Here is a 71,592-nt window from a genome sequence, read left to right on the forward strand (position 1 = left end):
CTGGTTTCATTAGTTCATAAGTGATTGGAGATGAATTAGGCCATTCGGCCCATCAAGTCTACTTCGCCATTCAATCATGGCTGATCTATCTCTTTCTCTGAACCCCATTTCCTCCCCATAACTCCTTACACCCGTACCAATCAAGAATCTACCTATCTCTGCCCTAAAAATATCCATTGACGGCCTCCACAGCCTTCTGTGGCAATGAATTCCACAATTGAATTGAATCCTTTATTTGTCATTCAGACCTTTCGGTCTGAACGAAATGCTGTTGAACAAATTCATCCCCCTCTGACTGAAGAAATACCTCCTTATCTCCTTCCTAAAGGAACGTCTTTTAATTCCGAGGCTATGACCTCGGGTCCTAGACTCTCCCACTAGTGGAAACATCCTCTCCACATCACAGTTCATGATCGTTCTATCAATCAGACAATTGGCCTGCCACATGCTGTATCCAGAGACTTGCTGTGTGTGTGGTTACTCTCCCATCCCTACTGATGATGCCCATTTTTGATGATTGCCGCCCACAAAATGCTCTGCCCCGTCATCAGATGCCAGAAAGCCAGGGCAATGGTGAGCTGGAGGGAACAGTGCTCTGAAACGAAGCTCTGCCGTGTATATTTCTGTGAATGGTGGCACAGCGGTAGAGTTGCTGCCTTACAGTGCCGGAGACCCGGGTTCCATCCCGACTACAGGCGCTGTCTGTATGGAGTTTGTACGTTCGTGTGGGTTTTCTCCGAGATCTTTGGTTTCCTCCCCCACTCCAAAGACGTAGGGGTTTGTAGATTAATTGGCTTGGTATACATGTAAATTGACCCTAGCCTGTGTGGGGTAGTGTTAATGTGTGGGGATCGCTGGTCGGCATGGACTTGGTGAGTGGAAGGGCTTAGTTTCCGCACTGTATCTCTGAAATAAACTGAGCTAAACTGAGGTACAGTGTTGTGGGAAGCTTTGTCAGTTGTCACGTGGCTTGTGGCTTGTGTTGTCTGAGATGTTATCTGCTGTTTGGGTACAGGCCTCACATGTTGAATGGAAGCAGTGTTGGCCCTGCAGCTGGTGCTGGCTGGAGCTAGCCGGTTGAAAAACAAAAACGCGCAGATGCTGGAAGTCCGAAATGAAAACGGGAGACGCGTTGTCGGCTTTGCAGGTCTGACCCCATTAATGTGTCAGGTCACCGACCCTCCATTGAAAGAGACATAAAACAGAGAAACAGGCCCTTCAGCCCTACTCCTCGTCCATGTTGACAAAGGAGCCTTTCTGGGCTGCTCCCATTTGCCTGTGTTTGACCCATATCCTTCTAAACCTTTCCAATCCGTATCCCTCACCAAACATCGTTTAAACACTAAATCACCTCCTCTGGCAGTTCGTTCCATGTCCCCTCCACTCTCTGTTGGAAAAGTAGCCCCTCAGGTTGCCCTTAAAATCATTCTCCGGTCACCTATGCCTCTGTTCCCTAGTTGTAGATTCCCCGACAATAGGTGCAGGAGTAGGCCATTCGGCCCTTCAAGCCAGCATCACCATTCAATGTGATCATGGCTGATCTTCCACAATCAGTACCCAGTTCCAGCCTTCTCCCCATATTCCCATACTCCTCTATCTTCAAGAGCCCTATCTAGCTCTCTTGAAAGTATCTAGAGAACCGGCTCCACCGTCCTCTGAGGCAGAGAATTTCACAGACTCACAACTGTGTGAAAAAGTAGTTTCCTCATCTCCGTTCTAAATGGCTTACCCCTTATTTTTAAACTGTGGCCCCTGGTTCTGGACTCCACGAACATCGGGAACATGTTTCCTGCCTCTAGTGTATCCAAACCCTTAATAATCTTATATGTTTCAATAAGATCCCTTCTCATCCTTCCAAATTCCAGAGTATACAAGCCCAGCCGCTCCATTCTCTCAGCATATGACAGTCCCGTCATCCCGGGAATTAACCTTGTGAACCTACGTTGCACTCCCTCAATAGCAAGAATGTCCTTCCTCAAATTTAGAGATCAAAACTCCACACAATACTCCAGGTGTGGTCTCACTCGGGCCCTGTACAACTCCAGAAGGACCTCTTTGCTCCAATACTCAACTCCTCTTGTTATGAAGGCCAACATGCCATTTGCTTTCTTCACTGCCTGCTGTACCTGCATGGTTACTTTAATTGACTGATGAACAAGGACCCCCAGATCCCGTTGTACTTCCCCTTTTCCCAACTTGACACCATTAAGATAATAATCTGCCTTCCTGTTTTTGTGACCAAAGTGGATAACCTCACATTTATCCACATTAAACTGCATCTGCTATGCATCTGCCCACACACCCAACCTGTCCAAGTCACCCTGCATACTCATAGCATCCTCCTCACAGTTCACACTGCCACCCAGCTTTGTGTCATCTGCAAATTTGTTAATGTTACTTGTAATCCCTTCATCTAAATCATTGATGTATATTGTAAATATCTGCGGTCCCAGCACCGAGCCTTGCAGTACCCCACTAGTCACTGCCTGCCATTATGAAATGGACCCGTTAATCCCTATTCTTTGTTTCCTATCTGCCAACCAATTTTCTATCCATGTCAGCACTCTTCCTCCAATACCATGTGCCCTGCCATGTGCAGGGAGGGTGTGTAGGATGACAGCAATGTGTCCCCCTCCTTCTCTGGGCCAGCGGGCAGGGTGCCAAGTGCCCAGTGCAGGGTTGCCCCCACACTGTCTTTCTCTTTGCTCATAGTTAGTGCGGAAGACTCACAGTGCTGTGCTCGGGCTGAGGCTCGGGGTGGTGGTGCTACGGTGAGGATGTCCCACCGCAGTCCTCGTCTGGCCACCAACGGCTATTACCAGCATAACGACGACACCTCCAGCAGCAACAGTGGCTCCGCCAAATCCGGCGCTCCCTCTTACTTGGAGACTCCCGCCAGATACGTCTCTCTAACTCTCTCTTGTCTCCTTCCCCCACCCCCTCCCTCTCGTTCTTTCCTCTCTAAGCTATGCTCCTTTCTAACAGTAAAGATGCAGCCTCCACCCTCGTACCTCACTCAGGGAGCTTTGTATCACAACTCCAACTCTCCCCCTCCCTCCCTCCCTCCCTCCCTCCCATTCCCCCCTCCCTCCCCTCCCCTCCCTCCCTCCCTCCCTCCCATTCCCCCCTCCCTATCCCCCTCCCTCCCTCCCTCCTTCCCATTCCCCCCCTCCACCCAACCCCAACTGAACCTTTCCCTACAGGACAAAACCTCAAGGAAAGTTCCAACAGCCTCTTCTTTCCTGCTTGGAATCTCAGGTGGAGGATGATTGAATGCAGGGTATATCTTCCATAGGCCAAAGGCAGGGTTGCCGTGCCAATAAGTTGTTGATGAAGCCATTCAGTTGATGGGCTCATGAGGGATGTTGGAGAGAACGTGAACCCGCTGAGTCACTCCAGCACTTTGTGACTTTTTTTATAAACCAGCATCTGCATTTCCTTGAGGAGGGAGAGAGAGAGTCATGATATTCCTTCCCCGCGTGAAACAATCTTCTTCCCCCTCCCCCTTTCCCAGCTCTGACAAGCGACTCTCCATCCCTCCCCCACCCAGTCGCACCAGCTTCTCATTCTCACTTAGCAAATGGCTAACAATGGCTAGTTCCCTTTATCATCGTTACTTTTTTGCTTCTCTTTTGCAGTCCTGGTCTGCCTCCGTCCTAAATCATTGCCCTTTATCGTGCCAGGTTGCACAAGAAAAGGTCAAAAAGCACGAGGCCGGGACCTGTGCCTGGTGTCAAACGTTCACCGTCCAACAGTTCAGTCAACAGTCTGAGTAGCTACGTCAGCAACGTCTGCAACGTCAGCAACGCCTCCAAGTGCTCTCAGCACTCTCAGCGCTCTCTGCACCTCAGCAGCAGCAGCGGCTGGCAGGAGCCCATCGGTACGTGTCCGGGGAAGGCAGCGCGGGGGGTGGAAGCAGGGCACCGGCACATTTCTTTAGTCAGAGGCTGATGAATCAGTGGAATTCATTGTCACTGAAGGCTGTGGAGGCCAAGTCAGTGAATATATTTAAGGCAGAGATAGACAGATTCTTCATTAGTACAGGGATTACGGGGAGAACACAGGAGAATGGGGTCAGCAGGGAGAGATAGTTCTGTCATGATGGAATGTCCGAGTAGAGTTGATGGGCCAAATGGCCTAATTCTCCTCCTATCACATGACCTTTTGACGTCAGTGTTCTTAAAGCCTTAACCCTTCCCTCTAACAGACTGGTTAAGGGCTTCTCCTTGTTTTAAAGTACCGCGATCATTGGTGCATGTCGGAGACTCGTGCTGCAGTATCTCAGTTTGAGTTGGAAACTAGCCCTTTGGCCCAACGAGTCCGCGCTGACCAGCGATTATCGCACAGTTGCTGTGAGACTTTGCCTATCCCGCCGGGTGCTGGGAGGCGGGCGGGAGGACAGGAGAGGGGCGCACTGTCGCTCTGCTGTGGGGCCTGTGTGTGGTAACACACACGGTTCAGTTACTATAGGTATGTTACAAAACTTACCTTCAGCGGCGCTGCAGTTCTGCCACTGGCGGTGTGCGCGATTTTGGCACCTTTGAGGGGGGGGGGGGCGTGGTTAAAATGCGGTTTTCACCTACCTGTCCTGGATTATATTTTTTCGGAGTGCAAGCTTTTGCTGAAGAATTGTTCCGACGGACGTTCTGTGAATTTTTTTTTTTTAATCGCCCGACAAGTTCAGTGCTGGAGTAATTTGTAAATCAGTCTCTAAAGCCGTCAACGCCGACAACGGGGACGGATTTCACGTACGGGACAGGTAAAGAAAAGTCGTCTATTTTATGTATAAAAGTGCTCCTTAAGATGCATTTAATTCACATTTTTACGTTGCGAAAAATGGTGATTTTTTTCCCCATACGAACCGGCAGTATTTTTCCTGCCGATATGAGGTTTAAATTCATCGCAACCACAACGTTCCAAATGATCGCGTTCCAGAAAAGCCCACTCGCAAGATGATTTAAATGGCCATTAATTTGCAGGTATTAAATACTAAATTCCTTCCATTTGGCCTATAAATCCATGACAATGAGATTTAAAAATCATGTTATATTGTGAATTCTTGTGTGTATGTTATTTGGATACTTAGGCTATTTAAAAATGTTGATCTTTTCTTAAGAAATTGATGTTTAGATCTAGTAATTGAATTATGTAATTAGCTACAATTGGGTAACTAACTAATTATATGCTTAATTTCAGGTCATCCAAGTAAGATTGTTTCATATTTGTTTCAGAATGCTTCAATCTATAATAACTGAACATATCTTTCAGTTCTCTTAATTTTTAAGAATGTTATGGGCTTTTGACTGTCCTCGATCACAGCTTTTGTGTTGTCAATGGAAAAGCAATAGGGAACAAGATGTTAATTTCCGAGTATGAAAATGGAGATAACTTTTTTAATACTGAAGATATGAAAGTGAATTAAGTGTCAAATTAAACTTATTTTTATGCTTTATCTGATGGGATAAATTGCAGACTTGATTTTTTAAATCTCAATATTTTGTGACATTGCTAGTTACTGTGGGGAGTCTGATGTCCCCTGGTGGTGGGAGGTGACCGACACCGAGCTGCAATTACTGAGAGGCGAGAGATTATACCTTCCTTTATAGGAAGAACTGCAGATGCTGGTTTACACTAAAGATAGACACAAAATGCTGGAGTAACTCAGCGGGACAGGCAGCATGTCATAAGTGACAGGAGCAGAATTCGTCCATGCGTCCCATCAAGTCTACTCCGCCATTCAATCATGGCTGATCTATCTTTACCTCCTAACCCCATTCTCCTGCCTTCTCCCCATAACCCCTGACACCCGTACTAATCAAGAATCAATCTATCTCTGCATTAACAATATCCACTGACTAGGCCTCCACAGCCTTCTGTGGCAAAGAATGCCACAGATTCACCACCCTCTGACTAAAGACATTCCTCCTTATCTCCTTCCTAAAGGAGCATTGTTTAATTTTGAGGCTATGAACTCTAGTCCTTGATTTTCCCACAAGTGGAAACATCCTCTCCACATTCACTCTATCCAAACCTTTCACTTTTCGGTAAGTTTCAATGAGGTTCCCCTTCATTCTTCTAAACTCCAGCGAGTACAGGCCCAGTGCTGTCAAACGCCTTCCTGGAGAGAAAGAATGGGTGACGTTTCGATCGAGACCCTTCTTCAGACTTAATCAGGGGAGAGGGCGATCTAGACGGGTAAGGTGCGAAAACAAGAGATCAAAGGGGACGAAGATCTAAGAAAATGTAGAATAGATAATTGTTAGCTAGGGGAAGGTGACAACGAAGCATCCAAAGATCAAATGTAATCAGGAGGACAGTTAAACTGGCCGGAGAGCTAGGATGGTGGAGGGATTGAGAGAGAGAGGGAAAACAATGGTTACTTGAAGTTAGAGAGGTCAACATCATATTGTTGGGTTGTAAGGTGTCCAAGCGAAATATGAGGTGCTGTAATATTTTCCTGTGATGACTTGCCTCGGTAACCTGTATCTGGCATCCAGCAGTCGGAGGGCCGTCCAGATTTGAGGACAGCTACGAAGAGAAATTCAACAGAGCGTACGGCAGGATGGGGATACTGACAGCGCCTTCCACTTCTTCCAACATCTACTTGTCATCGACATCTGGCTACTTCTCCCAGGATGAGCTGCATGGTAAGTGGAACGTTCATCATCTCAACCCCCACGTCCCTCATCCTGAACAGCTAACGTGCGGCACGTTGCACTATCGGCAGAGAGGACACACTGGCTCGGGCTGGAACAGAGGCTTTAGGGATTTCATATTGAAGTTGGGCAGTGGGGCAGCTGCGGTGGGTGGATGAGTGGGTGGTAGGTGTTACTAGGGTGGGGACAGGGTGGGTGGGAGATGTTATTAGGTGGGTGAGTGGAGGATGTTGGGGGTGTGGGGGGTGGGGGTGAGTGGAGGATGTTGGGGGGTGTGTGGGGGGTGGGAGTGAGTGGAGGATGTGGGGGGGGTGGGGGGTGAGTGGAGGGTGTTGGGGGTGTGTGGGAGTGAGTGGAGGATGTTGGGGGGGTAAGTGGAGGATGTTGGGGGGGGGTGAGGAGGATGTTGGGGGGCGTGGGGTGGTGGCTGTGGGGGGGGGGGGGGCGTGGTGGTGGGGGGGTGGGGGTTTGGGGGGGTGGGGGGGGGGCGTGGGGACGGCTTTGTTGGGGGGTGGTGGGGGGTGGGGGTGCGTGCGGATGTTGGGGGGTGGTGGTGTGTGGTGCGTGGCGGATGTGGGGGGGTGGGGTGGAGGGTGGGGGTGCTGGCGGCTGTTGGGGGGTGTGGGGCTGGGGGTGCTTGCGGATGTTGGGGGGTGGGGGTGAGTGTAGGATGTGGGGGGTGGGTGGTGGGGGTGAGTGGTGGGGGTAGGGGGGGTGGGGGGATGTTGGGGGGTGGGGGTGAAACCCCCATTGCTGGGGCAGGGTGGGCTATTACAAGGCGCGGGTGTCGGGACATGGGGTGGGTGCATGTGCTGTGATTAGGAAGGGGGTGAGGGACATGTAAGCGGGCTGACCGTGGGGAGGGTAAATGGAGCGGGTGGGGTGTGAGGATCCGTTACTGGGGCAGGTGAGGGGCTGTTAGTGAGGTGGGCTGTGGGTGGGTGAGTGGGCCGTGGAGCTGGGCAGGAGCTGAACGTGTTGTACAGGATTGTAGATTTCCCAGATGCTGGGTTACATCAGGGGGACTGAGCTGTTATTTGGGGCAGCTAACACGCACGCACGCACACCCATTTGACGACACAAACTCCCCCTGCATAGCGCCTGTTCAGCAAGGTGTGGAAAGTGATGCAGCTTCTGCTAAAGAGCATCATTCCATTGCAATCTCCAGGTTGTATCAGCAGCAACACCCTGTGTATCCATCCACTTAAAATCATGAATGAATCCACTTCCTGCAGCGTTTTGGAGAGAATATTCTGGATCCTGTCAGTATTGATTCTGTGACCTCTGTGATAGGTCATCTCTTTTACCTTCTCTGTTCCGATAGGACTCCTAACGTTTCCAAATTACTCTTTACTGTAATTCTAGACACTGTCTAAATAATTTCTTAGGCTTGAAGTCTGAAGAAGGGTCCCGACCCGAAACGCCACCCATCCTTTTTCAGACAGAAATGCTGCCTGACCCGCTGAGTCACTCCAGAACTTTGTGTCTATCTTAGGCTTTTGACATCCTTCCTTTAGTTTAGTTTAGAGATACAGCGTGGAAACAGGCCCTTCGGCCCACTGAGTTGGCGATCCCCACACACTAACAGTTGAGCCGTGGGCCGATCAGTTGCATGGTGCTTTTGTGAACAGCAGCACAAACATTGGGCCACGTGACCCTTTGAACATTGTAAACCTTGAGAGAGAAATTTGCGTTGTTGACATCTTGCTCTTCTTTCCCACCCCCCAAGTTTGGCGTACACTGAATTGTTTTCTCCCATTGCCAAGCTGTGGGGCTGGATCTCGCTGCTGTCTCCAGGTACCTGCATTACTAATCTTCCCTCTTCTATGGTCCATGGCCCCAAAACTCTGCTCCAGTCAACCAGTGCCCTGCTGATACTGGACCCAGTGATGAGGTGGAGCCCGCTCCTCCCTCCTTAAAACTGCCAGGGTTTGCACAAGGCCTGGTCCCCAGTGCTCTGTTTCCTCCCACACTCCAAAGACGTACAGGTTTGTAGGTTGATTGGCTTAGTTTAATTGTAAATTGTCCCTGGGGGGGGATCTCGTACTGGACAGAGACACGTGAGAGGCTAGAGGTTGGAATGGAGGGTGGTGTGGGGAAGGTTATTGGACAGAATAGGCAGGTGAAAGGCAGAGAACGAGGAAGAAGGGTTGGTTTAAACTGCACGTAAAGAGGCCTGACGGGTAAGGCAGATGAGCTGAGGGCATGGATAGGTACAAGCGACTGGGACCTTGTAGCCATGACTGAGTATGCAGATGATACAATGGTGATTGGCCTCATCAGCAACAACGATGAGTCAGCCTATAGGGAGGAGGTCCAGCTCCTAGCAGCATGGTGCGCTGACAACAACCTGGCCCGTAACTCCAAGAAGACCAAGGAGCCTATTGTAGACTTCAGGAAGTCTAGGGGCGGCACGCACACCCCCATCCACATTAACGGGACGGAGGTGAAACGTGTTTCCAGCTTCAGGTTCCTGGGGGTCAACATCTCCGATGACCTCTCTTGGACCCACAATACCTCAACTCTGGTCAAGAAGGCTCACCAGCGTTTCTTCTTCCTGAGGAGACTGAAGAAGGTCCATCTGTCTCCTCAGATTCTGGTGAACTTCTACCGCTGCACCATCGAGAGCATCCTTACCAACTGTATCACAGTATGGTATGGCAACTGCTCTGTCTCCGACCGGAAAGCACTGCAGAGGGTGGTGAAAATTGCCCAACGCATCACCTCGCTCCCATCCATTGAGTCTGTCCAAAGCAAACGTTGTCTGCGAAGGGCGCTCAGCATCGCCAAGGACTGCTCCCACCCCAACCACAGACGGTTTACCCTCCAACCATCCGGGAGGCGCTACAGGTCTCTCCGTTGCAAGACCAGCAGGTCCAGGATCAGCTTCTTCCCTGCGGCTGTTACACTACTCAACACTGTACCTCGGTGACTGCCAATCACCCCCCCCCGGACACTCCTCCCACCAGGAAAAACATTAAATGACTGTTTGCATGTAAACAGATTTATTTATTGCTCATATTTATGTCGATCTTGTAGGGAGATGCTAACTGCATTTCGTTGTCTCTGTACTGTACACTGCACAATGACAATAAAGTTGAATCGGAATCGGAATCGGAAACCTGCTTAAGGGAGGGACAGCCCTGGCAGTTCAATGTTCCCGGGGTACAGGAGCTTCAGGGCAGAAAGGGGTGAGGGAAAAAGTGGAGGGGGGTTGCATTGTTGGGTAAGGAAGATGTCGCGGCAATGTTCAGAGGTGACATTACGGACGGTTCGTTTAGTGAGGCTATATGGGTGGAGCTGAGGATCGAGAAAGGGATGATCGCCTTGTTGGGGGGGGTAACTACAGACCCCCGAATAGTTAACGGGAATTAGAAGAACAAATGTGCCAGGAGATTGCAGACAGCTGCAGGTCAAATAAGGTTGTTGTAGTAGGGGATTTTAACTTTCCCAATATAGACTGGGGAAATCATAGTGTGAAGGGTTTAGATGGGGTGCAATTCCTCAAACGTGTTCAGGAGAGTTTTCTTAGACAGTATGTGGAGGCCCCCACACGTGAGAGGGCAACATTGGATCTAGTATTGGGAAATTGGGAAGGGCAAGGTAATGAAGTGTGTGTGGAGGAGCCTTTTGGGTCCAGTGACCACAGTTCGATTAGGTTTAAGATAGTTATGGATGGGGACGGAGAGGGTCCACGTGTTAAAATGCACAACTGGGGTAAGGCCAACGTTGAGGGTATGAGAGAAGGTCTCGCTCAAGTTGACTGGAGCAGAGTATTTGAGGGGAAAGGAACATGGGCCAAGTGGGATGTTTTTAAGTGTGCTGACGAAAGCTCAGGATATGTATGCCCCGTATAGAGTGAAGGCCAAACCAGGCAAACGTAAGGAAGCTTGGCTGACGAGGGAAATTGAGGCGTTGGTCAAAAACAAGAAGGATGCATGGGACAGGTATAGGCAGCTGGGATCAAGTGCATCCCTGGAGGAGTTTCGGTAACTAAGGAGTAAACTGAAAAAGGTGATCAGAAGGGCAAAAAGGGGCCAGGAGATAACTGTGGTGGGTTGCAACAATCCCAAAAGATATTACAAATACATAAGGGGGAAAAGGGTGACCAGATAGAGAGAGTGGGACCTCTCAGGAATCAAAGCAGTCACATCTGTGTGGAGCTACATGAAATGGGCAAGGTCCTCATTGAATATTTCTCCATTATTTACCAAGGAGAAAGGCAGTAGGACAGAAGGTAGACAAAAATGCTGGAGAAACTCAGCGGGTGAGGCAGCATTTATGAAGCGAAGGAATAGGTGACGTTTCTGGTCAAGACCCTTCTTCAAACTGATGTGGGTGTGGTGGGAAGAAGAAAGGAAAAGGTGGGGACAGTGGGCTGTGGGAGAGCTGGGAAGGGGAGGGGAAGGAACGAGAAAGCAAGGACTACCTGAAATTGGAGAAGTCAATGTTCATACTGCTGGGGTGTAAACTACCCAAGCAACAAATTAGGTGCTGTTCCTCCAATTTGCAGTGGGACTCACTCTGGCCATGGAGAAGGCCCAGGACAGAAAGGTCAGATTCGGAATGGGAGGGGGAGTTGAAGTGCTGAGCCTCCGGGAGATCAGGTTGGTTAATGCAAAGTGTGCGGAGGTGTTGGGCGAAGCGATCGCCAAGCCTGAGCTTGGTCTCACCGATGTAGAGCAGTTGACGCCGAGAGAGGCGGATGCAATAGTTCAGGTTGGAGGAGGTGCAGGTGAACCTCTGCCTCACCTGGAAAGACTGCTTAGGTCCTTGGATAGAGTCAAGGGGGGAGGTAAAGTCACAAGTGTAGCATTTTCTGCAGTTGCAAGGGAAAGTACCAGCGGAGGGGAGGTTTGGGTGGGAAGGGACGAATTAACCAGGGAGTTACGGAGGGAAAGGTCTCTGCGGAAAGCCGAATTGGGGAGGAGATGGGAAGATGTGGCCTGTGGTGGGATCCCATTGGAGGTGTAACAAATGTCGGAGGGTTATCTGTTGTATTTGACGGCTGGTAGGGGGGAAGGTCAAGGGGGACTCTGCCCTTGTTACGAGTGGGGGGGATGTGGACTGAGAGCGGAGCTACGGGATATAGAAGAGACCCTGGTGAGAGCCTCATCTGTAGTCAAAGAGGGGACCCCCTGTTCCATAAAGAATGAGGACTTCTCCGATGCCCTGGTTTGGATCACCTCATCCCGGGTGCAGATGCGGCGTAGACGGAGGAATTGGGAGTAGGCAATAGAGTCCTTACAGGAAGCAGGGTGGGAAGAAGTGTAGTCCAGATAGCCATGGGAGTCAGTGGGTTTGTAGTAGATGTCAGTCAGTAGTCTGTTACCTGCGATGGAGATAGTGAGGTCTAGAAACGGTAGGGAGATGTTGGAAATGATCCAGGTGAATTTGAGTGCCGGTGGGAAGTTAGTGGTGAAATGGATGATGTCAGTGAGTTCTGCATAGGTGCAGGAGGTAGCGTCAATGTAGCGGAAGTAGAGTTCGCTGATAGGGCCACGGTACGCCTCGAACAAGGATTGTTCGACACAGTCTACAATGAGGCATCCGATTGATTTTTTTGAAGATGTGACCAGAAAGGTCGATGAGGGCAGAGCTGTAGATGTTGTGTACATGGATTTCAGTACGGCATTCTACATGGTTCTGCATGTTAGGCTGCTCTGGAAGGTTAATCGCATGGGATCGAAGGAGAGATAGCTGAATTAATAGCAAATTGGTTCCATGGAAGGAAGCAGAGGGTGATGGTGGAAGTTTGCTTCTTGGACTGGAGGCCTGTGACTAGTGGTGTGAGTCGGAGTTAGGTTCTGGGCCCGTTACTGTATGTCATCTACATCAATAATTTGGATCAGAACATACAGGGCAAGATTAGCAAGTTTGCTGATCATACAAAAGTGAGTGGTTTGGCAGACAGTGAAGATGGTTGTGAAAGATTGCAGCAAGTTCTGGATCGATTGGCCAGGTAGGCTAAGGAATGGAATTTAATACAGAGATGTGTGAGATGTTGCATTTTGGGATATTGAACAAGGGCAGGACCTACACAGGAAATGGCAGGCCTCTGGGTATTGTGGGAGAGCAGAGGGATCTAGGAATACAGGTTCATGGTTCCTTGAGGATCAAGTCGCACGTAGATAATGTGGTCAAAAAGGATTTGGCACATTGGCCTTCATCAGTCAGAGCTTTGATTGTGGAAACTAGGAGGTCATGTTGCAGTTGTATAAGACGTTGGTGAGACTGCATTTAGAATATTGCGTTCAGTTTGGGAAGGAAGATTATATGTTATAAGGAAGATATTGTCAAGCTTGAAAGGGTTCAGAGAAGACTTACAAGAGTGTTGCCAGGACTAGATGGAGTGAGCTAGGGGGAGAGGTTGAGTAGGCTAGGTCTCTATTCCATGGAGTGCAGCAGGATGAGGGGAGATCTTATAAAGGTAAAAAAAATCATGAGAGGAATAGATTGGGTAGATGCACAGTTTCTTGCCTAGAGTAGGGGAATCGAGGACCAGAGGACATATGTTCAAGGTGAAGGGGAAAAGATTGAATAGGAATCCGAAGGGTAACGTTTTCACACATAAGGTGGTGGATGTATGGAACAAGCTGCCAGAGGAGGTTATTAAGACTATCCCATCATTTTAAAAACACAATCGAAGGGCCATATGGCCTCCTGCACCTATTTTCTATGTTTCTAATTAGATAGGTACATGGATAGGACAGGTTTGGAGGAATATGGACTAAGGGAAGGCAAGTGGGACTAGTGTAGCTGGGACATTGTTGGTCGGTGTAGGCAAGTTGGGCCAAAAGGCCTGTTTCCAAACTGTATTACTCTATGACTCTAGTCTGTGTAGGATAGTGTTAGTGGGTGGGAATCGTTGGTCAGTGCGGATTCGGTGGGCCGAAGCGCCTGTTTCTGTGCTGTGTCTTTAAACTAAACTTAAAAAATGATAACCCATTTATTGTACCCCAGGTAAACCCACCACAGGCCAACCCACGTGTTCTAGCCCAGATAAACCCACTAGAAACAGAAAAAAACATAGACAAATAGATGTAGGAGTAGGCCATTCGGCCCTTCGAGCCACAGACTACAAGAAAGCCTGCCCACACTCTACCCCAGGTACATCCACAGAACAGCCCTCTGATCCTGTACCCTAGGTTGACTAATCTTTGCACCAGTGTGGCTCTGAGCTTTGGGTGTGTGGGTGTGTGGAGTGAAGGTCAGTCAGCAGCGTGGGTCCATGGAGGCGTCTGTCCATCTCTTGACCATAATCATCGACCTGATTCTGTCCGTTTGATGGAAGCATTCGATTTGCTTGAAACGTGTGTGTGGGAAGGAACTGGAGATGGTGTTTTAAACCAAAGATAGACACAAAAAGCTAGAGTAACTCAGCGGGCCTGGAGAGAAGAAATGGGTGATATTTCAGGACAACGCCCTTCTTCAGACACCAGAGATGCTGCCCGACCCACTGACTTGCAGCTGCTTTTTGTACCCATCTCGCTTTTGACGCGTTTGGGTTCAATAGCCGGCAGCTTTAGCGTTTTGAAACAAGAGGTAGCTTTAGCGTTTTGAAACCTTAGACAACTTTAGTGTTTTCAAACCAAAGGCAATTTTCGCGTTTTCAAACCATAGGCAACTTTCGCGTTTTCAAAGCAAAGGTAGCTTGAGCGTTTTCAAACCTAGGCAATGCTGGCGTTTTGAAACCAAAGACAGCTTTAGCGTTTTGAAACCAAAGGCAGCTTTAGCGTTTTGAAACCAAAGGCAGCTTTAGCGTTTTGAAACCAAAGGCAGCTTTAGCGTTTTGAAACCAAAGGCAGCTTTAGCGTTTTGGAAACAAAGGCAGCTTTAGCGTTTTGAAACCAAAGGCAGCTTTAGCGTTTTTAAACCAAAGGCAGCTTTAGCGTTTTGAAACCAAAGGCAGCTTTAGCATTTTGAAACCAAAGGCAGCTTTAGCGTTTTGAAACCAAAGGCAGCTTTAGCGTTTTGAAACCAAAGGCAGCTTTAGCATTTTGAAACCAAAGGCAGCTTTAGCGTTTTGAAACCAAAGGCAGCTTTAGCGTTTTGAAACCAAAGGCAGCTTTAGCATTTTGAAACCAAAGGCGGCTTTAGCATTTTCAAACCAAAGGTGCGTTTAGCATTTTCAGACCAAAGGAGGCTTTAGTGTTTTCAAACCAAAGGCAGCTTTAGCGTTTTCAAACCTTAGGCAACCTTAGCATTTTCAAACCTTAGGCAGCTTTAGCGTTTTCAAACCGAAGGCGGTTTTAGCGTTTTCAAACCAAAGGCGGGTTTAGCTTTTTCAATCCAAAGGCAGCTTTAGCGTTTTTAAACCAAAGGCAGCTTTAGCGTTTACAAACCTTAGGAAAGTTTAGCGTTTTCAAACCTTAGGGAGCTTTACCATTTGGAAACGAAAGGCAACTTTAGCGTTTTGAAGCCAAAGGCAGCTTTAGCATTTTGAAACCAGAGGGATCTTTAGCGTTTTGAAACCTTAGGCAACTTTAGCGTTTTCAAACCAAAGGCAACTTTCGCATTTTCAAACCATAGGCAACTTTTGCGTTTTCAAAGCAAAGGCAGCTTGAGTGTTTTCAAACCTAGGCAACGTTAGCGTTTTGAAACCAAATGCAGCTTTATCTTTTTGAAACCAACGGCAGCTTTATCGTTTTGAAACCAAAGGCAGCTTTAGCGTTTTGAAACCAAAGGCAGCTTTAGCATTTTAAAACGAAAGGCGGCTTTAGCGTTTTGAAACCAAAGGTAGCTTTAGCATTTTGAAACAAGAGGTAGCTTTAGCGTTTTGAAGCCTTAGGCAACTTTAGCGTTTTCAAACCAAAGGCAACTTTCGCATTTTCAAACCATAGGCAACTTTCGCGTTTTCAAAGCAAAGCCAGCTTGAATGTTTTCAAACCTAGGCAACGTTAGCGTTTTGAAACCAAAGGCAACTTTAGCGATTTGAAACCAAAGATGGCTTTAGCGTTTTCAAACCAAATGCGTCTTTAGCGTTTCCAAACCTTAGGCAACCTTAGCATTTTCAATCCTTAGGCAGCTTTAGTGTTTTCAAACCAAAGGTAGCTTTAGCATTTTCAAACCAAAGGCGGTTTTAGCTATTTCAAACCAAAGGCGGGTTAACGTTTTCAAACCTTAGGCAGCTTTCGCGTATTGAAACCAAAGGCAGCTTTAACGTTTCAAACCAAAAGCGGCTTTAGCGTTTTCAAACCAAAGGCAGCTTTAGCGTTTTCAAACAAAGGCGGGTTTAGCGTTTTCAAACCTAAAGCGGGTTTAGCGTTTTCAAGCAAAAGGAGGCTTTAGCATTTTCAAACCTTATGCAACTTTAGCTTTTTCAAACCTTAGGAAAGTTTAGCGTTTTGAAACCTTAGGGATCTTTAGCGTTTTGAAACCTTAGGCAACTTTCGTGTTTTCAAACCATAGGCAACTTTCGCATTTTTAAACCAAAGGCAGCTTTGAAGTTTTCAAACCAAAGGCAGCTTTAGCATTAGCAAACCAAAGGCAACGTCAGCGTTTGAAACCAAAGGCAGCTTTAGCATTTTGAAACCACAGACAGTTTGGCGTTTTTAAACCAAAGGCAGCTTTAGCGTTTTCAAACCAAAGGCGCCTTTAGCGTATTCAAACCAAAGGCGCCTTTAGCGTTTTCAAACCAAAGGCGGCCTTAGCATTTTGAAACCAAAGGCAGCTTTAGCGTTTTGAAACCATAGGCAACTTGAGCGTTTTCAAACCAAAGGCGGCTTTAGCGTTTTCAAATCAAAGGCGGCTTTACCGTTTTCAAACCAAAGGCGGCTTTAGCGTTTTCAAACCAAAGGCGGCTTTAGCGTTTTCAAACCAAAGGCGGCTTTTGCGTTTTCAAACCATAGGCAACTTTAGCGTTTCAAACCTTAGGCAGCTTTAGAGTTTTCAAACCAAAGGCGGCTTTAGCATTTTCAAACCAAAGGCGGCTTTAGCGTTTTCAAACCAAAGGCGGCTTTAGCGTTTTGAAACCAAAGGCGGCTTTAGCGTTTTGAAACCAAAGACGGCTTTAGCGTTTTGAAACCAATGGCGGCTTTAGCGTTTTGTAACCAAAGGCAGCTTTAGAGTTTTCAAACCAAAGGTGGGTTTAGCGTTTTCAAATCAAAGGCGGGTTTAGCGTTTTCAAACGAAAGGAGGCTTTAGCGTTTTCAAAAGCTTAGGCAACTTTAGCATTTTCAACCCTTAGGCAACTTTAGTTTTTTCAAACCTTAGGGAGCTTTAGCGTTTTGAAGCCAAAGGCAGCATTAGCATTTTGAAACCAAAGGCAGCTTAGCGTTTTGAAACCAAAGGTGTCTTTAGCGTTTTGAAACCAAAGGCAGGATTATTTGAGAAGGGGAACGTTAAACGGAAGTGTCAGTGATGCAGTTGAACAAAGGGGACTATGAAGGCATGAGAGGGGAGCTGGCCAAGGTAGACTGGAAAGAGATCCTAGCAGGAATGACGGTAGTACAGCAATGGCAGGAATTTCTGGGCATAATCCGGAAGACGCAGGATCATTTCATTCCAAAAAGGAAGAAATATTCTAAGGTGAGTAGGAGGCAACCGTGGCTGACAAGAGAAGTTAGGGACAGAATAAAACTCAAAGAAAAGATGTATAACACAGCAAAGAGTAGCCGGAAGCCAGAGGATTGGGAAACTTTCATAGGACAACAGAAGGAAACAAAACAGGCAATACGGGCTGAAAAGATGAAGTACGAAGGGAAGCTGGCCAGGAATATAAAGAGAGCAGTAAAAGCTTCTTTAGATATGTTAATGGTAAAAGAGTAGCAAAGTCAAATGTGGGTCCCTTGAAGGCAGACATGGGTGAAGTTAATATGGGCAACAAGGAAATTGCAGAGTACTTTGAATTTGTCTTCACTTAGGAAGGCACAAACAATCTCCCAAATGAACTGGAGGACAGAGGATCTAAGGGGGTAGAGGAACTGAAAGACATTTTCATTAAGCGGGAAATAGCATTGGGTAGGCTAATGGGGCTGAACGATGATAAATCCCCTGGGCCCGATGGTCTGCATCCCAGGGTCTTCAGGGAGGTGGCTCCAGATATAGTGGACGCATTGGTGATCATTTTCCAATGTTCAATAGATTCAGGATTAGTTCCTGTGGATTGGAGGATAGCTAGTGTTATCCCACTTTTCAAGAAAGGAGCGAGAGAGAAAACGGGGAATTACAGACCAGTTAGCCTGACTTCGGTGGTGGAAAAGATGCTGGGGTCAATTATTAAAGAGGTAATAATGGGGCATTTGGATAGCAGTAAAAGGATTAGTCCAAGTCAACAAGGATTTATGAAAGGGAAATCATGCTTGACTAATCTTCTGGAATTTTTTGAGGATGTGACAAGTAAAATGGATGAAGGGGTGCCAGTGGATGTAGTGTATCTAGACTTTCAGACATACTTTGATCAGGTCCCGCCAGGGAGACTGGTGACTATAATTAGAGCACATGGTATTGGGGGTAGGGTGTTGACATGGGTAGAAAATTGGTTGGGGAGTGGAGTGCCGCAAGGCTCGGTGTTGGGGCCGCAACTGTTTTCCATATATATTAATGATTTGGAAGAGGGAATTGGGAGCAACACTAGCAAGTTTGCAGATGACACAAAGCTGGGTGGCAGTGTGAACTGTGAAGAGGATGTTAGGAGGTTGCAGGGTGACCTGGACAGGTTGAGTGAGTGGGCAGATGCGTGGCAGATGCAGTTTAATATAGATGAATGTGAGCTTATCCACTTTGGCGGCAAAAACAAGGGGGCTGATTATTTTCTCAATGGGGTTAGGTTATGGAAGGGGGAGGTGCAGCGAGACCTGGGCGTCCTTGTACACCGGTCTCTGAAAGTTGGCTACAGGTGCAGCAGGCAGTGAAGAAAGCTAATGGAATGTTGGCCTTCATAACAAGTGAATTTCAGTATTGGAGTAAAGAGGGTCTTCTGCAGTTGTATGGGGCTCTGGTGAGACCACCTGTGGAGTATTGTGTACAGTCTTTTATTTTTCATCAATGGGAAAAATCCTCTGGCCCTGCACAGCGGATAGGGACTCTGAGTAAGATGGCCAAAAATCACAGCTGTAAGTGGTAGCGATTTTCTAAAATCAATACGCAGTGCAACAGGAAGTGGTCAAAATCAGAGTTTTAATTATATAGATTTAGCTAACAAACCTGTACGTCTTTGGAGTGTGGGTGGAAGCCGGAGCACCTGGAGAAAGTCCACGGAGCTCACGGGGAGAATGTAAAAACTCCGTACAGATAGCACCTGTAGTCGGGATCGAACCTGGGGCTCGGGTGCTGTGAGGCAGCAACTCTACCGCTGCACCATCATGCTGCAGCTCAGCTGCTCTACCTCTCAGTCAGACCATTTATCTCAGCACCATTTAAAGCCATACTCTCAATTCCGTAATATCAAGGCCAGTCACCTCGGTGTTTTACTGGTCTCAAGGACTGGTCTCCGTAACCACTTGGGCAGAGAATTCCCTGCATTTCCCATCCTCTGGGTGTTAAGCTGCTACAGTTCAGTGAAGTTTGCTTTAACTTGAATGGTGGATTCTGTGGGCAATTGATGGAAATTTGTGAGGAACGAGTTTCAAGGAAAATTTGTGAAGGACTGGGATTCTCTGAGAGCTGGCAATGATTTGTTGGGCTGAAATGGCTTATGTCATAAGGAAATATGAAGTCTGGAAAAGTGACTTTTCTGCATTACATACTTGTAACTTTGACGTGTATGTTGTGACATAAGTAGCTGCGAGTAGAATTAAAAAGCTTACGAACTTGAAAATAAACTTGTTTTTAATTTCTATTCCTAGATGTTGTTGCAGAAGGTGAAGGAAATGGAATCTGCTGTGGAAAGGTGCAGAGCTGCGCTGGGGCAGTTTCCAGACTGCATCAACTGCTCACAACGATAGAGATAAATAACTCTTTTAAGGGCCTGTCCCACTTGGCAATTTTTTCGGTGACTGCCGGCATCATATCAGTGTCGCCAAAAGATTTTGAACATTTCAAAATACAGCGGCGACAAAAAAAATGTTGCGACACTTGAAAAAACACCGTGCGTCATACGTCATACGCCACGTCATACGTCGTCACGCCACGTGATACGTCATCATGCCGCATCACGCCACGTCATCATGCCACAAATGTTTTGGTGTTGATGTTGTCGGCCACAGTATCTGCTGAATCATCAAGATGCCCCTGGGGTTGTGGCACGGCAGCAGGTTTGCCTGTGGCTAACCTGTGAATAGTATAACGCTGATGCTGTGCGTTTCCAGCCAGGAGTGGAATAGCAGCAGACCCTGGGGGGGGGGGGGGGGGGCTTCGTCAGTTGTGCGTGAAACAGGTCAACATCGTTTTTAGTTTAGAGGTTCAGCGTGGAAACACGCCTTTCGGCCTACCGTGTCCGTGCAGACCAACGATCACCCTTACACCGGTAATCAGGATTGAACCCGGGTCTATGGTGCTGTAAGGCCGTAGCTCTACTGCTGCACCACCGTGCCGCCTCTGCCCCTGCACTCTGATGGCTTGCTTTGCCCTGTATAGGACAGGTTTTGTCTGGGCCACAGCCAGACATAAAAACAGTATTTTTCCACGAGCTGTAGCTCTACTCAACAGCCAAAAGTCTGCAGGCTCTTTTTACTCTGGTACTTTATTTCCACGTGTTTAAATTATAATGGTTTATTTTTAATTGTCTACTGTATATCATGTTTTTATCCTTGCAAGCAAAGCATCAAGGCAGGTTCCTTGTATGTATACATAGTTGGCGAATAAAATTATATTGATTATTATTATTCTAGGTTGACAGATGAACAGAAGCAGCTACTGACTGCACTGGCACTGCTGGAGGAGCAGCTCAGCCAGACACGGCTGGAGCTGCAGGCTGCACGTGCGGCACAGAAGGACATGGACTCCAGCATGCGAGCAATGGAAAACAGTGTGAAAAGTATAACTGATGTAAGTTTTCCCAAATAGTTTGTATTTAACTGTAAAAGGCCAAAACTTAGCACTTCTTCTGTATGATCAAAGAGATTGAGGTGAAGAGGAAAGTGTGGAAAGTACCTTGCCCTCTTCCCTCCCCTTCTTAAACACTCAACTCCCACTCTCCCCCTCCCTCTCTACTGCGTTCTTCCCTTTCTCTCACTGTCTCATTTTTCCCCTCTGCTCCTTTCCCTGTGTTCACGACGTGGTCTCCACATTGGAGAAACGAAACAGACGTTGGGTTTCTACTTTGCGGAGCACCTGTGTTTGATCCATGGGGCAATGCTGAGCTTCCTGTTATCTCAATCTGACTCTTGGATGTGGGAGTGACCGAACAGTCTGTGACTCCCTGCACTGTTGCAATGAGGCTCAAAGCAATCTTGAGGAATGGCATCTCACCTTCCATTTGGGCTCATGGCAGTTCTATATAACCATATAACAATTACAGCACGGAAACAGTCCATCTCGGCCCTTGTAATAAGTGCCAAACACTAATTATCACCTAGTCCCATCTACCTGCACTCAGACCATAACCCTCCATTCCTTTCCCGTCCATATACCTATCCAATTTATTTTTAAATGATAAAATCGAACCTGCCTCACCACACCCACTTGAAGCTCATTCCACACAGCTACCACTCTCTGAGTAAAGAAGATCCCCCTCGTGTTACTCCTAAACTTCTGTCCCTTAATTCTCAAATCATGTCCTCTTTGAATCTTCCTTACTCTCAATGGAAAAAGCTTATCCACGTCAATTCTGTCTATCCCTCTCATCATTTTAAAGACCTCTATCAAGTCCCCCCTTAACCTTCTGCGTTCCAAAGAATAAAGACCTAACTTATTCAACCTTTCTCTGTAACTTAGTTCCTGAAACCCAGGCAACATTCTAGTAAATCTCCTCTGTACTCTCTCTATTTTGTTGACATCTTTCCTATAATTTGCCGACCACAATTGTACACCATACTCCAGAATTGGCCTCACCAATGCCTTGTACAATTTTAACATTACATCCCAACTTCTATACTCAATGCTAATTTATAAAGGCCAGCAGACCAAAAGCTTTCTTTACCACCCTATCTACATGAGATTCCTCCTTCAGGGAACTGTGCACAGTTATTCCTAGATCCCTCTGTTCAACCGCATTCCTTAATTTGCTACCATTTACCATGTACGTCCTATTTTGATTTGTCCTGCCAAGATGTAGCACCTCACACTCCATCTGCCATCTTTCAGCCCAATCTTCCAAATGGCCTAAACCTCTCTGTAGACTTTGAAAATGTACTTCATTATCCACAACACCACCTATCTTGGTATCATCTGCATACTTACTAATCCAATTTACCACACCATCATCCAGATAATTGATGTATATGACAAACAACAGTGGACCCAACACAGATCCCTGAGGCACCCCACTAGTCACTGGCCTCCAACCTGACAAACAGCCATCCACCATTACTCTCTGGCATCTCCCATTCAGCCACTGATGAATCCATCTTGCTACTCCTCTGGACTCGTACTGAATTTGATTCCTCTGTTAGTATCAGTTGTCCATTTGTGACAATTGGGTTAGTTTGTTTTTTAAAATCTCTATCCAGAGTGCATGCTGACCTGCCAGACATGTCTTGTCTGAAAAGCATCTCCACCGGAAACGTCACCCATTCCTTCTCTCCAGAGATGCAGCCTGTCCCGTTGTCTATCTTCGGTTTAAACCAGCATCTGCCGTTCCTTCCTGGACATGTCTTCATGCTCCGCATTTTGTAATATAATAATAATAATAATAACTTTATTTATAAAGCGCTTTAAACAACCGCAGTTGCCACAAAGTGCTGTACATGAGAACTCATGGACAAAAAGTTATTACAAACCATTAAAAACCGTAAAACGAAGGACTAAAAAACAGTAAAAATTAAAAGACATTAAAAGCACTAAGAACAGGAGCAATGTCTCAGCCAGTGTCGAAAGCCAGAGAATAAAAATGAGTTTTTAGGGAGGATTTGAAGATGGACAGTGAGGGGGCCTGTCTGATGTGCAACGGCAAGGTGTTCCAAAGTGCCGGAGCAGCAACAGAAAAGGCTCTATCCCCTCTGAGCTTCCGCTTAGACTGTGGTACCTCAAGGAGCAGCTGATCAGCTGACCTGAGGCACCGGGCAGGAGCATATAGGTGGAGCAGCTCAGAGAGGTAAGGCGGGGCGAGCCCATTCAACGATTTGAAAACAAATAAACAAATTTTAAAATGAACTCGAAAGTGCACTGGGAGCCAGTGAAGGGAGGCCAAAATTCGCGTAATGTGCTCCCTCTTTCGAGTTCCGGTCAAAAGGCGAGCGGCAGCATTTTGAACCAGCTGGAGACGAGCCAACTACTCGTGTAACTACTACGATCTTTTGTCTATTTTTCTTATCACCTAACCGCTCCTATTCACTCCTTGACCAGATATCTTTGCTTGCAGCTTATCCCCATGGTCACCTGGTTTGACACTATCCGAGCCATCCACCCACCTGTGCAGCGTTACACGTTTCTTTTGTCGCCTCCCCAGTTCTGACGAAGGGTCGTTGACTTGAAACATGAATTCTGTTTCTCTGGCTACAGATGCAGCCTGACCCGAGTGCTCCCAGCATTTTGTTTTTCAGATTTATTTCAAACTTACAAAATTCTTAAGGGGTTGGACAGGCTAGATGCAGGAAGTCCAGAACAAGGGGTCACAGTTTAAGGATAAGGGGGAAGTCTTTTAGGACCTAGATGAGAAAAACATTTTTTACACAGAGAGTGGTGAATCTGTGGAATTCTCTGCCACAGAAAGTAGTTGAGGCCAGTTCATTGGCTATATTTAAGAGGGAGTTAGATGTGGCCCTTGTGGTTAAAGGGATCAGGGGGTATGGAGAGAAGGCAGGTACAGGATACTGTGTTGGATGATCAGCCATGATCATATTGAATGGCGGTGCAGGCTCGAAGGGCTGAATGGCCTACTCCTGCACCTATTTTCTATGTTTCTATTCCATCTGCGGTTTTCACGCATTTATTCTAGTGGGTCAGCCAACATCTCTGGAGAAAACAAATAGAAAATTCCTTTTCTCCAGAGATGCTGTCTGAGCCGCTAAGTTACTCCAGCTTATTGTGTCTATCTTTGGTTTCAACCAGCATTTACAGTTCCTTCCTACTACATTTATACGTTTCCCTTATCAACTCCCAATCACATCCTGTCAAGTTTTTTCACACATGATTTTCAATAAACCATGTCGGCTACATTTGATGAGATGCAGCTTACCAAATGATTCGTTACTTCCTCTTGCGAACTATGAGTGCAGGATGAATTAGAATCATAGTGATACAGTGTGGAAACAGACCCTTCAGCCCAACTCGCCCACACCCGCCAACATGTCCCAGCTACACTAGTCCCGCCTGCCTGCGTTTGGTCCATATCCCTCCAAACCTGTCCTATCCATGTACCTGTCAATTGACCTATAGTTCCCACCTTCTGTTTTACATGCTGGGAAGCCAGGTGAATCTCACTCACAGCCTCTTCTGCTGCTGGCCCAGGTGCCCAGTAAATGTGAGTTCTGCTTCCAACAACCATTCAGGCAGTGAACCCTTGGCCCAATGTACTAATTGCATCAAACCCTTGTGCCAATTGAATTACATTTCCAATTTTGTGTAGGAAAGATGGTTACCTTGTTTACTCTGAATGGACCCGTCAGAATATCATAACCTTATGTGTAGGAAGGAACTGCAGATGCTGGTTTACACCACAGATAGACATCAGCGAGACAGGCAGCACCTCTGGGGGGGGGGGGGGGGGGGAGGAATGGATGACATTTCGGAATGAGACGTCTGAAGAAGGGTCTCAATCCGAAACATGATCCATTCCTTCTCTCCAGAGATGCTGCCTGTACCCGCTGAGTTCCTCCAGCATTTTGTCTTTTTTCTATAATATTATAACCACTCAAACAATCTACCTGCTATAGTTCCTGGCGACTCTCTCCTTGCAACCTTTCATCTCCAGTCCTGCCAATGCCGTAAACCTTTCGTGTGCCTCTCTAGTGAACTCCCATCAATCCTGTACAATGGCAACCAGAATCCACACAATGTTACAGGTACGGCTGAGCTAACGCTTACCACAGTTCCAAGATGACTGTCCCACTACCTTCAAAGATCCATCAACAAGCTCTCCAAAGATAGACACAAAATGCTGGAGTAACTCAGCGGGATGGACAGGATCTCTGGAGCATTAGATGCTGCCTGGTCCGTTGAGTAACTCCAGCATTTTGTGTCTATCTTCAGTGTAAACCAGCATCTGCATTTCCTTCCTACACAACAAGCTCTCCAAGATATTTCTGTTCCCCATCACGGTTCAGTATCCTTTCAGCTATAATGTATTCCCTTGCCTTGTCCCCCCTCGCCAAAGGATCAACATTTGTAAAATGTTTTTTTACAATAACAAAGATACTGCCTTGCATTGATTTCAATGTCTACAAGGAGGAGCACTGACTATCCAGCTCTTGTGTGTTTAGAAGGAGACGGTGTTGCTCCCACTTGTCCACAAGCTGCTCTTCGGTTCATCACAAGACAGCACAGGGGAACCACTGACAGCACAGCTGGTGCATCGCCAGGAACTCGAGGCCCTCCTCGTTGGCTTGGAGAAGAAGATCCGCTCAGATGCTTCACTTCATCGTGGACCGGCAATGGAGGCACACTCGGCATCTGTCAGAGCAGGGATTATCAAGGTACAAGCATGCAAGCAGCCAGTGGCTCTAACTCTGGAACACGCTATTGTATTTTAGAAAAGTAATTTATTCATAATACATATTCTATATCTGCATCAAACCCTTGTGCCAATTGAATTACATTTCCAATTTTGTGTAGGAAAGATGGTTACCTTGTTTACTCTGAATGGACCCGTCAGAATATCATAACCTTATGTGTAGGAAGGAACTGCAGATGCTGGTTTACACCACAGATAGACATCAGCGAGACAGGCTGGAACCCGTTTGGTCCCTTGTTCACACCGGCGGGCTGGTCCCCCAACACAATATTCCACCTCTCCACCAATTTCAATATTGGTGGCCTGTGGTGGGGGCGGGGGGCTTTCTGTAGTGCTTGTATGGGTGTCGTGGGCTGAAGGGACTGGTTTCCAGAGGGCTAGTATGGACATTGTGGGCTGAATGGATTATTGGGCTGGCAGCTCACTCACTGACGGCTGGTGGGCTGGCAGTTGACTCGCGGCTATTCCTTGAAATTCCATTTCAAGCAGAGTGCAGGCCACCAAATTCAAATGCAGTTTCATACCATTTCAAGCAGGGTGCAAGGCCACCAAATTCAAAAGCAGTTTCATACCATTTCAAGCAGGGTGCAAGGCCACCAAATTCAAAAGCAGTTTCCTACCATTTCAAGCAGGGTGCAAGGCCACCAAGGTGACATCTCCCTCCCCCATCTTGCAGAGACTGAGCCACGCCCACACTTACGAGTTTTATAGTCCCTCCTCCTCCCACCGGAAGTGGCCTTCATGGCAGTGATTGACAGGAGAGAAAATCTCAACATTTTTTAAACACAAATAACTTTTATTTTTCATCAATGGGAAAAATCCTCTTGTTCTGCGCAGCGGAGGGGGACTCTGAGTCAGATGGCCAAAAATCACAACCGTAAGTGGTAGCGTTTTTTCTAAAATCAATATGCAGTGCAAACAGGAAGTGGTCAAGATGAGACTTTTAATTATATAGATATACAGTTAATGAAATTGGGGCATGTCTTGCTCTATGTTCCATCAATTCAGCACTTTCGCTTGCAATGTGTCAATGAACACCACATCCTTAAACAGTGCTCCCATGAAATATCTGAGATTCCCTCAGTGTCTAGTGGTGGCCGGACCTTAGACCAAGGTCACTCCGCCACAGCCTTTGCGGTGACTGCACTGATCTTCACACCACATACTCCCGCACCCTGGAATGTGCCAGTCGGCAGCAATTAATTTACCCACATCTTATGCGGGAAGATCAATTTTTGGGCAGACCAAAGTGAGTCTTCCGCTGAGATAATGATCTTCCAGCAGCAGTTGACATTTATCTTGTGCGTCCCTGTGAACAGCTCATAGATCACTGATGCACAACTGCTCAGGATGAACCATGACAAGAGCCCTTGCATTCTTCTTCTGACCTTCCTGTCAAACGCTCAGTGATCCTAAACTAGAGCCCCCCACCCACGCCAGGTCCCCATTGTCTTCCCCTTCCCCCTTACGCTCACCGACCGCTGAGGCTCCCATCGCCGCCACCCATCGCCGGACAGGCCTCGCCGCCCGGCTTCTCCGCAGCCCCCGGAAGGCCTGTGGGTCTTGTTCTGGTCGGCGGCGGCACGTTTGTTCGGCAGGTGGATCGGGCTGGCGCGGCTCCCCGAGAGACTCCTGCCACGCACAGTTGGAAAAGGTCCGTCTCCGCCACCACCTCAGGCTGTGTGTCCCAGATTCTTATCTGTGCTCCCTTTACATTCACCGGAGCCCCATTCCCGATCTTCCTTCAAACTCACTGGGCAGTCCCGTACGAAGCTTTTCAAAAAGGGGGGTGGCATGACAGGATTACAAAAAAATTAATGTGAAATAGCGTGCGCGCTGCGCGCATCACGGGCTGCGAAGCATGAAGTACCTTGATGCCAGGGTCCAGGGCCCGATCAAGGGTCCTGGAAGCTCTGGGGTTTTAGATTCTCTCTGATGCATTCTGAGCCTTATTTTGGAACATTTTTGCACCAAATCTATGACCAATATTTCAGAAATTAACAGGAATCTGAGAGGCAGCTTTTTCACACAGTGGGTGTATGGAACGAGCTGCCAGAGGAGGTAGTTAAGGCTGGGACTATCCTAATGTTTAAGAGACATTTGGACACGAACATGGATAGGACAGATCTAGATGGATATGGGCCAAATGCGTGTGAGTGGAACTAGTTTAGATGGGACATGTCGGTCGGTGTGCGCAAGTTGGGCTGAAGGGCCTGTTTCCACACTATGACTTAAAAGTTAAGAAGAAAAATGAATGTAGATAAGTGCAGCAGATTTGAAAGAGGAGTGAAATGTAAAGGCAGAGAGAGGTTTATGGGTGGAAAGGAACATAGGAAATGAGGGTGGAGAGTGGGTTTGGGCAGATGGGTGAAGGGAAAATAGACACAAAGTGCTGGAGTAACTCAATGGGTCAGGCAGCATCTGCGGAGAATATGAATAGGCGACGTTTCACAGAGTGCTGGAGTAACTCATCGGGTCAGGCAGCATCTCTGGAGAACATGGATAGATGACATGTCACAGAGTGCTGGAGTAACCCAGTGAGTCAGGCAGCATCTCTGGAGATTATAGTTCGGGCCAAGACCCTTCTTCAGTAATATTCATGATGTGGCATGCATAGACATTCCTGAATGTTACCCAAACCATCGTGGGCTACTTTGTTACGGTGCTTGCCCTTGGGTGATGCAGGACAGGACACAAGCTTTGGGACATGGTGTGAAGCTGTTGCAGTCTGTCCCAACCTGGTAAAAACCTGGATGGAGGGGATGTGGAGAGGATGTTTCCACTAGTGGGAGAGTCTAGGACCAATGGCCACAGCCTCGGAATTAAAAGACATTCCTTTAGGAAGGAGATGAGCAGGAATTTCTTAAGTCAGAGGGTGGTGAACTGTGGAATTCATTGCCAAAGCTTTGCTATCGGATCTTTGGTTTGAACGTTAACAAGCCACTGCAATTGGACATCTCCGCAGCAAAGCTTGTTGGGAGACCCCGCCCGCCCGCCGAGGCGGCCCCGGACTGCGAATACGGCATATGCGTGCACTGGCATTGGATGGTCGTCGTTGCTTCATGCTCGTTGACGGGCTTCGCATCAATCAACTAGTACCCTGGACAATGAATATTGCTTGCACCCCAACCAATGACAAGAGTTAGCGGAGTTTATAAAAACCGAAATCCTCCCGCTGCTGATGTCGCAACCAAAGGGACAGAAGGGTAAGTCCGTCCGTCATGAGGTTGCTCATGTAGCTGTGTAGGAAGGAACGGTACATGCTGGTTTATACCGAAGATAGACGCAGAAACCTTCCTGCTCATGTCGCTGTTGTTCAATACCAAGCGTGTAAATGTAGCAAGTGGACAGCCCAGCGAAATGTTCAAAGTCAAATTTGATTTGATTTTTGTATTTTTCATACCTTTCAGTTATCTGTTATTTGTGCCGTTCCATACCTCTGGTTTCCCTCTCCCCTGACTTTCAGTCTGAAGAAGGTTCTCGACCCAAAACGTCGTCCATCCCTCCTCTCCAGAGATGCTGCCTGCCTCGCTGAGTTACTCCAGCACTCTGTGCATATCTTCGGTGTAAACCAGCACCTGCAGTTCCTTCCTACGCAGCTAATTGTTTAAAAAAACAACATGTTCTGTTTTAACTTCAGACGGCAAATGCAGTCTGAAATGGTTAACTCGCTGTCACTGGGGTTAGTGGAGCGCCAGCCGGCTTCAGTTAAAGCTGTCGCAAGAGATGAACACAGAATGCTGGAGTAACTCAGCGGGACAGGTAGCACCTCTGGAGAGAAGGAATGTGCGACGTTTCGGGTGGAGACCCTGACCCGCTGAGTTACTGTGCGTGTCTGTGTGCGCGTGTGTGTGTATGTCTGTGTGTGTGTATGTCTGTGTGTGCCTGTGTCTGCGTGTGTGTATGTCTGTGTGTGTCTGTGTCTGTGTGTGTGTCTGTGTCTGCGTGTGTGTATGTCTGCGTGTGCCTGTGTGTGTGTCTAAAGCAGCATCTGCACTTCCTTCCTGCTCCGTTCCTGCCAAAGATCCTATAGGTTCCTGCAGCAAGTCCGGACCAGACCCAAGATCTTTGGACCAGACTCCAGCAAGTGCACGCAATCGGCCTGGCGATTGGTGGCAGGAATAGCCAACCGAGGTGCACCATTGCTGGAAAGAAGCGCTGATTGGATGCGAGGGTGGAGTAGGTGGTCCCCACTGACCAATGGGCAGTGAGTGCGCACTGTTTGAAACAGACCAGGGAAGGGCCGTGTCTGTTTCTCACGCCTTTTAAAGCAACAGGCCAGTCTTCTGCACATGCTGCCTCACCCGCTGACTTTGCTCCAGCTGTTTGTGTCTAACCTCGGTTTAAACCGGCATCGGCAGTTCCTTCCTGCACGGGTCAGTCTTCAATTTCACCCTGAGCTGACCATTATAATTTCAGCGGAAGATCAACTGATACGCATCGTGTTGCAAGTTTACACTTTAAGGCATTCCTGTGTTAACTTGCGGAGTAACAGCACATTGAGTGTAGGGAGTGGTAAATGGACAGCGTCAGAGACCCGGGTTCGATCCCGACCTCGGGCGCTGTCTACGTCTTTCCCGTGACCGCGTGGCTCTCTCCGGGAGCTCTAGTTTTCTTCCACACTCCAAAGACGTACAGGTTTGTAGGTGAATTGGCTTTGGTAAAAATTGTAAATTGTCCCTAGTGTGTAGTATAGTGTTAGTGTGCGGGGATCGCTGGTCAGCGCAGACTCGGTGGGTGGAAGGGCACTTTATCTCTAAACTGAAAGCCGTTCAGTTCGTTGGCTGAATCAGAGCTGTGACTATATTGAAAATGAAAGTGCGTGTGAATTTCCGAATTTGAATTTAATTGTGTCCTCACCTTGGAAGCCTTTTTAAAAAATATATATAAACGATACAGGGAGCGCGTGAGAAAGTGGAATAACAGAGTTTGTGTGTGTGTGCGTGGACTGGAAGGATCAAAGGGCCCATGTCCACGCTGCAACCCTGAACTAAACTAAACATCAGAGGGTTTTATTTTTTAACAGTTTAATTGTTAGGGTGGCCTAAAATTATAAATGGAGTTTTGGACTTTGATTTTTGACCTAAGGTATTCTATGCACGGGAAGCCTGGTTTGTTTTCTATGTCGGTGAGACCATCCAGCTGATCAGCTTAATATTTAACTGAATTTTGACGAGTTTATTGCGATTCAGAATGATTAAAACAAATCATCGGTAATCTAGTTATATATTGATAATCTAGTTAGTGCCAGCATCGCTTTGCTTCTCTTCAAATTTTAATCTCGTTGAAACCATCTAGTTTAATGCTAGAAAGGCAGATTTTTATTTTGATACATATTTTGCATACAGCAAGAGCAGCTTTTCTTTTCTATTACTGCCATCATTCCCATTTCACTGACTTTAAAGAAATTCCCCTTTTTAACCGCTCCCTCCGTAATTCCCTGGTCAATTCGTCCCTTCCCACCCAAACCACCCGCTCTCTGGGCACTTTCCCTTGCAACCACAGGAAATGCTACACTTGTCGCTTTACCTCCCCCCTTGACTCCATCCAAGGACCCAAGCGGTCTTTCCAGTTGAGGCAGAGGTTCACCTGCACCTCTTCCAACCTCATCTATTGCTTCCGCTGTTCCAGGTGTCAACTACTCTACATCGGTGAGACCAAGCACAGGCTTGGCGATCACTTCGCCCAACACCTCCGCACAGTTCGCAATAACCAACCTGATCTCCCGGTGGCTCAGCACTTCAACTTCCCCTCCCATTCCGTACCCGACCTTTCTATCCTGGGCCTCCTCCATGGCCAGAGTGAGTCCCACCGCAAATTGGAGGAGCAGCACCTCATATTTCGCTTGGTTAGTTTACACCCCAGCGGTATGAACATTGACTTCTCCAATTTCAGGTAGTCTTTGCTTTCTCCCTCCTTCCCCTCCCCTTCCCTGCTTTCCCACAGCCTACTGTCTCCGTCTCTTCCTCTCTTCTTCCCGCCCCCCCCCCCCCCACATCAGCCTGAAGAAGGGTCTTGACCCGAAACATCTACTATTCCTTCTCTCTATAGATGCTGCCTCACCCGCTGAGTTTCTCCAGCATTTTTGTCTACCCTTTTTTATCCTGTCTTCAAATTCTGATTTATCATTATGGGGTCTAGGTTGTATATAGCTCTTTATTTTAGCCATGGTTAATCTCCAGCTGCCTTTCCACCCACCCCAAACTAATTTCTTCCCCCCCACAGTCCATATCTACCTGTGATGCCACTATCAAGGAACTGTGTACCTGCACTCTTAGATCCCTCTGCTCTACAATACTCCCCAAAGTCTTGCCATTGACTGTAATGAACTGTTGATAGAAAAAATACTGTTGCCACTCAACTAATATGCTGCTTTTCTTTTTTTAATTCCCAATCCTTGCTAATAAATGATCATTGCCAGATTGACTTCAATGAGATCCTCGCTATCTACATAACGCCATGCTGCAACAAGTTTTCCTCCAGGAATTTGAAGAATGCAGCACCGACCGCAGCTAAAGAGAATCGCGAGATAAGAGCGAAATGTAGAGTTCCACTGCAGAGCAGAAAAAATTGACTACTTAACAGTCTGGGAAAGCCACCCATTGGTTTGAGGAAAACCACCATTGAAGCCAACGACCTGAAATTGTTTAGGAACCAATTGCCAAGATCAAGTGTTTCAACTATTAGAGGTAGGCGAAACAGCATGGGCTCCTTCAATCAGAATGAGCTCAGAAAGATGGGTGGGAAAATGGACACTACATTTACAAAAGCTGCATGCTCAAAAGAAAACCTGCTCAATGCAACATTTTGTCTCCCATGTTCTGGTGACAACGATGCCAGGCGCAAGAGCGTGGATGAGGTCATGCAGTGGCATGACCTGCCCAGCATTGATGCTGCCAGCAATACCCTTCAGCCCGAGTCAGCACTTTCAGCACACTTACCAGATATCCCTATCGAGCCACATAATCTGTCGGGTTTATTACCCAGCTTCGTCAAACAAGAGTGTTTGCGTATAGCTGCTCAAATGAGCAATGAAAGCAACTATGCACGAAATGCATGCCTCATGGACAATTCTAGAATAGATCAAGAGCCTGTGATTGATTTATCGGTACTCTCGTGTTCAGACATCTCTCTAGTAAAATCCCCACAAATTCGCTATACCGCTGAGTTGCCAGGAAATAGTTTAAAGGATGCTGGATGTCAACTAATCCATACTGAAGTTGACGTAAAACTTAAAGATTCATTTTTTAGTTCCATGACAGAGATGAATGCATTGACTCAGGAAATCTGCCCTATTCTCCACATAATTTGATTCGGTTTGATGACACCACCATGCTGAGCGACCCTCATGATCTCAAGGATGAAGATACAAATGTGTCAAAGTCAGAAGGTTATTCCAGAAATCTTGTGAGCTTGTTGCCCACCTGTAGACCTTACGATGTAAGGGAGATTTAATGGAATCAAATGAAACCATGGTTTTCTACGATACATCAAATATGCGGGCAGAGAATGAATTCACTGATAAAAGTGTCATCGAAACAAAGACTTCAACAAATTCCAAAAATCTCTCTCTGAGACAGACCTGCTCTTGTGTAAAGGATCCGTGCTAAGCCATGACAATCTAAGTGTGCCAAAACCGAGTTTTGGTCTGGGAAATGAATTCCAGACTCCAACTGATCAGACTAATACTGTGCCCAGTGTTGGTCGCGGAGACTTGATCAAGTTGAATGAAACCATGACGCAGGCAAATGTAACATGTGAGGCATTAAAACATGAAACCAGCTTTGGAAATCATCTCTCGGCTTCCATCTTGTCGGATTCCAAGATGTCCCTGAATGTCCAAGATGCCGTGCAATTAAATGGAACTATGACGGTATTTGATCATAATGCAACATTTGAAAAGTCAAAGCATGAAGACTTTCTTGGTCATGATGGCAAAGCGACTGCCTCGATGAGTTGCAAGTTGGCTCTATCCACAACCACAGAGCTTCAAGCGGCTGAAATCGTGGCAGGGAATGACTGTAAAGATGCTACCTTTGATACATCAAAGCAAGATTATAATTTTGGAAATGAACCCAACAATGCCATTTGCTTGTTGCCTCCATCTATTGGAAATAAGGTGGAATTAAATGGTACCATAACTCTGGAACATAAAAATGCAACGTTTGATACTTCAAAGCATGAGAGTAATTTGGGTAATGACTGCAGCAAGACCACTCCCTTGTTGCCTCCATCAGCAGGTGAAAAAGTGCAATTAAATGAAACCATGATTGTGGACCAAAAATATGTGACGCTTGATGTATGGCAGCTTGAGAGCTGCGTTGGAGGTAATGTCAGTGACATCGCTGCCTCGTCACACTGCAGGCTTACAAGTCAAGTGGTGCAGTTAAACGGAAGCATGACTGCGACCAATACTGAGGTTGAGAGATTTGAGTCATCAAAAGATGGCATCGGCTTGGAAGTGAAAAAAACGGGCAAAACTACCAACTTGTCCAGTTGCACGCCGCCGCTATCTTCAAGAGACTTGGATGGTCTCGTACCACTGAGCAAATGTGAGGATAGTACTTTAATTTCTGCAGCAGCGCTGCGGGGAATCCAGTCTAACTGTGACAGTAGTACCTCAAACAATACAAATACTGCGGGAAATTTGGGAAAAGATAATGCGACTTGTTCTGTAAAATGTGAAGGCAACCAAGACAATGCTGGAAACATCAACAGTTCCAGAGGACCTCCAGACCTGGTCAAAAATCCACATTTGAGAAATTCCATGCACAATGAGGAACTTGATGCAGTGAATTCAGAATGGGCTCCAGGCTGCATGTCGACCCCAAATATTGCAGTGAAGTATAGTTTTATAGAAAATCCACCATTTGACTACTCCTTCCAGACCTCGTCCTCCACCCTTCAGGATGACACACATGTTGCAGTTGGTGATTGTTCAGATAAACAAGCTCCCATGGGTGACTCAAGTTCAGGATCTAACAAGAACAAACCTAAGTCTTCCAGTGGCAAAGCCATAAATGCACCACTACCTGATAATCAGTTGCGAGAATCCAAAGCAGTAACTGCAGGTTCCTCCAAACCTGTTTCCAACCTTCCTATAACCAGAAGGGAAAATGGCAACCTAGGAGCGACGCTGTGGAATATAAATGTAGTGGTGAAAAGAAGTCGATACCTTTATCTACTAGAACCTCTAGACCAAGTTGTTCTTTGATGGGTAGAGGAGGAAGGCCTCCGATACAACCACCTAATCTTTCGAAGAAGTCCCTTCCAAAGCCTCGTCTAGTCCCAGGAAGGCCAAGTAGTGTTGTTGGGACAGGGCACAGTTCACCCAGTAACCAACTTCCATCATGCCAGACTACAGTCAACACCAAAGTAAGTTGTTGTTTTTTTACTATAGTCTTTTCATGCCTTTCAGTAATTCTAGATTAGTCTCTTCATACTGCAACAGGTTTTGGAGGCAATAAGTACAACACTCAATTCCAACTGGCATAGTAATCTGAGCAAGGGTAGATAGTTATGAGACAGACATAAAATGCTGTAGTAACACAGTGAGCCAGGCAGCATTTCTGGAGGGAAAGAATGGGTGCGTTTCAGGTCGAGGCCCATCAAATCAGTCTGAAGAAGGGTCTTGACTGAGGCCTCAGTGATGTGTTTTGAGTAGTGGGTGAAAGAAGGAATAAAGTTCTCCAACTAAACATCTCGACTAAAGTTAATGATTTTGTTTAGAACGTGTTTAAAAATCATCCTTTGGAAAATATTCAAAAGGCCAGGCAATGTCTGAAGAAAGGGTTTGTATTTCAGATTGATCATTTAACAGAGGCTTAAGAGCAACTGTTTATCACTAAATGCTACCTGGTATCTTCTGTTTGTTTTATCTGCACCATCACATTATTCTGCACCAATACTGACACTGAATTTTAATTCTAATCATTTTGGCCATTTTAAGCACAAGGCCACATACCCAATGTATTGAAAAGGTGTTTAGATAATAGGTGCAGGAGTAGGCCATTCAGCCCTTCAAGCCAGCACTGCCATTCAATGTGATCATGGCTGATCATCCATAATTAGTACCCCGTTCCCACCTTCTCCCCATATCCCCTGACTCCGCTATCTTCAAGAGCCCTATCTAGCTCTCTCTTGAAAGTATCCAGAGAACGGGCCTCCACCGCCCTCTGAGGCAGAGGTTTAGTTTAGTATAGAGATGCAGTGTGCCCTTTGGCCCACTAGGTCCAACAGACCAGTGAGCCCCGTTCACACTAGCATAATCCTTCACACTAGGGGCAATTTACAATCTTGACCAATCGAAGCCAATCAACCTACAAATAGGTACATCTTTGTGGGAAGATGGGAAGGAACTGGAGCACCCAGAAAAGACCCACGCAGTCACAGGGAGAACGTACAAACTCCATACAGGCAGCACCCGTTGTTAGGATTGAACCAGGGCCTCTGGCGCTGTAAGGCAGCACCTCGACAGCTGCGCCACTGTGCCTACTGCCATTTGGATAGTTCTGTATGCCTTTTAATAGAGCAATATTTATAATGGGGAAATCTTTATTTGTTGCAAATACTGTTCTCTTTCAGATACCTGTGAAAACAGAGACTGAAGTTATCAGCAAGATACCTGGAATTAAGAAAAAATCTCACCATGCAACTTCAGAGGAACCTACCCAGGACCAAAAATCTGAATTTGAACTTGCTCCACTCTTCGGTGTGGGTAAATAGTGTCAAGTATGCAGTCCTGGGCAGGCCTTGTTTTTAGAATTAAATTTCAACTTGGTTGAATGACATTGAAATCCAATTCAACAATATAGAGCAAGTAATAGTCCTTGGATAGACACAAATAGCTGGGATTGAAGTCTGAAGAAGGGTCTCAACCGAAATGACACCCATTCCTTCTCTCCAGAGATGCTGCCTGTCCCGTTGAGTTACTCCAGCTTTATGCCTACCTTCGGTTTAAACCAACATCTGCAGTTCCTTCCTACGCAAGTAATAGTCATTGATTAAGTAATATGATTGCTAGAGTACCAGTGATTCATTATTGGTGTTGGTCATTATGTAAACAATTGTAGCTTGTTTGGGCCATTCGGAAAGATTGGCAAGGGTCCTCCTTAATTAATCCCAAATGTTTCAAATAACCATGGTCTCCATTATTGAATTGTTCTATCAAATTGGGCATCTTGGTCAGCAGAGGCAAATGGGGCCACAGGGCCTGTTTCCGTGCTGTATGACTGACTCTAATTGATCGCCATCTACACCAAGTTCCAAGTAGTACCATTTGAATTGAGTCCTAAACTTATAGTTTAAATCCAGTTTGCATTTTTAAATTAACTTTCCCCCTTGTACATTAATTCATTGCCACAGAAGGTTGTGGAGGCCAAGTCATGATGCTTGATCAGTATGGGCAATGGGGTTATGGGGAGAAGGCAAGAGAATGGGGTTGAGAGGAAAATGTAGATCAGCCATGATTGAAAGGAGGAGTAGACTTGATGGGCTGAATGGCCTAATTCTGCTCCTATAACTTATGAATTTTTCTAAGACTACATTAAATGCCTCCCCCATGGACTTGCAGATTCACTTTCTACCCCTCTGTCAAGTCCGGCATTATTTTGAGGGGACGATGGTGGATGGGAGTGAGTGGGGTAAAACAAGCTTTGTCCTGTTTCTGAAGCGGCTTCAGTGGGTGAACATGTTCCTTATTTCTTTAACATGAATCAAAGGGCGGCATGGTGGCACAGCGGTGAAGTTGCTGCCTTACTGCACCAGAGAACCGTGTTCGAGCCTGTGCAGAGTTTGTACTTTCTCCCTTTGACCTGCGTGTTTTTGCCAAGACTTTGTTTCCTCCCACACTCCAAAGATGTGCAGGTTTGTAGGTTAATTGGCTTGGTATAAATGTATGTTGTCCCTGGTGTAGGATAGTGTTAATGCACAGGGATCGTTGTCGGCGCGGACTCGGTGGGCCAAAGGCCGGTTTCCGCGCTGTATCTCTAAACTAAAAGTGCTTATGGTTTTCCTCCTGGCTTGTACACTGTAACAACTACAGGATAAAAACGGACGGCTTACTTTGGTAACCAGCCTTTAAAATTCTCATGCTAATCTGACCACTTTGTATTAAAATTTCAATATTCATAGAGCTTCATTAGAGTTTCACCTGGTGAATGAGCTGCAAACATTTTAATTGACAGTTATGATACAGTTGGTAGCAATCTGAATGATAAGAGTCTGGATTATTTTCCCAAAGTAGAAATTTGAGCACTATCCAGACAAGACATTGTTTAGTCTTCCAAGAGAGATGTTGAACAGAGCCCCTGATTTCCCTCAATTAGCCACAAGAGAATCCACAATGTTATTAAGTAGACCACTTAGTTTTTCTGCATTTTCGTCACTATTTATCCCTCAGTTAATATTTAAATTATCTGGCCATTTGCCCATTGCTGTTTGTAGGAGCTTGCTGTTCATAGTTTAGTAATGTTACAGTAGTGAGTGCCTGCTAAAATACTTCACTAGTTCACAGCACATTTGAGACCTCACAAATGGGACACTGGAAAGCATTCGTCTATCTGTGAAGCCTGGTTTTTTTTAAGCATGAACAGTTTCTATGCCTTGGAACCTGATGGCAAAAATTTGGAACAGTCGGTGGGTCAAGCAGCATCTGTGGAGCCAAAAGGTGCAAGTTTACATTTTGGCTTTAGAACCTAGGGAGCAGGAAATATTGTCAACATCTAGCTATACGTGGGGTAGGATGTAGGCTGGTAGATGAGGGGTGGAACCAGATGATGGGGAATGACGGGTGTGGGGAACAGATGGAAATGATGAACAAAGGGACAAGGAATGTAAGTGGACTGTTGAGTTTGAATGGGAGTGTCTGATGCTTGAACTGTTATCAGTTGACTCTTTGGTCTTCATTCAGCCGGTTCTTGTTTTAATTCCACAAATGGAGTTAAAACATCTACATCGGATGGAAATATATATATATTTTTCCTCTCATTAATGTGTTCTGTTTCCCTCTATCTTTTACTGGAAACAAACATTTTTAGAATAAAGGTTTGCTATATAATTTGTATACCATTTTGTAGCATTTTTACTTAGCAAGTCCAAAGTGGGGGGGGAGGGGGATGAGCGCTAATGTTTTAAGCTTTGCTTCACTAGATCTTTAAGCATGGTACATTGCCAGCTAGGCAACATGGAGCCCATGGCTAATGGCAATTGGAAAATTAGTTGTGACCTGCCATTTGGCCCCTCGAGCCAGCACCACAATTCAATGTGATCATGGCTGATCATCCACAATCAGTACCCCGTTCCTGCCTTCTCCCCATATCCCCTGGCTCCGTTATCTTTAAGAGCTCTATCTAGCTCTCTCTTCAATGTATCCAGAGAACCGGCCTTCACTGCCCTCTGAGGCAGAGAATTCCACAGACTTACAACTCCCTGTGTGAAAAAGTGTTTGCTCATCTCCGTTCTAAATGGCTTACCCATTATTCTTAAATTGTGGCTCCTGATTCTGGACTTGCCCAAAATGTAGAATATGATTCCTGCCTCTAGTGTGTCCAGATAAGATAAGTTTCAATAAGATGCCCTCTCATCCTTCTAAACTCCAGACCATACAAGCCCACCCGCTCCATTCTCTCAGCATATGACAGTCCCGCCATCCAGGGAATTAACCTACGCTGCACTCCCTCAATAGCAAGAATGTCCTTCCTCAAATTGGGAGACCAAAACTGCACACAATGCTCCAGGTGTGGCCCCACTAGGGCCCTGTTCAACTGCCGAAGGATCTCTTTGCTCCCATACCCAACTCCTCCTGTTATGAAGGCCAACATGCCATTCGCTTTCTTCACTGCCTGCTGTACCTGCATGCTTACTTTCATTGACTGATGAATGCGGACCCCCAGATCCCGTTGTACTTCCCCTTTTCCCAACTTGACACCATTTAGATAATAATCTGCCTCCCTGTTTTTGCTATCAAAGTGGATAACCTCACATTTATCCACATTAAACTGCATCTGCCCTGCATCTGCCCACTCACCCAGCATGTGTCACCCTGCAACCTTGTTTGTTAGCACTGGGTCTAAAACCTTGAAGTAAAGATAGACAAAAGGCTGGAGTAATTCAGTTGGACAGGCAGCATCTCTGGAGAGAGGGAATGGGTGACGTTTTGGATCAAGAACCTTCTTCAGACTAGTTGGGGATAAGGAAAATGAGATCTAGACGATGGTGTAGAGAGATAAAGAACAATGAATGAAAGATACGCAAAAAAGTAACGGTGATGAAGGAAACAGGCTGTTTTATGGGTGAAATCGAGAAGCTGGTTCTTTGAAATCTTTGAAGTAATAGCATAATGTTTCCAGGTTAGGATGGTATGTGACCAACACAAGTCGATGTGTTTCCACTTGTCTGGTAGAGGTCTTGGGTTTGGATGTACAAGTTGGTTAACTAGAATGCATTTTACAGATGGGAATGGTTTAACCTGTTCAGTGCCACCGCCGAGTAATGGCCAATAGTGAAAAAAAAGTTGGCAGTGAACAGGTTAAGAGAGGTCATCATCCAGGAAGATGTAGAGTAATCCACCCTGATGATGTGCCTGGTAGGTGATGGACCTGGCACAGAGAAACTGTTACTTGCTGTAATTAGTCTTTCAAATAATCTTCATGAATAATGGAAATAACATGACTTCATATTGCCCCCAATGAATAATGCCAGATTTCAGCATCCTATTTTCAATTCCACAATTTAATGTAACTTCTGCAAGTGTCTGCAGTTCAAAACGATTTAGTTTAGAGATACAGTATGGAAACGGGGCCCTTCGGCCCACAGATTCCATGTGGACCGTAATTCACACAAACTAGTTCTGTTATCCCACTCTCACATCCACTCTGTATACCCCGGGGGCAATTTATTCAGACCAATTAACCTGCAAACCCACACATCTTTGGGATGTAGGAGGAAACCGGAGCATATCGAGGAAACCCACGGTCACGGAGAACGTGCAAACTCCACACAAACAGCAGCCAAGGTGAACCTGGGTCTCTGGAGCTGGGAAGCAGCAGCTCTCAGATTTACCCACCCATTTGGCTGCTCATGACATATTTTTACTTTTCATTTTGATTTTGTTAAATCACTTAAAATCGGGTCTTGAATATCTTGTAACACTTATTTTACCTTCATTGAACATGTTTTGTAACTCCAAATTCACAAAGTTGATTTGATGGGGTTTCTAAATATATACCTGTACTGGCAGTTCTCTGCATCCCAGTTGCTTTGAAGAAGGACCTGGATTAAAGATCTGTTTTCAGGGTCTCTATTTGCTTTCGGTATTTATCACTGTTTCTGACTTTAAATATTCCTGTGTTCATCTGTTCTACCTTCACTTTGTAGAAAATAACCTGCTCATGATCCAGTTGCAATCCTGTGTTTGTAATATGGACACATAAAGGTTTATGCACATCCTTTTCACATAGGAACTCTTCACAAATGCATGATTCAATCCTGTTCTGGTCTTGTCTTCTATTATATATTATTGTTGCCCCCCCCCCTTTTATTATTTTTGAGTTTTGCAGGTTTGGTTGCATGCTATCTCTAAGCATGATATCTCGAACTGTGATTTGCTTTGGCATTTCATTTTGCTGGTTGATGGTAGCATCCAACAAATGGTTATTTGAAACTAACCAGAGATAGACACGAAAAGCTGGAGTGGCTCAGCGGGTCAGGCAGCATCGCTGGAGGAAAGGAATAGGTGCCGTTTTGGGTCGAGACCCTTCAGACACTAACCACCCTGGCAACTCTAGCCTTGATGTGAAAATGTCTGAAGTGACAATGCAAAATGCACAGACTCCATTTTATGCAGTGGATCAAAATGGGGTGAATCAGATATCCAGATGTTTGACCCAAACCTCCTCTGCTTGAAGGACATCTGTCCTCTGAAAGGAAGGTGGAATAAAATGATGGAGTTTTAATAAATGTTAAGAATTTTTTAAATGTTTTAGATTTTTGCTATTTTGCTTTTAATGCTCAGTTGTTGAAGGCTAAGAACGGAGTTTTGGTTGAAAATGGTAGAGGATCAGGCTTGGGCATCATGGAGCAGTGGTTAGTGCTGCTTCCTCAACCCTACGGATTCAGCCTTGGCCTCGAGTGCTGTCTGTGTGGAGTCTGCATGTCCTCCTGACCATTTAGGTTCACCCCCAAGTGTGCTGAGACATTCTAAGGACATGCTGGGCTGTAGGTTAATTGGTTCCTGTAAATTTCCCTACGGTAGATAGGTAACTGAGTAGGGATGGGGTGTTGGGCATATGTGAGAAAAGATTACTAGGAATTTGAGAAAGGGATTGATGGGCCTGAGCTACTATAGACTCAATGGGCTGAATGGCCTATTGCATTGTGAGAAATATAGAATAATATTTCTTAAATGGCAAAGCAGGGCCTGATTTAGTTCTGCTGCGCTTGACTTTAAGGCTATCCCTTTTTTAACCACTTATTTTACACAAAGGTACGGCTGGTCCTTCAAGCACCAGAAATAATATCCACACACTTCATGCTTTGGCCTCCAACAATGTTATCCCTGGCATAAAGCGGCCAGGCAGTACAATGGAGCAGAAGAGGCAATGCCCATCTCCAAAGAGACCCAAGGCCGTGGATATGTTTTTAACCAAACCAATACAAAATTATTTAGTAACTACATTGTTTGCTTTGTGGTATGATTGTGGGTTGTAACAAAAAATGTTTGGTAATGGTTAATATTTGAGCTATTGTATCACATACTGTGGATGTGTTGCTGTTGCATGCTGGGATCTAGTCAATGGGGTAAATGTCTATAACAATCATATTGCCTGATTTGAGTGTGGTATTGATTTAGACTTTAGAGACAGCATGGAAACAAGCCCTTCGGCCCACTGAGTCCATGCCAAACTGCGATCCCTGCACATTAACACTATCTTGCACACACTGCGGACAATTAAAGGGGCCTGTACCACTTTCACAACCTAATTCACAACCTTTTTTTACTCGTGAACATTTTTCATCATGCTAGAAAAAACGCCGCGACCTACTTGTTGCCACGAGTACCTACGACTAGCATCACGGCCTGCTACGACCTACTTACGACCATACTGCGAGTACGAGTCAAGGGCAAACTTTTTTTGAAGTAATGCATTACTCGTCTGAAAAAGCCACTTTGGTTGTGCACAAGCAGAGGTTTTGAGGCATGCTTTTCTTTTACATGCTTGCTGTTAAATTCTGTAGCCTAATGAAAGATTGTCTTCCTTCAGTTAAATTACTTGTTAGGTAAAGAAAATATTGATGTTAATCATAGCCATAGTTTTACAGCATGGAAATAAGGCCTTCAGTCAAACTTGCCCACACCAACCAACATCTACACTAGTCCCACCTGCCTGCGTTTAGCCCATATCCCCCCTAAGCCTATCCTATCCATGTACCTGTCTAAATGTTTCTTAAATTACCTCCTCAGGCAGCTTGTTGCATGCACCCACCACTTAATAGACAATAGGTACAGGAGTAGGCCATTCCACCCTTCAAGCCAGCACCGCCATTGAATATGATCATGGCTGATCATCCACAACCAGTACCCCGTTCTTGCCTCCTCCCCATATCCCCTGACTCCGTTATCTTCAAGAGCTCCATCTAGCTCGATCTTGAAAGTATCCAGAGAACCGGCCTCCACCGCCCTCTGAGGCAGAGAATTCCACAGACTCACAACTCTGTGTGAAAGTGTTTCCTCATCTCTGTTCTAAATGGCTTAAACTGTGGCCCCTGGTTCTGGACCCAAAATATCGGAAACATGCTTCCTGCCTCTAGCGTATCCAAACCCTTAATAATATTATGTTTCAATAAGATCCCTTCTCATCGTTCTAAATTCTGCTCCATTCTCTCAGCATTTGACAGTCCCGCCATCCAGGGAATTAACCTTGTGAACCTACGCTGCACTCCCTCAATAGCAAGAATGTCCTTCTTCAAATTGGGAGACCAAAACTGCACACAATACACCAGGTGTGGCCTCACCCTTCAGACACTAACCACCCTGGCAACTCTAGCCTTGATGTGAAAATGTCTGAAGTGACAGTGCAAAATGCACAGACTCCATTTTATGTAGTGGATCAAAGTGGGGTGAATCAGATATCCAGATGTTTGACCCAAACCTCATCTGCTTGAAGGACATCTGACCTCTGAAAGGAAGGTGGAATAAAATGATGGAGTTTTAATAAATGTTAAGAATTGTTTTAATGTTTTAGATTTTTGCTATTTTGCTTTTAATGCTCAGTTGTTGAAGGCTAAGAACGGAGTTTTGGGTGAACATGGTAGAGGATCAGGCTTGGGCATCATGGAGCAGTGGTTAGTGCTGCTTCCTCAACCCTACGGATTCAGCCTTGGCCTCGGGTGCTGTCTGTGTGGAGTCTGCATGTCCTCCTGACCATTTGGGTTCACCCCCAAGTGTGCTGAGACATCCTAAGGACATGCTGGGCTATAGGTTAATTGGTTCCTGTAAATTTCCCTACGGTAGATAGGTGACTGAGTAGGGATGGGTTGTTGGGCATATGTGAGAAAAGATTACTAGGAATTTGAGAAAGGGATTGATGGGCCTGAGCTACTATAGACTCAATGGGCTGAATGGCCTATTGCATTGTGAGAAATATGGAATGATATTTCTTAAATGGCAAAGCAGGGCCTGATTTAGTTCTGCTGCTCTTGACTTTAAGGCTATCCCTTTTTTAACCACGTATTTTACACAAAGGTACGGCTGGTCCTTCAAGCACCAGAAAGAATATCCACACACTTCATGCTTTGGCCTCCAACAATGTTATCCCTGGCATAAAGCGGCCAGGCAGTACAATGGAGCAGAAGAGGCAATGCCCATCTCCAAAGAGACCCAAGGCCGTGGGTATGTTTTAAATCAAACCAATACAAAATTATTTAATAACAACATTGTTTGCTTTGTGGTATGATTGTGGGTTGTAACAAAAAATGTTTGGTAATGGTTAATATTTGAGCTATTGTATCACATACTGTGGATGTGTTGCTGTTGCATGCTGGGATCTAGTCAATGGGGCAAATGTCTAACAATCATATTGCCTGATTTGAGTGTGGTATTGATTTAGACTTTAGAGATACAGCATGGAAACAAGCTATTCGGCCCACTGAGTCCATGCCAAACTGCGATCCCTGCACATTAACACTATCCTGCACACACTGCGGACAATTAAAGGGGCCTGTACCACTTTCACAACCTAATTCACAACCTTTTTTACTCGTGAACATTTTTCATCATGCTAGAAAAAACGCCCCGACCTACTTGTTGCCACGGGTACCTACGACTAGCATCACGGCCTGCTACGACCTACCTACGACCATACTGCGAGTACGCTTCAAGGACAAATTTTTTTTGAAGTAATGCATTACTCGTCTGAAAAAGCCACTTTGGTTGTGCACAAGCAGAGGTTTTGAGGCATGCTTTTACATGCTTGCTGTTAAATTCTGTAGCCTAATGAAAGATTGTCTTCCTTCAGTTAAATTACTTGTTAGGTAAAGAAAATATTGAAGTTACAGCATGGAAATAAGGCCTTCAGTCAAACTTGCCCACACCAACCAACATCTACACTAGTCCCACCTGCCTGCGTTTAGCCCATATCCCCCCCCCCCTAAGCCTATCCTATCCATGTACCTGTCTAAATGTTTCTTAAATTACCTCCTCAGGCAGCTTGTTGCATGCACCCACCACTCAATAGACAATAGGTGCAGGAGTAGGCCATTCAGCCCTTCAAGCCAGCACCGCCATTCAATGTCTAGCTCGCTCTTGAAAGTATTCAGAGAACTGGCCTCCACTGCCCTCTGAGGCAGAGAATTCCACAGACTCACAACTCTGTGTGAAAGTTTCCTCATCTCTGTTCTAAATGGCTTAAACTGTGGCCCCTGGTTCTGGACCCCCAACATCGGAAACATGTTTCCTGTGTCTAGCATGTCCAAACCCTTAATAATATTAAGAATTGAGAATTAAGGGACTGAAGTTTAGGGGTAACATGAGGGGGAACTTCTTTACTCAGAGAGTGGTAGCTGTGTGGAATGAGCTTCCAGTGAAGGTGGTGGAGGCAGGTTCGTTTTTATCATTTAAAAATAAATTGGATAGTTATATGGATGGGAAAGGAATGGAGGGTTATGGTCTGAGCGCAGGTATATGGGACTAGGGGAGATTATGTGTTCGGCACGGACTAGAGGGGTCGAGATGGCCTGTTTCCGTGCTGTAATTGTTATATGGTTATATGGTTATATGGTTAATATTATGCTTCAATAAGATCCGTTCTCATCGTTCCAAATTCTGCTCCATTCTCTCAGCAAATGACAGTCCCGCCATCCAGGGAATTAACCTTGTGAACCTACGCTGCACTCCCTCAATAGCAAAGAATGCCCTTCCACAAATTTGGAGACCAAAACTGCACACAATACTCCAGGTGTGGTCTTACTAGGGCCCTGTACAAATGCAGAAGAACCTCTTTGCTCCTATACTCAACTCCTCTTGTTATGAAGGCTAACATGCCATTCGCTTTCTTCACTGCCTGCTGTACCTGCATGCTTACTTTCAGTGACTGATGAACAAGGACCCCCCAGATCCTATTGCACTTCCCCTTTTCCCAACTTGACACCATTTAGATAATAATCTGCCTTCCTGTTTTTGCTACCAAAGTGGATAATCTTCCCCATCACCGATGTCAGGCTAACTGGTCTATAATTCCCTGTTTTCTCTCCTGCCTTTCATAAAAAGTTGGATAACATTACCTACCCTCCAACCCACAGGAACTGATCCTGAATCTATAGACCATTTGAAAATGATCACCAATGCATCCACAATTTCTAGAGCCACTTCCTTAAGTACCCTGGGTTGTAGACCATCAGGCCCTAAGGATTTATCAGCCTTCAGTCCCATCAGAATACCCAACATTTCTTGCCTAATGTGGATTTCCTTCAGTTCCTCCGTCACCCCAGATCCTCTGGCCACTACTATATCAGGAAGATTGTTTGTGTCCTCCTTAGTGAAGACGGATCCAAAGTACCTGTTCAATGCATTTGCTATTTCTTTGTTCCCCATAGTAAATTCACCTTCAGTCTTCAAGGGTCCAACTTTGGTCTTAACTATTTTTTCCTCTACACATACCTAAAGAAGCTTTTACTATTCTCCTTTATATTCTTGGCTAGCTTACCTTTGTGAACCTCATCTTTTCTCCCCATATTGCTTTTTTAGTTATCTTCTGTTGCTCTTTAAACATTACCCTATCCTCTGGCTTTCCGCTTATCTTTGTTATGTTGTACTTCTCTTATTTTTATACTGTCCCTGACGTCCCTTGTCAGCCACAGTCGCCCCTCACTCCCCTTGGAATCTTTCTTCCTCTTTGGAATGAACTGATCCTGCACCTTCTGTATTATTCCCAGAAATAGTTACTTCTTTGGTTCTTATTAAATCTTTCACCTTAAACCTATGTCCTCTGGTTCTCGATTCCCCTACTCGGGACAAGAGACTCTGCATCTATTCCTTGTGGTTTTGTGTACCTCTAAGATCACCCCTCATTCTCCTGTGCTCCATGGAGTCTTAGTCTGTTCAACTTCTCTCTATAGTTCTGGCCCTCAAGTACTGGCAACATCTGCATAAAATCTTCCCTGTACTCTTTCCAGCATGACAACATCTTTCCTATAACATGTTGCCCAAAACTGAACACAATAATCTAAAACTCAAAATATTTGACAGCTAAATGAAAACTTGCATGAAACCTTTATGAATTGTCTAGCCTCAGGGGAGGGGAGGTGTAGACAGGACCACATCATTCATCTTTGTGGTGAAGTACTATAAAGCTGTAAACGTTTATTCACAGAAACCTCAAGGGGTTTATAAACAACGAGTGCTTTGTAGAAAAATGTTTTGGTTAGAAGAAAAATATAAAAGATCGAAAAATAGGTGCAGGAGTAGTCCATTCGGCCCTTCAAGCCCATTCAATATGATAATGGCCGATCATCCAAAACCAGTGCTCCGTTAAAGTGCTAAATCTAACTCTCTTGAAACATCCAGTGAATTGGCCTCCACTGCCTTCTGTGGCAGAGAATTCCACAGATTCACAACTCTCAGGGTGAAAAAGTTTTTCCTCATCTCGGTCCTAATTTGCCCTTATTTTTCAACTGACCCCTGGTTCTGGACTCTCCCAAAATAGAGAACATTTTTCCTGCATATATCCTTTAAGAATTTAATATGTTTCTATAAGATCAGGTTGGGTGTAGGGAGAACAGAAAACTTTCTTGGCAAGTCTTCTATAAGACTATGGTTAGGACACATTTGGAATATTGCATGCATTTCTAGTCAGCCCATTAAAGGAAGGATGTGGAGACTTTGGAAAATGTGCAGAAGAGGTTTACCAGACACTGCCTGGATTAGAGGGCATTAGCTACCAGCAGAGATTGGACAATCTTGCATTATTTTCTCTGGAATGTTGGAACTTGATGGGATAAGCTTAGTTTATCTTGGCATTGTAAGTGTATGGCCACTGTGGGCCTGTTCCTGTGCTGTTCTATGCGTAACTATTTGATCAGTTTTGTGTTGAAGTGAGTGCTGTATTAGAATTTAATGCTCCACTGAAAGTTGTTGCTGTTCTTTGGGAGGAGTTGCTTGTGCCTGCTGACCCTCATCAATGGGTTACACGTTTATGCTGATCAAACTGGTGATGAGAAAATGTGAAGCAAATCTTGCCCCTATCACAGTTGCGAAGGAGATTTCGGAAGGAGAACAGTCGTGCTTTGTGGCATTAATTCGTAGGATGTGGAAAGAGAATTGTCCAACTTGAAAGAAAGCTTCAGCTGTGTTGAGCAGGGCTCACTTTTTTCTATTCCAGCACAACATCACAGGAAAATCAAAGAACTCGAGGAGAAAGTCGCTGAGTTAGAGCTTGAAAATGCTGCACTTCGTCAGAGTGTCCCAAATTGGCCTTGAAGATTCCAATGTTTAACACCATATCTGATGCCAACACAGCGCTGCTTAAGTGATGATGTCCACAACTGTGTTTCCATATTAATGCACTGCTAGTATTACATTTTGCCTAAGATTTTAATTGTTATTAAAATAATCTTTTGGATGGTTAATAGTGCTTGTTTCCTGTGTCTGGTTTATAAATGTTTACATTATTTATTCACAATGTGTTTACTTATAAACAAATAAAAATATATGAATCACTAATCAACTCGTTTGTGAAGGTAACTTGCTTCATTTTTTGGGCATGATTTGTCAGTCCATCACTTTAGTAACAGGTGGCAGGTGAGTGAGTTGAGCTTTGGCATTTTCATTGACTGAAAGGTAAAGAAAGTAAAGAAACTGGGTCATTGGCTCATCGAGTCTACGCTGTCCATTGATCACCCGTCCACACTAATTCTCTTATCAAAGTCAAAAGTCAAAGCCAATTTTATTCGTCACATGCGCCCAAAGGTGCAGTGAAATGAATTTGCCAGCAGTGAAACACGTAAAAAGAACACACAATACACCATAAGATTTAATGCAAACATCCACCACAGCATTCTTCACTGTGGTGGAAGGCAACAAAGTTCAGCCAATCCTCCTCCCTTGTTCACCCGTGGTTGGGGCCATGAACTCTCTGTAGTCGCCGCTACGTACGGCCCGATATACAGGCCCTCTCGTCGGCATGATCCAAACTCTGACGTAGGGACGGTCGAACACACTCCGCGGCTTGGAGTGCCCGAATCGGCTTTTTTTTTTTTACTGGAGACCTCGGCATTATTATGTTATAGGCCGGCGGTCGGAGCTCTTCTCCGGCGATCCCTGGCAAGGCCATGCCACGCCCGTGGCTAGAAGCTCCACAGACCACAGCCCCATGATGCCAAAGTCATCAGGCCAGTGATCAGAGCACTCCTCACTGGCGGCCCCCGGCAAGGGTTCACCCGCTCCACAATGGAAAAGTCCATGCTGCACCTGCTGCCGATGCTCCAGGCCCGACTCCAGGAAAGGCCGCTCCAATCCATGCTGTTAGGCCGCGAGGGCGGCGACATGGAAAAAGTCGCTTCTCTATCGAGGGTGCAACTGAAAGAGGTTCCCCCCTTTTTCCACCACCTCCCACAAGACACACCAAGAGACACTAAAACAAACATTTGGACACTAAAAAAAACAAAAAGTCAAAATAACAGACACGCTGCTGGCAGGGCAGCCGACTCTCAACTTCCCCCACCAACCAAAGATCCTACTTTCCCACCATCCTACTTTCACATCCACTCCCTGCAAAGGGGCAGTACGGTGGCACAGCGGTACAGTTGCTATCTTGCAACGCCAGAGAACAGGGTTCGACTGCGACTACGGGTACTGTCTGGATTTTGTACGTTCTCTCCGTGACTGCGTGGGTTTTCTCCGTGATCTTCAGTTTCCTCTCATACCCCAAAGACGTACAGGTTTGTAGGTTAATTGGTGTTGTAAAATTGTATGTTTTCCCTAGTGTGTGAAGGGTAGTTGTGTAGGATAGTGTTAATGTGCGGGGATCACTGGTCGGTGCGGATGATGGGCCGAAGGGACTGTTTCTGTGCTGTATCTAAACTAAGGGCAATTTGGTGGCCAAATAATCTACAAACCTGCACGATGTGAGATGAAACCAGAGCACCGTTAGAAACCCACATTTTTCTAGGGAGAACATGCAAACTCCATATAGACAACATCCAAGGCTGGAATTGAACCTGGATCTCTGGCACTGAGGCAGCAGCACTACCAGCTGCACCACCTGTTCTCCATTCGAGTTGTTTATAATTGTAGTACAACTCTGGTAATCAGATAATTGCCTCAAATCTGCAGACCATTTTGTAATTAGTACTATTCTCTTGCCTACAATTCCCAGTTTGTGTTATTTTTAAAAAGGTTTTTACAAAATATAAGTCTGAAGAAGGGTCTCGACCCGAAACGTCACCCATTCCTTTTCCCAAGAGATGCTGCCTGAACCGCTGAGTTACTCCAGCATTTTGTATCTATCTTCAGTGAAAATATAAACTTGGCAGTGAACAGATTAGGGAAGAAAATGCAAACCTCTCACTCTGTTGATCCAGGTAAGACTCAAGGCCCACAGCTAGGTGTTTGTCTCTAGATTGCTCTTATTTCTGGAACGATAAGACAAATCAAGTTTATTGTCATATGTACATTGAGGTACAGGAACTGTTAAAATCCTGTTTGTGGCAGCATCACAGGCACATGGATAAACACACAAAAACAAATTAGACAATACATTGCCTTTAAAACATCTAAAAGAACGAAGACTGTGCAGAAAAAAAACAAATTAGGCTAATGTACAATAAAAAAAAAACAAATCCATGATAGAACAAGAGGTGGACCATGGTGTTCCATTGTCAAGTTAGGATTAGGATAATGCATCCTATTCAATAGTAACTAGAGATGAGCAATAATATACAGTACAATGATGTCCACATCTGGTAAAGGGACCATAACAAATCTTGCAGTTGTATACATTCAGAAATTGCTGAATTTGCATATAATGAATATGTCTGTGCAGTGGTGCAGGAAATCTATCACCTCTATAACTGCCAAAAGCAACTAAAGATTTAGAAATGTTTAATTTATTGTGTTTGTTGTATTGTTAGTGTTGTTGCTTGCTTAGACAAATAGAGAGGTAGGTTGTTCAACATAACATCTTTTATTGAAAGTTATAAATTGTCAACTACTGGCAGTGCCTGGGGAGTTTAATTGAGTTTAGTTCATTGTTACATGTACCGAGGTAGAGTGAGAAGCTTGTATTCCTTGACAAATATCACAGAAACCTGGACTGATAACTGGACCAATAAACTCATCTGCCGATGCAACTAGGCTGAAGATAAACACAAAATGCTGGAGTAACTCAGCGGGTCAGGCAGCATCTCTGGAGAAAAGGAATAGGTGACATTTCGGGTCGAAACCCTTCTTCAGACTGAGAGTCGGGGCGAGGGAAACCTGAGGTATGAAAAGGTACAGATCAGAGCCGGCACCGATGACCAAAGAGCCCACAATGGTCCATTGTTGGCTGTGGAGTGGGTGATAACGAGAGGATACGAACAGTAAAACTAGCAGGATAACTAGGGTGATAGATGGGTGGAGAGGGAGGGGATGGAAGCGGTACTTGAAATTAGAAATCAATATTCGTACGGCTGGGTTGTAAGCTGCCCAAGCAAAATATAATGTGCTGTTCCCCCAATTTGCCCCAGTGGCCTCACCAGTGCCCTGACTTTACTATACTCTCTTTACACTTATGTCTGACTGAATTCTGCTCGAACTCCATCTCCATGTTTGCAGATGACACCAACATAATGAGCTGGATCACACACAGTGACGAGTCAGAGTACAGTAAACAGATAGAGAGGTTAGTAACTTGCTGTCGACAACTGCAATGTCATCAAAAAGATGAAGTAGCTTGTCATCAACCAGGAAGCAGGATGAGGTACACACCCAAATCTGCATCAATAGCACTGGTGGAAATTAAATTTAGAGGTACAGAGTCCATGTTCACCAGCGATCACACTAATGCTATCCTACACACTAGGGACAATTTACAATTTTACTGAAGCCAATTAACCTACAAACCTGTACGTCTTTGGAGTGTGGGAGGAAACTGGAGCACCCAGAGAAAACCCACGGGGTCACAGGGAGAACATACAAACAACCACCGTAGTCAGGACTGAGCCCGGGTCTCTGGTGCTGTGAGGCAGCAACTCTAGAACTTTCTGGGAAAAGAGGGGTCCTCACCCAAAACATCACCTATCCATGTTCTTCAGGGATGCTGCCTGACCTACTGATTTGGCCCAGTGCTTTTTTGTGAAGCAACATCTGCAGTTCCTTGTATCTACATCTGATGGTGTCTATGCTTCAAGTTGTACCTGCCATTATAAGCCATGTGATATGGAGCAGGAAACCTGAAGTGGAAATGTTCGAGAGCTTCATGTAACTCAGTATAAATATCACCAACAACATTGTCCAACGACATTGACGCTAAAGGAAAAAAGTACTGCAATCACTATACTTCCTCAGCAGTGAGCAAAATTCAGCATATTTCCAATGACGATGCATCACTACTTTGTACAGCAACTGTTTTTCCCAAGACCACAAGAAACAGCGGTGAGGTGCGGATCACCCAGTTCATTATGCATAAGGCAGGAGAATGGGCAAGGGAAAGATAGATCAGCCATGATTGAATGGCGGAGGAGACCTGATGGGTCAAATGGCTAATTCTACTCCTATGTTTTATGAATAATTACAAGCTTCAGTGAGATTTAACTTTGGGACACTGAATCACTTACATGCTTAATTAATGACTGCACTATCATCAAAGTAGGTTGTATATAACTTCAAGCAGAAATGGTTCAGCAAGGTACTTAGTTCAAGAACTATAAATGAAAAGAGCATGTCAATGAATCCCACAACAACCACACTTTACCTGCAAATGCTTCCTTTTTGGAAGTATACATCACCTTCACTGTCTTAAGTTACATCTCCTTCACTGTCTTAAGGCATTCTGCCACCTTATCACATATTAAGCTCCACATCGTAACACTCATGAACTAAAATTAACGGTTACTTCCTCTCCTGGGAGCCACTGATACACCGATCTTGATTTAATCTTAAGGTGTGGAGTTATTGGCATAATCAGTTCCCTTCTAACATTAAATAGCTAAACAATCAGCAGGAAACATGTCAAAATCAACTTCCTATTAAAAACAGCTCTTACAATCTATTGTAGGCCAGTATTGCCCAATGGAGCAACCTCAGAAATTATACAGAATGAGTGAGACAAATTCATGATGGGGATTCAAATATGGAGGGGGCTCATTATAAAAATAATGGATTGTTGGTCAATGATTAATAAGAGGCAAATTTTAATAATGATGATGTACAATAGAAGTAATGCAACATATTTGGCAACAAAGTTCACAATGAGTTTTATTTTGTGGTGAAGAATACTGGAATAGGTAAATATGGAAATAACAAAAGCAGAGATAGGAGATTTGGCCAGGGGTAAGCAGAGGCAGGTTGGAGTTCCCATGTTACCAGTAGCCCTGTTACCAGTAACCAGCTCACCAGCAGACCTCAGTTTGCCAGCAGGTCCAAACTCACCAGAGGACTCTAAGTGGATATCTTGAGATGACAATGGGCAATTACAGTTATGGAATCAGAATCCCTGATCAATGCCATGTTAGATGCTGAGATTGCACAGGTTTGCTTTGGTCTGACTATGAGGGGGATTGGAATATAGAGGGGAAATTTGCACCAAAGAAAAAATGGCTTCAGTCGTTCAGATATTTCGCTGGAGAAGGTATCAGGCCATCAAAGTGGTGCTTAACCAGCATCTGCAGTTCTTCCCTACGAAACATCACCCACTCCTTCTCCCCAGAGATGCTGCCTGTCCCGCTGAGTTACTCCAGCATTTTGTGTCTATCTTCAGTGAAAATAAAAACTTGGCAGTGAACAGATTAGAGAAGAAAATGCATTCTCCTCACCCTGTCTATTCACGTGGGACTCAAGGCCCACAGCTAGGTGTTTAACTCTAGATTGCTCTTATTTCTGGAAAGATAGGACAAATCAAGTTTATTGTCATGTGCACATGTACATTGAGGTACAGGAACAGTAAAAATCCTGCTTGTGGCAGCATCACAGGCACATGGATAAACACACATAAATTAGACATAAATTTGTCATCATAAATTGCCCATAAAACATCTAAGTTTAAAATCTTAATTGTCAAAGCTGGAGAGAAGCCTCGACCACAACCAAAAACAAGGACGGGCCTCCTCTACACAGCCACCGACTGGCAGCTGCACATCGATCTGGGCAAACAGCTGAAATCCCTACAGCACATCACAGCAACATCATTCCGGCCAGACGTGATCATTGCCTCCGAAGTGACAAAACAGCTGATCATTCTGCAGCTGACAGTGCCCTGGGAAGAGCGTATTGAAGAGGCTAACGAGAGGAAACGCGCAAAGTACCAGGAACTGGTGGACACCATGTGCCAGGACAGCGGATGGAAGACATACTATGAGCCCATAGAGGTGGGCTGTAGAGGGTTTGGAGGACGCTCACTCTGCAAAGTCCTCAACCAGTTGGGCATTACGGGGCTGGCAACGAAGAGGGCCATTCAATCCGCAAGAGAAGCCGCAGAGAAAGTCACTAGGTGGCTTTGGATTAAGAGGGCTGATCCGTGGGCGGTTGCTGCTGGGATGCAAGTCGGGGCTTGATCAACCCCGGCTGAGTCGCCTGGGCGAGGGTGTCTGATGTTGTGAGACCCGAAATACCCGATGATCCCAGGTCACATCATTGAGGATGCATCTCAGCGCATCCAGAAGATGTATCTTTCACACTAAAAGAAAGACGACTGTGCAGAAAAAAAACTAATTAGGCTAATGTACAATTAAATAAAAACAAATCCATGATGGAGCAAGAGGTGGACCCTGGTGTTTCATTGTCAAGTTAGGATTAGGATAATGCATCCCATTCAATAGTAATTAGAGATGAGCAATAATATACAGTACAATGATGCCCACATCTGGTAAAGGGACCATAACAAATCTTGCAGTTGTATACATTCAGAAATTGCTGAATTTGCATATAATGAATATGTCTGTGCAGTGGTGCAGGAAATCAATCACCTGCCAAAAGCAACTAAAGATTTAGAAATGTTTATTTTATTGTGTCTGTTGTATTGTTAGTGTTGTTGCTTAGGCAAATAGAGAGGTAGGTCGTTCAACAGAAACTCTTTTATTGAAAGTTGTAAATTCTCAACTACTGGCAATGCCTGTGGAGTTTAATTGAGTTTAGTTCATTATCACGTGTACCGAGGTAGAGTGAAAAGCTTTTGTTGCGTGCTAACCAGTCAGCGGAAAGATAATTCATGATTAAAATTAAACCATTCACAGTGCACATATACATGATAAAGGGAATCACGCAAATAATGTTTAGTGCAAGATAAAGTCCAGTAAAGTCCGATCAAAGATAGTCCAAGAGTCTCCAATGAGGTAGATAGTAGTTCAGGACCAACTCCGCCTCCCATTCCGAATCCGACCTTTCTGTCCTGGGCCTCGTCCATTGCCCGAGTGAGCACCACTGGAAACTGGAGGAGCAGCATCTCATATTCCGCTTGGGCAGTCTGCATCCCAGTGGCCTGAACTTTTCTCCAATTTCCAGTAGCCCTTGCTGCCTCCTCCCCTTCTCAGCTCTCCCCTCTGGCTCCTCCTCTTCCTTTCACCTTCACCCCCCCCCCCCCCCCCCCCCCCCCCCCCTTCGCTCCATAGATGCTGCCGCACCCGCTGAGTTTCTCCAGCATTTTTGTCTACCTTTGAATTTCCAGCATCTGCAGTTCCTTCTTGAACATCCTGGGAATTAACCTTGTAAACCTACGCTGCACTCCCTCAATAGCAAGAATGTCCATCCTCAAATTGGGACACCAGAACTGCACGCAATACTCCAGGTGTGGTCTCACCAGGGCCCTGTACAACTGCAGAAGGACCTCTTTGCTCCTATACTCGACTCCTCTTGTTATAAAGGCCAACATGCCATTCGCTTTCTTCACTGCCTGCTGTACCTGCATGCTTACTTTCATAGACTGATGAACGAGGACCCCCAGATCCCATTGCACTTCCCCCTTTTCCCAACTTGACGCATTTTGATAGTAATCTGCCTTCCTGTTTTTGATACCAAAGTGGATAACCTCACATTTATCCACATTAAACTTCATCTGCCATGCATCTGGCCACTTCCCCAACCTGTTCAGGGGCAATTAAGGTTAGGTAATAAATACAGGTGCTATCAACAATGTTAATGCTCTGTTAATAAATATAAATCTGCAGTTCCTTCCTATGCAGTTTAGTTTAGAGGTACAGTACAGAAACAAGCCCTTCGGCCCACCGAGTCTGCGCCGACCAGCAATCCCCGCACACTGACATTATCCTACACACACTAGGAGCAATTTACAATTAAAGCAAGCCAATTAACTTACAAATTTGCACATCTTTGGAGTGTGGGAGGAAACCGGAGATCCCAGGAAAAACCCACACAGATAACGGGGAGAAAATACAGACAGCACCCGTTGTCAGGATCGAACGCGGTTCTCGAGAGTTGCAACTCTACTGCTGAGCCACCCGTTGTGCAGGGTCGTTTGATGAGAAGAAAAATGGCTGATGGAATAGTGGATCAGTCATGTAAGGTGGAATTTCAAGAGTCAAATGTGTTTTATTGTCATATGTCCTGAAACTGGAAACAAACAGGCACCAGAGATGAATGAAATGAGAGTATATTACACATTGACACCAAAGGTAATGATATTTCCAACTACATTAAAAAAAAATCAGTTCCTCTCATTCCATCGATTATGTGTGACTAGTTATAGTGTCATAGAGTCATACAATGTGGAAACAGGCCCTTCAATCCAACATGCCCACCGCCCAACATGCCTCATCTACACTAATCCCATTTGCCTGTGTTTGGCCCATTTTCAATCCATGTCCCTGTCTAATCGCCTCTTAAACGTTGTGGTAGTCCCTTGTTCAACTGCCTCCTCAGGCAGCTTCTTCCAAACACCCACCACCTTTTATGTGGAAAAGTTACCCCTCAGATTCCTTTCAAATCTTCCCGCTTTCACCTGAAACCTATGTCCTCTGGTCTCGATTCCCTCACTCTGGGCAGGAGTCTGGACAAGAGGGTTTGTTGTATATTTGCAGCATTTCTGTTTATCTTTAAACAGTGAATACATCTCAGAAAGTAATGTTAAATACAACTTTCAATCATGTTTATATCCTTTCAGTTTATGCCACGGGTGCATTTACGGCCGAATCACTGCGAGTTTGAAACAAAGATCCTACAGCAAAGCTTTGCTATCGGAACTTTGGCCACTGCAATTGGATATCTCCGCAGCAAAGCTTGTTGGGAGGCCCCGGACTGCGAATACGGCATATGCGTGCGCTGGCATTGGATGGTCGTCGTTGCTTCATGCTCGTTGACGGGCTTCGCATCAATCAACTAGTACCCTGGACAATGAATATTGCTTGCACCCCAACCAATGACAAGAGTTAGCGGAGTTTATAAAAACCGAAATCCTCCCACTGCTGATGTCGCAACCAAAGGGACAGAAGGGTAAGTCCGTCCGTCCGTCATGAGGTTGTTCATGTAGCTGTGTAGGCAGGAACGGTACATGCTGGTTTATACCGAAGATAGATGCCGAAACCAAAGATCCTATAGCGGAGCAAGATGGGTTACTCTCACGCAAACGTGTAGTCCGCTCATGGGCGGATTCATGGGTGATTTTATGACCCATTTTAGCAACCTGCCCCCGCTATAAGATCTTTGATGGTGACGGTTCCAGCCAAAGATCTTAGAGCAGACAAAGTGTTCAAGATCTTAGAGCAGAGCTTTATAATATCTTTGGTTCCAGCTCCAGGTCCGTGCGGCGGCTCCACGTCGCCGTCGTCATCACCAAAGATCCTCTGCTCCTCTATAATCTTTGGTCATCACCCCCTTCCCCTCACCTCTCTCTGTCTCACTCTCCATCTCTCTCACCCCGTCTGACCTGGTTTGATCTGGTCTGCGATCCGCCCGCTCGCCCGCCTGGAGGACCGGCCCGGAGGACCATCGGCGCTCGGCTCCCCCGCCCCACGACTGGCGTTGGCGCTTGGAGCGGAATCAGCAAAGATCTTATAGCGGAGCAAGATGGGTTACTCTCACGCAAACGCGTAGTCATGTACGCTCATGGGCGGATTGATGGGGGATTATAGGACTCATTGTAGCGACCAGTCCCCGCCATCTTGCTTCCGGCCAAAGATCGGATTTTTGTTTCCGCAGCGGGGAGAAGGAGTGAGTGGCCCGGGGAGTGTGGGGCCCGGGGAGAGGGTGTGTGGGGCCCGGGGAGTGTGGGGCCCGGGGAGTGTGGGGCCCGGGGAGAGGGAGTGTGGGGCCCGGGGAGAGAGGAATGTGGGGCCCGGGGAGCGTGGGGCCCGGGGAGAGGGAGTGTGGGGCCCGGGGCAGCGGGGAGAGGGAGTGTGGGGCCCGGGGAGTGTGGGGCCCGGGGAGTGTGGGGCCCGGGGCAGCGGGGAGTGTGGGGCCCGGGGAGAGGGGAGAGGGAGTGTGGGGCCCGGGGAGAGGGAGTGGGGGCCCGGGGAGGAGGGTGTGGTGGGGGCCCGGGGAGTGGTGGGCCCGGGGAGGTGTGGGGCCCGGTGCAGCGGGGAGTGTGGGGCCCAGGGGAGTGTGGGCCCGGGGCAGCGGGGGTGGGGCCGGGGAGAGGGGAGAGGAGAGGGTGTGGGGCCCGGGGAGAGGGAGTGTGGGGGCCCGGGGAGTGTGGGGCCCGGGGAGGGCGGGAGTGTGGGGCCGGGGAGAGGGAGTGGTGTGGGGCCGGGGCAGCGGGGTTGTGTGGGCCGGGGAGAGGGGAGATGGAAGTGTGGGGCCCGGGGCAGAGGGGAGAGGGAGTGTGGGCCCGGGGGAGAGGGAGTGGTGGGGCCACGGGGAAGGGGAGAGGGAGTGTGGGGCCCGGGGAGAGGGAGTGTGGGGGACCGGGGAGTGTGGGGCCCGGGGAGAGGGTGTGTGGGGCCCGGGGCAGCGGGGAGTGTGGGGCCCGGGGAGAGGGAGTGTGGGGCCCGGGGAGTGTGGGGCCCGGGGAGAGGGAGTGTGGGGCCCGGGGAGGGGGGAGATGGGGGGCCGGGAGAGGGTGGGGGGCCAGGGGAGAGGGAGGGGTGGGGGCCCGGGGCAGCGGGGAGAGGGAGTGTGGGGAACGGGGAGAGGAGTGTGGGGCAGGGGAGAGGGAGGGGGACGGGGACGGGGGGGGTGGGGCCGGGGAGAGGAGTGTGGGGCCGGGAGAGGGAGGGGGGGCGGGGAGAGGGAGTGTGGGCAGGGGGGAGAGGGAGTGTGGGGCCCGGGGAGAGGAGTGTGGGGAGCGGGAGGGGGTGTAGGGGCCGGGAGAGGAGTGTGGGGCAGCGGGGAGAGGGGTGTGGGTCCCGGGAGAGGGGGTGTGGGGCCAGGGGACGAGGGAGTGGGGGCCGGGGAGAGGGGGTGTTGGGGGCCCGGGGAGAGGGGGTGTGGGGCCCGGGGAGAGGGTGTGTGGGGCCCGGGGAGAGGGAGTGTGGGGCAGCGAGGAGGGGGGGAGACATTGTAGTGTGGGGGCAGGCGAGGGGGTGCCGGGGGTGGAGATAAGGCCTAGTGTGTGTGAAGTTGCGGGGAGGTTTACAATGTTTCTTATTTAATGTCCCTTGTCTAGTCTGAAATAAAGTTCATCATTGGATCAAGAAATATAATTGTGTGTGTTATATGATTATATACATTTATATCACATTCATGTATGTGTGTTTATAAACATTTTATTCTTTAACAAGAATTAACAGAATTCTGAACTGTTAATTATGAACAGGACATAGAATTATGAATCTAACCCTATATCACACACAAAAACTTCCCCCGCAATGTGAATTACCCTGCGAGTCGGGTCGGTTCCGGTTACTACAAAATCAACTCAAACACTGCTTGTGAGCCATTTAAAAAGAAATGATTTAAAAAACAGAGTCAAATTTTATTCTTGACAAGAAGTATGAACTGACAGAATTATGAATCTAACCCTATATCACACACACACAAACTGTTGCCCCGCAACATTGATTACACTGCGAGCCGGGTCGGGTCAGGTAGGCTCCGGTTACTAAAATGAGCGGGTAAAAATGCCCAGGATCCCCTCCGTAGCGTACTACACGTCAGCCCATGTATTTCGCAGGAGTAGCCCATCTTGCTCTGCTCTAAGATCTTTGGGAATCAGTGTCGGGGATGGTTGGGCCGGGCCTTCAGGCCCCAGTGACGTTGCCGCATCAGTAATGTCCTGTTTACCAGCTTGTTGACCCTCTGTGTTCCCTCCTGCAGGGTTTAGGAGCCGTTGCTGTGGACGGGGAGACGGGGACGTGAAGGATTGGACATTGAGGGCGGCCACGGTGTCGGTGAGTCCCCCCCCCCCTCCCACACACACACATCTGGTGGGGAGTAGAGTCGGGGTTGAGGGGAGCGGTCCGGACAGAAAGAGACAGACACAGAGAGAAAGAGTGAGAGAGAGAGAGACAGACACAAAGATACAGCGACAGAGAGAGAGGGAGAGAGATACTCAGAGAGACAGACACAGAGAGAGAGAGGGAGAGACAGACACAGAGAGTGGGAAACGGAGGGAGAGGGACAGTGAAAGAGGGAGAGAGACAGGCAGCGAGAAAGAGGGAGCTAGAGTGAGAGAGAGACTCAGAGAAAGAGGGAGAGAGAAACAGAGAGAGTGAGAGACAGAGGCAGAGGCAGAGACAGGGAGACCAGAGAGAGAGGCAGCAATAGAGGGAGAGAGACAGAGAAACCAAGAGTGAGAGACAGACAGGGAGACAGAGAGAGAGGGGGAGAGAGAGACAGACACAGAGGGAGAGCGACAGACAGAGAGAGTGAGACCGAGACAGAGAAATACTCTGCGATACAGGGAGAACCAGAGAGAGATACAGAGAGACACACACAGAGACAGAGAGAGACACACAGGGAGACCAGAGAGTGGGAGAGAGAGACAGAGAGAGATGCGGCGAGAGAGAGAGAGAGACTCAGAGAGAGTGAGAGAGAAGCAGAGACAAAACGAGAGACAGAAAGAAAGACAGAGAGAGAGGCAGGCAGAGAGAAAGACGAGGGCAAACAAATGTCCTGTTTGTCAGCTTGTTGGCCCTCCATGTTCCTCTCCTGCAGGGTTTAGGAGCTGTTGCTGTGGACATAGAAACATAGAAAATAGGTGCAGGAGTAGGCCATTCGGTGGGGGAGTAGTGTCGGGGATGAGGGGAGCGGGAGAGAGACAGGTGGAGAAAGAGACGGAGAGAGAGAGGGGGAGAGACAGACACAGAGAGAGAAAGGGAGAGGCTGCGAGAGAGGGAGACAGACAGACAGAGAGACAGGCTCAGAAAGAGGGGCAGTCAGAGAGGGGGAGAGATACAGAGTGGGACAGAGAGAGTGAGACAGACAGAGAGAGAAATAGGGAGAGACACAGAGAGGGAGAGACACAGAGAAAGACCAGATAGAGAGTGAGTGAGTGACAGAGAGAGACCAGGGAGAGAGAAAGAGAGTGGGAGACAGAAACAGAGTGAGAGACAGGCAGAGAGAGGGGGAGAGAGAGAGACAGACACAGGGAGAGAGACAGACAGAGAGAAAGACTCTGAGAGACAGGGAGAAGCACAGAGAGAGAGAAACAGTGAGAGAGAGAGAGAGATTCAGAGACAGAGTGAGGGGCAGACAGAGAGAGGGAGAGAGAAAGATAGTGAGACACTCCGAGAGAGAGAGTGAGGGAGGGAGACTCGGAGAGAGAGAGACAGCGTGAGAGACAGGGAGAGAAAGAGAGAGACAGACAGGGAGGGATAGAGAGACAGAGAGTGAGAGTGACAGACAGAGAGAGAGAAAGAGAGAGACACTCAGAAAGAGAGACAGAGAGAGAGGGGCAGAGAAAGACAGGGAGTGAGAGACAGAGAAAGGCACAATGGGAGAGACAGTGAGAAAGAGAGAGAGTGTGAGAGAGAGTGAGGGACAGTGGGAGAGAGATATAGAGGCAGATAGAGAGAGAGACAGACAGAGATACTCAGAGAGAGTGACTAAGAGAGAGATAGTGAGATAGAGAGAGAGAGAGAGGGGGGGAGAGAGAGAGAGGTAGAGAAAGAGCGACAGAAAGAGAGAGGGAGACAGTGAGAGACAGATGGAAGCAGTGAGAGAGAAAGAAAGAGATAGACACACAGAGGGGAGAGAAAGAAAAAGAGTGACAGACAGAGGGAGAGAGGGGAACAGTGAGATAGAGAGAGACAGAGAGTGACAGAGATTAAGAGAGAGTGTCAGAGAGAGACAAAGAGAGACGTAGAGAGGACAGAGACAGAGTGGGAGAGGCAGCAAGAGGGAGTGAGACAGAGAGCGAGAGACACGGAGCGAGAAAGAGAGAGGCGGAGAGGGAGAGACAGACTCGTAGAGAGAGAGAGACACATAGTTAGAAAGAGAAGAGAGACAGGGTCGGAGAAAGTGAGAGATACAGAGAGGGCCAGAGAGAGTGAGAGAGACAGACAGACAGAGAAAGAGGGAGAGAGTCAGAGACAGAAACAGACAGACAGAGGGGGAGAGAGGGAGAGATAGTCACAGATAATGTGAGAGACAGAGCGACAGAGAGAGAGGCAGTGAGAGAGACAGGCTCAGAAAGAGGGGCAGAGAGTGAAAGACAGAGAGAGTGAGACAGAGAAAGAGAGAGAGAGAGACTGAGAAAGAGAGAGAGAGAGAGAGAGAGAGAGAGAGAGAGAGAAAAAGAGAGAGAGAGCGCAAGGGAGAGGGAGAGACAGTGGGAGAGAGATATAGAGAGAGACAGACAGAGATACTCAGTGAGAGAGACTGAGAGAGAGGGGGGGGAAAGACAGAGAGGCAGAGAAACATAGAAAATAGGAGCAGGAGTAGGCCATTCGGCCCTTTGAGCCTGCACCGCCATTCAATATGTTAATGGCTGATCATCCAACTCGGTATCCCGTACCTGCCTTCTCTCCATACCCCCTGATCCCTTTAGCCACAAGGGCCACATCTAACTCCCTCTTAAATATAGCAACAGAAAGAGCGACAGAGAGAGAGAGAGAGAGTCAGTGAGAGACAGATGGAAACAGAGAGAGAGAAAGAAAGAGAATAACACACAGTGGGAGAGAGAGAGAGAAAGAAAAAGAGTGACACAGAGGGAGAGAGGAGGGACAGTGAGAGATAGAGCGATACAGAGACAGAGAGTGACAGATACAGAGACATTGACAGAGAGAGAGGCAAACACAGGGACAGAGGGAGAGACAGAGAGAGAGACAAAGAGGGAGACAAACAGAAAGAGAGAGACAGAGGGAGAGACAGAGAGAGATATAGTTGAGACATGCAGAGAGGTACAGAGACACAGAGAGGGGGAGAGAGAGAGACAGATACAGGGGGAGAGAGAGAGCGAGACATACAGAAGGAGAGAGAGCAAGAGACAGAGTGAGAGAGACAGACAGACAGAGAGAGACGGACACAGATACTCAGAGAGAGACCGAGAGAGAGAGAGAGAGAGAGAGAGAGAGAGAGAGGGAGACGGAGAGAGACAGAGAGGGCGAGACATAGAGAGAAATAGACACACAGAGAGGTACATGCATTTGCCCACTTACCCAGCCTATCCCAGTCACCTTGCAGCCTCCTAGCATCCTCCTCACAGCTAACACTGCCCCCCAGCTTCATGTCATCCGCAAACCTGGAGATGTTGCATTCAATTCCCTCATCCAGAGAGATACAGAGAGAGAGAGAGAGAGGGACAATGAGAGCGAGTGAGACAGAGACAGACAGAGAGAGCGAGTCAGTGAGAAAGAGAGAGAGTGAGAGACACAGAGAGAGAGAGAGACAGTGGGAGGGAGATACAGAGCGAGAGAGACAGAGAGAAACAGATACTCAGAGAGAGACAGGCAGCGAGAGAGGTAGAGATAGACATAGAGAGAGAGAAAGAGAAAGAGAGAGAGAGAGAGAAAGACGCACGCAGAGGGGAGAGAGGGACAGTGAGATACAAAGAGATAGGGACAGAGAGAGAGAAAGAGACAGACACAGGGCAAGAGACAGCGAGAGAGATACAGAAATAGAGAGAGAGAAAGAGAGACAGACACAGAGGAAGAGAGAGAGAAGGAGAGGGACAGAGAGAGAGTGATAGAGAGAGAGACAGATATACAGAGAGAGACAATGAGAGGCAGAGAGAGAGACACACAGAGTGTGAGAGTGGGGAGGGGTGGAGAGAGAGAATGTGGAGTGGAGGGATGGGGCTAGGAGGAGAGCGGTGAGAGGCTGGAGGTGGAAAGGGGGTGAAGTGAGTAGCGGGGGAAGCAGAGAGCAAAGGGAGGGGCGAGGATTCAAGGCAGTGAGTCAGGCAGCATCTGTGGAGAAGTGATGAAGCCGAATTTTAGTTAAAAATATAAGAAGAAATTAAATTGGCTTCTGGGCTAGCTTACAGTTTATATTTAGTCTCAAATTAGGATTGCCTTAGGTTGCGGGTGTGTGAGATAATAAATCCTATAACATTGTCTCCCAAGTGACAAGCAGAGAGGAGAAGCTAGAGAGATCTCTTTGAGATAAGATGCCGTAAACCAAATGGCCAATGTTTATGAGGGACCAAATGATAGAGAGGAAGCAGCGAAAGAGCTAGGGTGATCTCTGTGAAGATAAAATGGCATAAACCAAATGGCCAATGTTTATGAAGGACGAAGTGACGAGAGAGGAACCAGGGAAGTAGAAAGATAAAATGTCGTAAACCAAATGGCCAATGTTATCTTGTACTATGTAAACAAAATGCCTTTAATGTGATGCATTCTGTGGAAACCTTTTCCTGTACCTCTGACCATGACTAATGCCTGTGGAATGTGCTAAGGGGACAAAAAAACCCTATTTAATGCAATGTAATTCTGTTGTTCAGAGTAGTGGACGGAGGACGGTCAAGTGTCTGTATTGGTCACTTGACTGGAGTTCTCCCTCCCTTCCATCGGCCGATAATAAGTAAAGTTTTGAACTGGTCTACCAAACAGTTTGTGTGGTGTCTGTTTATTAAGAAGCGAACCTGGTTTAGTTGTTAAGAAAAGTAGCTTTTTCATAAGACACAACATGCTGGAGTAATTCAGCGGGTCAGGCAACATCTGTGGAGAGAATGAATGGGTAGTGTCGGGGATGAGGGGAGCAGGAGCGGTCCGGACTGAGAGAGACAGACAGAGAGAGAAAGACAGCGAGGTGGGCAGAGAGAGACAGTAGACAGAGAGAGAGACAGACAGAGAAAGAGACAGAGACAGAGAGAGAGAGGGACAGACGGAGAAAGAGGCAGAGAGGGGAGAGTGAGAGAGATAGCCAGAGATAGAGCGACAGAGACAGACAGAGAGAGATATCGAGAGGGAGAGACAGACAGAGAGAGAGAGAGAGAGAGAGAGAGAGAGAGGCAGACAGACAGAGGGATGGGCAAAGAGAGAGAGTCAGACAGTGAGAGAGGGAGACAGAAAGAGAGACAATCAGGCACAGAGAGAGAGAAAGAGGGGGAGGGGTGGAGAGAGAGAGAGAAAGAGTGTGGAGTGAAGGGAGGGGGCTGGGTGAAGAGGGGTGAGAGGCTGGAGGTGGAAAGGGGATGAAGTGAGTAGCGGGGAAAGCAGGGATCGAAGGGAGGGGGAGGGATTTGGTGCTGAGGGGGATGAATAGAACTGGGGGGAGAGAGAGGGGTCAAATGATCCATGAAAGGTAGGGAGCCAGGTGGGGATGGGTTCACATAGTTTGGTGGTGGGGGGGGAGGGAGCAGAAGATGGCAGCAGGGGTAAGGGGCAGGGAGCCAAAGGGAGGAGGTCACATTGTTTGGGGGCGGGGAGGGTGTTGCAGTTTAGGAAGTCAAACCAGGGCAGGATCTTCACTGAATGGCGAGGCGCTGGGGGAATGTATGGAGCCGAGGGATCTAGGAGTGCATGTACGAGTTGGGCCAAAGGGCCTCTTTCCAACGCTGTATCACTCTATGAATCTATGACACAGTGCTGGAGTAATTCAGCGGCTCAGGCAGCATCTGTGTGGAGAAGATAGACACAAAGTGCTGGAGTAATTCAGCGGGTCAGGCAGCATCTGTGGAGAAGATAGACACAAAGTGCTGGAGTAATTCAGTGGGTCAGGCAGCATCTGTGGAGAAGATAGACACAAAATGGAGAGAATGAATGGGTGACATTTTGGGTCGAGACCCTTTGGTTTAGTTTAGTTTAGAGATGCAGCGCGGAAACAGTTCTTTCGGCCCGCAGAGTCCATGCCGACCAGCGATCACCTCGTACATTAGCACTACAAAACCGGAGCAGCCGGAGTAAAAACCAACACAGGTCAAGGGGAGAACGTACAAACGCCACACAGACAGCACCCGTAGTCAGGATGGAGCCCGGGTATCTGGCGGTGAGGCAGCAGCAGTCCCGCTGCGTCACTGTGCCGCACAGAATTGTATTAGTGATAAATAGTGCATCCCAGAGTACTTAAGGAAGTAGCCCCAGAAATAGTGGATGCATTAGTGATAATTTTTCAAAACTCTTTAGATTCTGGAGTAGTTCCTGAGGATTGGAGGGTAGCTAATGTAACCCCACTTTTTAAAAAGGGAGGAAGAGAGAAAACGGGGAATTACAGACCAGTTAGTCTAACATCGGTGGTGGGGAAAATGCTAGAGTCAGTTATTAAAGATGGGATAGCAGCACATTTGGAAAGTGGTGAAATCATTGGACAAAGTCAGCATGAATTTATGAAAGGTCAAGACTTTTGCCTCCATCACAGTGAGGAGATGCTGGGTGGATTCACTGTGGTGAATGTTAATATGTGTTTATTGTTGTTTTTATTGTATTATATGTATGACTGCTGAAATTTCGTTCAGACTTCGGTCTGAATGACAATAAAGGATATCTATCTATCTATGTCTCACGAATCTTATAGAATTTTTTTCGAGGATGTAACTAGTAGAGTGGATAAGGGAGAACCAGTGGATGTGGACTTTCAGAAGGATTTTGACAAGGTCCCACATCAGAGATTAGGATACAACCTTAAAGCACATGATATTGGGGGTTCAGTATTGATGTGGAAAGAAAACTGGCTGGCAGACAGGAAGCAAAGAATAGGAGTAAATGGGTCCTTTTTCAGAATGGCAGGCAGTGACTAGTGGGGTACTGCAAGGCTCAGTGCTGGGACCCCAGCTATTTACAATATATACTAGACCAAGTGCAGACCCGTTGGGTCTGTTCCCCCAACGTGCGGTTGTGGGGGAGGAGGCGGCATGCAGCGTCACACACACTAACTATCTCCCCCCCCCCCCCCGCACTCATGCTAATTACCCCCCTTGATATTATATTAATTTTATTAATTTGCTCCTTTTACTCCATAACCACCCTATCTACTGACGCATAGCCCCCAACTTGCAGTCACATCTAGAGAGGGGGGGGGGGGTTAGAGAGTGAGGGCAGAGAGAGAAGAGGCAGAGACAGAGGGGCAAGAGGGATAGGGGGGCAGAGAGGAGGAGAAGAGGGAGGGTGGGTGACAGGGGGGAGGTGAGAGTGAGGCTGAGAGAGAGGGGGTGCTGAGGGGGAGAGGTGGGGAGCAGGGAGGGTGGAGGGTAGGGGGTGTGGAGTGGAGGGATGGAGGGGAGAGAAGGGGAGGAGAGACGGGAAGAGGGTGTGCTGAGGGAGGTGAGGGGAGGGGGAGAGGTGGGGAGCAGGGAGGGTGGAGGGAAGGGGGTAGGGGTGTGTGGAGGGGAGGGACGGTGGGGGAGAGGAGGAGAGGGAGAAAAAGAGGGGAGAGAGAAGGGGGGAAGGAGAGGGGGTGGAGAGGAGAGGGTGCCTTTTTACTTAGAAACATAGAAATTAGGTGCAGGAGTAGGCCATTCGGCCCTTCGAGCCTGCACCGCCATTCAATATGATCATGGCTGATCATCCAACTCGGTATCCCGTACCTGCCTTCTCTCCATACCCTCTGCTCCCCTTAGCCACAAGGGCCACATCTAACTCCCTCTTAAATATAGCCAATGAACTGGCCTCAGCTACCCTCTGTGGCAGAGAGTTCCAGAGATTCACCGTGTGAAAAAAGATTTTCTCATCTCGGTTTTAAAGGATTTCCCCCTTATCCTTAAGCTGTGACCCCTTGTCCTGGACTTCCCCAACATCGGGAACAATCTTCCTGCATCTAGCCTGTCCAACCCCTTAAGAATTTTGTAAGTTTCTATAAGATCCCCTCTCAATCTCCTAAATTCTAGAGAGTATAAACCAAGTCTATCCAGTCTTTCTTCATAAGACAGTGCTGACATCCCAGGAATCAGTCTGGTGAACCTTATTTGCACTCCCTCTATGGCATAATGTCCTTCCTCAGATTTGGAGACCAAAACTGTACGCAATACTCCTGGTGTGATCTCACCAAGGCCCTGTACAACTGCAGTAGAACGTCCCTGCTCCTATACTCAAATCCTTTTGCTATGAAAGCTAACATACCATTCGCTTTCTTCACTGCCTGCTGCACCTGCATGCCTACTTTCAATGACTGGTGTACCATGACACCCAGATATCGCTGCATTTCCCCTTTTCCTAATCGGCCACCATTTAGATAATAGTCTGCTTTCCTGTTTTTGCCACCAAAATGGATAACCTCACATTTATCCACATTATACTGCATCTGCCAAACATTTGCCCACTCACCCAGCCTATCCAAGTCACCTTGCAGTCTCCTAGGATCCTCCTCACAGCTAACACTGCCACCCAGCTTAGTGTCATCCGCAAACTTGGAGATATTGCCTTCAATTCCCTCATCCAGATCATTAATATATATTGTAAATAGCTGGGGTCCCAGCACTGAGCCTTGCGGTACCCCACTAGTCACTGCCCGCCATTGTGAAAAGGACCCGTTTACTCCCAGTACTCTATCCACATCAATACTGAACCCCCAATGCTGTGTGCTTTAAGTTTGTATACTAATCTTTTATGTGGGACCTTGTCGAAAGCCTTCTGGAAGCCCAGATACACCACATCCACTGGTTCTCCCCTATCCACGCTACTAGTTACATCCTCGAAAAATTCTATAAGATTTGTCAGACATGATTTACCTTTCGTAAATCCATGCTGATTTTGTCCAATGATTTCACCACTTTCCAAATGTGCTGCTATCCCATCTTTAATAACTGACTCTAGCAGTTTCCCCACTACCGATGTTAGACTAACTGGTCTGTAATTCCCCATTTTCTCTCTCCCTCCCTTCTTAAAAAGTGGGGTTACGTTTGCTACCCGCCAATCCTCAGGAACCACTCCAGAATCTAAAGAGTTTTGAAAGATTATTTCTAATGCATCTACTATTTCTGGAGCTACTTCCCTAAGTACTCTGGGATGCAGCCTATCTGGCCCTGGGGTTTTATCGGCCTTTAATCCTTTCAATTTACCCAACACCACTTCCCGACTCACCTGCATTTCACTCAATCCCTCCAACTCCTTTGACCCGTGGTCCCCTGCTATTTCCGTCAGATTATTTATGTCTTCCTTAGTGAAGACGGAACCAAAGTAGTTATTCAATTGGTCCGCCATATCCTTGTTCCCCATGATCAACTCACCTGTTTCTGACTGCAAGGGACCTACATTTGTTTTAACTAATCTCTTTCTTTTCACATATCTATAAAAACTTTTGCAGTCAGTTTTTATGTTCCCTGCCAGTTTTCTTTCATAATCTATTTTTCCTTTCCTAATTAAGCCCTTTGTCCTCCTCTGCTGGTCTGTGAATTTCTCCCAGTCATATAACCATATAATAACAATTACAGCACGGAAACAGGCCATCTCGACCCTTCTAGTCCGTGCCGAACACATAATCTCCCCTAGTCCCATATACCTGCGCTCAGACCATAACCCTCCATTCCTTTCCCATCCATATAACTATCCAATTTATTTTTAAACGATAAAAACGAACCTGCCTCCACCACCTTCACTGGAAGCTCATTCCACACAGCTACCACTCTCTGAGTAAAGATGTTCCCCCTCATGTTACCCCTAAACTTCAGTCCCTTAATTCTCAAGTCATGTCCCCTTGTTTGAATCTTCCCTACTCTCAGTGGGAAAAGCTTTTCCACGTCAACTCTGTCTATCCCTCTCATCATTTTAAAAACCTCTATCAAGTCCCCCCTTAACCTTCTGCGCTCCAAAGAATAAAGCCCTAACTTGTTCAACCTTTCTCTGTAACTTAGTTGCTGAAACCCAGGCAACATTCTAATAAATCTCCTCTGTACTCTCTCTATTTTGTTGACATCCTTCCTATAATTAGGCGACCAAAATTGTACACCATACTCCAGAATTGGCCTCACCAATGCCTTGTACAATTTTAACATTACATCCCAACTTCTATACTCAATGCTCTGATTTATAAAGGCCAGCACACCAAAAGCTTTCTTTACCACCCTATCTACATGAGATTCCACTTTCAGGGAACTGTGCACAGTTATTCCCAGATCCCTCTGTTCACCTACATTCTTCAATTCCCTACCATTTACCATGTACGTCCTATTTTGATTTGTCCTGCCAAGATGTAGCACCTCACACTTATCAGCATTAAACTCCATCTGCCATCTTTCAGCCCACTCTTCCAACTGGCATAAATCTCTCTGTAGACTTTGAAACTCTACTTCATTACCCGCAACCCCACCTATCTTAGTATCATCTGCATACTTACTAATCCAATTTACCACACCATCGTCCAGATCATTGATGTACATGACAAACAACAGTGGACCCAACACAGATCCCTGTGGCACCCCACTCGTCACTGGCCTCCAACCTGACAAACAACCATCCACCATTACTCTCTGGCATCTCCCATTCAGCCACTGTTGAATCCATCTTGCTACTCCACCATTAATACCCAACCATTGAACCTTCTTAACCAACCTTCCATGAGGAACCTTGTCAAAGGCCTTACTGAAGTCCATTTACACAACATCCACTGCTTTACCCTCATCAATTTCCCGAGTAACATCTTCAAAAAATTCAAGAAGATTAGTTAAACATGACCTTCCTGGCACAAATCCATGTTGACTGTTCCTAATCAGACCCTGTTTATCCAGATGCTTATATATATTATCTCTAAGTATTCTTTCCATTAATTTGCCCACCACTGACGTCAAACTAACAGGTCTATAATTGCTAAGTTTACTCTTAGACCCCTTTTTAAACAATGGAACAACATGCGCAGTACGCCAATCCTCCGGCACTATTCCCGTTTCTAATGACATTTGAAATATTCCTGCCATAGCCCCTGCTATTTCTACACTAACTTCCCTTAATGTCCTAGGGAATATCCTGTCCGGACCTGGAGACTTATCCACTTTTATATTTCTCAAAAGTGTCAGTACTTCCTCTTCTTTGATCCTCATAGTTTCCATAGCTACTCTACTTGTTTCCCTTACCTCACATAATTCAATATCCTTCTCCTTGGTGAATACCGAAGAAAAGAAACTGTTCAATATCTCCCCCATCTCTTTTGGCTCTGCAGATAGTTGGCCACTCTGACTCTCTAATGGACCAATTTTATCCCTCGTTATCCTTTTGCTATTAATATATCGGTAGAAACCCTTCGGATTTACTTTTACCTTACTTGCCAAAGCAAACTCATATCTTCATTTAGCTTTTCTAATTTCTTTCTTAAGATTCTTTTTACATTCTTTATAC

The 71,592-nt window shown here is 46.5% G+C and overlaps 2 protein-coding genes across 13 annotated transcripts; both read left to right on the forward strand.

Annotated features, from left to right (window-relative positions):
* The first annotated feature begins 19,401 nt into the window (after positions 1-19,401).
* Positions 19,402-28,514, forward strand: LOC116977283 (formin-like protein 1). The gene is made up of 5 exons (XM_033027779.1): positions 19,402-19,488; positions 20,429-20,585; positions 25,118-25,378; positions 26,790-27,022; positions 28,334-28,514. The coding sequence occupies exons 1-5, from the start codon at positions 19,445-19,447 to the stop codon at positions 28,512-28,514; spliced, it is 876 nt and encodes a 291-aa protein (XP_032883670.1). The 5' UTR covers positions 19,402-19,444.
* Positions 28,440-48,583, forward strand: LOC116976653. Of its 12 annotated transcripts, none has more exons than XM_033026484.1 (6): positions 28,440-28,574; positions 31,790-34,743; positions 35,953-36,085; positions 41,852-41,998; positions 44,111-44,257; positions 48,243-48,583. In XM_033026484.1, exons 2-6 carry the CDS (start codon positions 34,582-34,584, stop codon positions 48,338-48,340), a joined length of 687 nt encoding a protein of 228 aa, XP_032882375.1. In that variant the 5' UTR covers positions 28,440-28,574; positions 31,790-34,581; the 3' UTR covers positions 48,341-48,583. The 12 variants fall into 12 exon arrangements, 4 of the variants coding, with proteins under 4 accessions (XP_032882375.1, XP_032882376.1, XP_032882377.1 ...); XM_033026485.1 differs by having other exon boundaries at positions 35,953-36,079; XR_004413006.1 differs by lacking the exon at positions 41,852-41,998 and having other exon boundaries at positions 48,243-48,489.
* Positions 48,584-71,592: the final 23,009 nt, after the last annotated feature.

This window comes from Amblyraja radiata, chromosome 9, assembly GCF_010909765.2.
Source record: "Amblyraja radiata isolate CabotCenter1 chromosome 9, sAmbRad1.1.pri, whole genome shotgun sequence".
Taxonomy (NCBI): domain Eukaryota; kingdom Metazoa; phylum Chordata; class Chondrichthyes; order Rajiformes; family Rajidae; genus Amblyraja; species Amblyraja radiata.

Coding starts and splice junctions, on each gene's coding strand:
- LOC116976653 (XM_033026484.1), top strand. CDS start 34,582: ATGGGTAGAGGAGGAAGGCCTCCGATACAACCACCTAATCTTTCGAAG. Junction 34,744..35,952: donor AGACTACAGTCAACACCAAA/GTAAGTTGTTGT, acceptor GTTCTCTTTCAG/ATACCTGTGAAAACAGAGAC. Junction 41,999..44,110: donor AAAGAGACCCAAGGCCGTGG/ATATGTTTTTAA, acceptor TTTTACACAAAG/GTACGGCTGGTCCTTCAAGC.
- LOC116977283 (XM_033027779.1), top strand. CDS start 19,445: ATGTTGTTGCAGAAGGTGAAGGAAATGGAATCTGCTGTGGAAAG. Junction 20,586..25,117: donor GTGTGAAAAGTATAACTGAT/GTAAGTTTTCCC, acceptor TTGTGTGTTTAG/AAGGAGACGGTGTTGCTCCC. Junction 25,379..26,789: donor TAACTCTGGAACACGCTATT/GTATTTTAGAAA, acceptor ATCCTAAACTAG/AGCCCCCCACCCACGCCAGG.